At 41.5% G+C, this 72,089-nt stretch overlaps 4 protein-coding genes, 1 long non-coding RNA gene and 1 pseudogene across 5 annotated transcripts; 1 reads left to right on the forward strand and 5 right to left on the reverse strand.

The window, feature by feature from the left end:
* Window positions 1-20,434: 20,434 nt before the first annotated feature.
* LOC122084666 lies at window positions 20,435-27,542 on the forward strand (annotated as a pseudogene).
* On the reverse strand, window positions 27,479-32,061 carry LOC122084667 (pathogen-related protein-like). Its single transcript, XM_042653097.1, has 3 exons — window positions 31,761-32,061; window positions 27,923-28,221; window positions 27,479-27,798 (listed from the first exon to the last, which is right to left on the reverse strand). The coding sequence occupies exons 1-3, from the start codon at window positions 31,786-31,788 to the stop codon at window positions 27,646-27,648; spliced, it is 480 nt and encodes a 159-aa protein (XP_042509031.1). The 5' UTR covers window positions 31,789-32,061; the 3' UTR covers window positions 27,479-27,645.
* Window positions 32,062-36,274: 4,213 nt separating this feature from the next.
* On the reverse strand, window positions 36,275-42,322 carry LOC122085103. Its single transcript, XR_006142012.1, has 3 exons — window positions 41,931-42,322; window positions 37,516-37,824; window positions 36,275-37,202 (listed from the first exon to the last, which is right to left on the reverse strand). It is a non-coding gene; the product is annotated as an uncharacterized LOC122085103 (long non-coding RNA).
* A 456-nt stretch (window positions 42,323-42,778) lies between these two features.
* Window positions 42,779-46,947, reverse strand: LOC122084844. Its single transcript, XM_042653269.1, has 8 exons — window positions 46,097-46,947; window positions 45,782-45,928; window positions 45,382-45,643; window positions 44,525-44,611; window positions 44,127-44,379; window positions 43,794-43,850; window positions 43,428-43,669; window positions 42,779-43,334 (listed from the first exon to the last, which is right to left on the reverse strand). The coding sequence occupies exons 1-7, from the start codon at window positions 46,945-46,947 to the stop codon at window positions 43,431-43,433; spliced, it is 1,896 nt and encodes a 631-aa protein (XP_042509203.1). The 3' UTR covers window positions 42,779-43,334; window positions 43,428-43,430.
* LOC122084843 lies at window positions 43,035-43,340 on the reverse strand. Its single transcript, XM_042653268.1, has one exon. The coding sequence runs from the start codon at window positions 43,338-43,340 to the stop codon at window positions 43,035-43,037; it is 306 nt and encodes a 101-aa protein (XP_042509202.1).
* Window positions 46,948-49,438: 2,491 nt separating the features above from the next.
* On the reverse strand, window positions 49,439-51,786 carry LOC122083912 (glycosyltransferase family 92 protein RCOM_0530710-like). The gene has a single exon (XM_042651848.1). It carries the CDS (start codon window positions 51,436-51,438, stop codon window positions 49,690-49,692), a length of 1,749 nt encoding a protein of 582 aa, XP_042507782.1. The 5' UTR covers window positions 51,439-51,786; the 3' UTR covers window positions 49,439-49,689.
* Window positions 51,787-72,089: the final 20,303 nt, after the last annotated feature.

A 72,089-nucleotide genomic window follows, 5' to 3' on the forward strand; every position in this document is an offset into this window, starting at 1 on the left:
AAGGTAACTGATTGGTAACTTGGTATGCGTAAAACCCATTAATTCTGAAAGTTTCATACTACTAGTTTGAGTAAGACCCCCTAAAATAATAGAGGACTTAGTCCTATTGAGATGCAACCTAGAGAAGGATGAAAGTTCTTCTAGAAGCACCCATACTAGCTGTGACAGAGTCACTAACTGCCTTTACAAAGATCATAAGATCATCTGTAAAGATAGGATGGGACAGTTGCACTGCTCTGGACCTAGGAAGAAGAGTGATCTTCCCATCCACCATCCACCATCCACCATCCACTACTAACTTCCTCATAACTCTAGTGAACCCTTCCATTGCCATGGTGAACAAGGAAGGTGACAGAGGATCCCCTTGCCTAATCCCCCTTCCCCCCATGAAGTATCCTGCTGGACTTCCATTAACAAGAACTGAGAATGTAGGAGTAGTGATATATGCCTTTATCCAATTCATGAATAGAGGAGGAAATCCCATTCTTCTCATAATTTTCAATAGGAATTTCCTACTCAATGAGTCATATATGCTTTATGTAAGTCTATCTTCAGTACAAGAGTAGGGTGCCCCCTTCTTTGCTCAATAGCTCTTACAATATCAGAACAAATTAGAATGTTGTCAACACTGGATTTCCCTTTAATAAATGCTGATTGATTTTCACTAACCAAGTCCCCAATTACTCTTTGTAATATGTTAGTGATAATTTTTGTAATAACCTTGTAAAAGATATTGCACAATGCAATCGGCCTAAACCAAGCAAATGATGCCCTTTGATTTGACTTAGGGATTAGGCAGAGAAAAGTAGCATTAATAGAGGATGGCATAACAACATTTCTAAAAAAGCACTTTACAGCAACTGTAAGGTCCCCTCCTATAATTTTCCAAGAGTGTTTGAAGAAACTAGCACCAAACCCATCAGGTCCAAGGGCCTTTGTGCTCTTCATAGTAAATACAACCTTCATGATCTCTTCATTAGAACCAGTTTTTTCAAACATCTCTTGTTGGTCAATGGAAAGGGTACCATGCAAAGGGATATCACTAGGACAGAATCCCACATCCTCCTGCTCAGCCCCAAATAGATTCTTATAAAATTCAACAGCCTCATTCTTTATAAGACCAGGATCATCCACAACAGCCCCATTGCTTCCTTCAATTTCTAGAATGTTATTTCTATGATGTCTTCCCCTCATTGCCTTATGAAAAAAACTGTTATTTCCATCTCCTAGCTGCAACCATTGCACTTTTGACTTCTCCTTGAGAAAACTCTCCTCCCTCTTCAAAGCCTCCCATAATTTCTTTTTAGCCTCCTTTTATTGACAAACCAAATTATCATCACCATGATTGAAAGACAAATTATTTTGGATATCAGAAAGAACAATTTCAACCTCTTTTACTGCCTTAAACACATCACCAAAATGCTCCTTATTCCACCCTTTCAGCTCCTTCTTAACATTCCTCAGCTTAGCAGTAAAACCAAGTAAAGGATTTAAATAATTCTTAACTGGAAGTTCCTGACCCCTTTTGACAATATCCTTGAACTCCTCATGCTCTATCCAAATCTAAAAAAATCTAAAAGGTTTCGCTCCAAAATTCTTCTCCTCCAGAATATTCAAAGAAATGTTATTAAGCCATGAATAGTGGATACACGTTCTGTGCCACCTGTCTATCTGTAATGCTTGTGTCATTTTCCCGATGTAGGCAACTAGTTAGAAGTAGTACTGATGACAGAGGGCACCAAGTGTTAGGTTTTGGGCCACACTAATATGGGTGATCTATATGTGCCTATAGTGGTTCGACCCACTTTGAGAGATAAGCCCAACCCAACTATTATGGGAGTAGTTAGGGCTGAGTGGACATAATAAGTAGTCTCTATGGACCCTACAGGCACATGAGGTGAGGACATAGCTTGCTCACAGAGCTGTGGGAGAAATTTGTGTGGGAGACTACAGAAGACCCTAGAGGGCTGATTTTATTCGTGGGACCAATCTTCAAGCACGTGGGACAGAGGTTTATGATCAATAATTGTGGAGGCTTCTCAACCTGCCATATGTACTTCTCTACTCACAGTTATGGTTCATGTAATGAGGGTGTCCCATTAATTATCGTAGATATAGTTAATCTATATGTTTGTGTGTTCTAATCATCATGAAGGGATGATCCTTCAAATTTATTTACTAAATAAGTGGTATCAGAGTCTCCCTTCACGGTCTTAGAACCCTAAAAATCAAATTTTTGGGTGGAAATAGGATTTCTAGGAGGGGTTTCATCGAAAACAACCATTGCATGGGCTTTTTCAATGTCCAAATGTAAAACTACTTGCACATGAAGGTAGGGGAGGTCGAGACGATCACATCAATAGGTGGTGCACCATCGGATATGGCTCCACGAGCCACCATGTGCCATCGGGAGCCGCAAGTGAGCCTCACGGGCTTGGTTCGGCTGGCGTTGGGTCATCATTGGGTCAAACAGTAGGGTTTTTGAGTTAGACCGAGTTGACACTGACTGACAGGGTTAACTGATGATCCAATCCAAGAGTTGACCAAGGTGCTAACCCAATTTGGACGTCGATCAACCCATTTAACGATTGTTTGCAGGTCTTTGACCGACCCAAACCATTGACCTGATCTGAGAATATGAGAATTTAGATTGGTAATTTGACCCATAACCCGATCGGGCGGGTCAATCCAATTAGACCGATTTGATCCAATTTGACTCATTCAGATCGGTTTAAGGAAAAAACTATCAGAAACTTTAAATCAACCGTACGAGCTCGTACAGACAAATTTTTGGATGCGATTTTTTGCATTGAATTTATTTTTTCGTGCTAATTAATTTGATATATAATATGACTATTCATAGGGACCTGGTTTGGGAAAATTTGCATATGCATACCCTTAGGTTTTCTGGGCATTGGATTCTCACCAATGTTTGCGTCTCACCGTAGTGCCCAGTTTGTCTTGATTTCCGATTGATGACTTTTGACATATTTTGTTAAACCATTGTTAAATCAAGAAATTTGGATAAAATCGTAGTGTATCACAACTTGTATATCAGCAGTAAAAATGTAGCTGAGGTCTGATATTAGACCCTAATTTTATCTGTAATTCTTTTTATTCATTGTGGTTTGTTACTATGCTTCTGTTTAATGAACATGTCCCATAAATTTAAGTTTCCTAGTGTGGTTGCAAGCTATTACATTAGGAATGGATGGAATCCACCAAAATGGTAAAATCCAAGATTCCTGTTATAGGTCTGCAACTAAAGTTTTTGTCTTGTTTTCAAAGACAAAGAAAAAGGTTAGTAGATAAGTAGGCAATGATCGCCCAAAGGTGACATTATCAAAGATAAGCATAAATATAAGCATACTATAGGCAGACCTTAACCTAGAAGTCACTATTTACCCAAATGTGGTGGTGATTTTCAAAAGTTGAAGAGCTCCCACAGTCATTGTAGTTTTGAGTGGAGTAGTACATTCCAGACTCAAAGGTTAGGAATGCAGTTACAGTTAACACTCTGATTATATTTAATGGTTAGCATTATAATATTATTTTTAATTAATTGATATTACTATTTAGGATATATAATGCTTTAATTTTTTTATGTTGAATAGATTATTCTTTTTTGTGTTGAACCATTAAACTAGGTGTCTTTCAAAGTGGCTTGAGAATATGGACGTCTATATGTGATTCAAGGACCTAGATCTCTATACTAGGAAAACCAAATTAAAAGTTTGGTATTATGATTTTTTAAAGCAAAGAGTTTTTCTAAAAGGTTTTGTCTAATTGATCAATGGTAATAAGGTGGATGACCGTTCCATGGCTATGACCATATGTTATAATTTTATTTCATGTGTAATTTTTGTATTCCAATTGGATCAATTTGGATTGGTTGGGGTGGATTAGTATTGGTTTTGATCAATGTTGTTCCCAATACTAAGTTCTCAACACTACCACTGATTTTGAAAAACTTCCTTATAGATTTTGAAAATTTTGGCCCCTTTTGGTTTGAGCCCATGTGAACAAGTTTTAATCCGAATCACATGTACGCATATTTTATTTTCAATAAAATGGATTAATATTTTACTAGTCAAACCAATGGAAAATTGTTTTATATGGTTCGACTAGCTGGAGGATCAAATTCCATATTCTGGGTTGTTTTTAATGCAAGAAATGTAGGAATAGAACCAAAGTTTGTTTCTAAACTGTTTTGGAACCCAATCTTTGTTTTAAAACGGCTCCAGTAGTGTTGTGTCTTTGTTTCACTACGACTCTTGAATTAAATTTCTGTTTATGTAAATTTTTATAAGTTCGTGCATTGATTTACTATTATCATGATACTGAAAAATAATAATGAAAATATGTAGGAAATTCAGTCATTTTGTGCTTGCATGTTTTTTTTTAAACATCCTATAATGGATAAATATGTTAAAATTAAACTCATTTTGAGCTTTGCACATGCATGGCTGCACAATGCGGTTCTAAGAAACTATGAAAAGGTGGGGTGGAATCCACCAAAGTGGCACATTGTATTCTTTCATTATTTTTTCAGTGCAATAAAGTTGATGACATTTGCGCAAATGTGATGGCACTTAATTTAAAGAAAATACATATGTGAAAAAGATAGTAACCTAGAAGCTTCCAAAGCTGATAAAAGTATTTGTATTTTTCATATTTTCATAGTAAATTTAGATTTACAAAAAGACTATTGCATTTATAACCCAAAGGATAAGAATATAGTTATGGTTGTGACTCTTGTGTAGCTTATTTGCTAGATGGACATATTATATTTTCTAGCTTAGTTATTTGATGCATATGTTTCGTATCTAAAATTTGTTTAGGGTTACTTGATCTATTTCAGCTCTCAGGGAACCCAAAGCAGTTGCTCTTGCTGACCAAAGCACAGTTAAAGGGAAATGGGAATGTTTTGGTTTAATCTGTTTCTATTCAATTTTATTTAACTTGATAACAAAATCAGTTTTCTTTTCATAATCATTTTGGGACCATGTTTTCCTTTTCAGGATCATTCTGCGACATTTATAACAGCTTTGCAAAGAATTTGGAATGGTTCTTAGTCCCAAAATGTGTGCTCTAGAATGTTTGTGTCATCTATGTTGTGTTGTCCCTAGTTGGGTAAGAAATATTAAATTATATACTTATACACACACACACACACACACACACATATATAAGGAAAGCATGATAGGATTGAGTAAAACCCACCAAAGTGGTACATTCAGTTCAATTGTGTGTTTTCTAAGGTATATGTGACATTTGTTTAAAAGTGATGTCACTCAAATTAGTGACAAATATGCAACAAATGAGAGTTCTCAAAATCCATTCTAACATGGGTGTTATTCAGGTTTTTGGTATGCTTGATTAGTGAGAGCTTTGTGATCTCATTTAATCAAAGATATCATGGCAGTAATAGCCAAAGTTAAAAACAACATTTCCCACAACCCATAGAAAATGCTTGCCCCAATTTATTGGCAGTGCTTAGCCAAAGTAATTGACGATAAGTCAAAGTAATTGGCAATAAGCAGAAATAATTGGTGATAAGTCAAAGTAATTGACAATATTTAGTCAACGTTCTTAGTAAAGGCCAGTATGTAGCCAACTTTCATGGTAAAGGGATGTATTTAGCTAAAGTTTATGATTTATGACGGTAATTAATCTAAGGAAGTGGTGGTTTACCACTGACGATTTGCAAAAGTAAAAGTATTATTAACCTCGGGTTATGGCAATTTGCCAAGGTACTAGATAATATCAAAATTTCTACCTCTGAGGTAATTCAAGGTAGGTTGATTTCTGATTAGGGAAATAACCTCCAAGGAAACATATTTATGTGATCACATATGTATAACACAGTTTCCTCGTTTTTATCTTAGGTGATTTGGATAATGAACTTTTTGAGTTTGTGATAAGATGTAGATGCATGTCGTATATTGAAGGGTGTATTCTGCTATTGTTCAACATGAGGGGCAAATTGTTTGATCAAAGTTTAAAGTGATGGTTTTTAGATATGGGTATACATGGCCAGACTCCAAATGGAAAAATACTGTATTAGTGTTGCCAAAGTGGGAGAATGTTAGGTTCTGGGCCAAACTAATATGGGTGATCCATATGACCCATAGTGGTTCGGTCCACTTTGAGTGAAAGGCCTAGTTCAACTATTGTGGGAGTAGTTAGGGCTAGGTAGACTATTATAAGTAGTCTCTGTGATCCCTACAGTCACATAACTTGAGAACATAGCTTGCTCACAGAGCTGCCAGAGAAATCCATGTGGGAGACTACAAAAGATCATAGATAACTGATTTTGTTTGTGAGATGCTGGGCTCTAATGTAAGCCACACTAATTATACTAACTGCAAGCACACAGTATTAGCTGTAGCTATGGGTTGAACTCAAGTAGGCCAAGTGCTTAATTAACACACTTTTAAATTATGCAGAATGGAAATATCAAGAAAGTTGACTATACTAATTTAACAAAATATGCAAGATAATTCTAACAATTAAAGTATCAAATTAAATTAGTGCAACTGAATTTAACTAACCAATGGAGAATAATGGAATAAAATTAATGAGGAATGTTCATTCAGGATTGAGATTCACCATATGAATAAGTTGAATTAACAATAGGCATAGAGACATATATTACACATAGTATGATGTAAGTCGATAGGAGATGCGACAATGACTAACATACCCCACGAATAGCATCATTCAATATGTAATATTAAGCTAAACATCATAAACCCTAATTAGTGTCATTATGGTTACGACGACTATCATGTATATGGTCCTATTGGATGACATACACAATGTGGCGGTCAACCGTAGTAAGTCTAGTTCATGTCCGTTAAAATAAAGTATGCCAATTATTTATTCATACTAACCACCCATGGTTTTATCCAAATCCCGAAAGAATGAGTTTAGCAAGTCATGGGAGTGGTGGTGATCATGCTACTTAAATTAAAAATAAAAGACATAGCAATGGAAATTAAATTTAAAATAAAAGAACCTGAAATTTTATTGAAGAAGAGAATAAATTCCAAGCTTCCGCACATCCAAACTCCAAAGATGCTTCTAAATCTTCAATTACAACTTTAATGGCTCCAATGAAATTTTGCAGAGAAAATAAAAAATTACAACTTGTAAATATAAATTATTCAAAGTTAAACTAATGAAGTGAAAGAAGAAAGCTAGGGGAGAGGGAGCTTGGTTTCTTTAGAGAGAGGAAAGCTCCTCTGTTTATAAAGTTTATCTACCTAAGGAATGAAAAGAAAAAAAAAAAAAAAGAAGAAAACAAATAAAAAAAAACTATAATATAAACTACCCAAAATTTGATAATCTCAATTTCCTTTACAATATTTCTCTTAACCCCAAAATAGAAGATATGATAGGATTCTTTTAGAGTATTGTCCAATATAGAAGATCATGAATATAGACTACTAAAAATCCATCCCAACATGTGGTTAAAAACCAAAATAGAAGGTTGACTCAGCCTAAATCTTCCTTGTAGAAATTATCCACCTCATAAAAAATTCTTGAAATTTATTCTGCAGATTTTGCCAAGAGGGAATCTTCTAGGATCTGGCTAGGTTGGCTAGAATTTGGTTTCTTATGCTGAATTTGACACTTGCACTCCACTTGGTCTACTTTTGGCCTGAATTCTGAAAACAAGAGAAAGTACCTAAAGTAACTCCGTTCTAGGAATTAAATGATGTAAATAATTGGACTAATTTGCATATAAAAAACACTAAACAAGAAACCAATCTTCAAGCATGTAAGATAGAGGTTCATGATCAATACTCATAGATGCTTCTCAACCTACAAACATGTACTCCTTTACTCTCATTTACAGTTCATGTAATGAGGTGTCCCACTAATTATCATAGATGCAGTTAATCTACATGTTTATGTGTTTAAATCATTGTGAGGGGACAATGTTCGAATTAATTACCCTACCACTTGATAGTAGTAGTTTTGTGGGATTTATTGAATCTTTTCTTATTTCTATTCATTTTGGTAGCTTTCAACCGCTTCTCGTACAAAGAAACTTGTAACATCAACACCATTCGTAATTCCATCAATTAGTCATTCATAAAAAAAAAATAATAAAAAAAATTAATAATAATAATAATAATGATAATAATAATAATTCAATTAAACTCTTTAAAGCCATTTTTTAAAGTTCGCCCTTTTGATATATGAACCTATTTAGGAAGGTATGTGTTGCTGCTGAAAATCCGTATGAGCTGATCCTGCACAAATACAGAAGGCAGAGGTCCGGATGTTTATCTGGGGTTAGTCCTCCGACGCCCAAGTTAGAGATCAACCGCACAACTTTTCACAAGGGTAATGGTGAGGGTTTTTCTGCATACCTTTTTTCCTCCGCTTGGGCCCTCTCTTATAGTCCTTAGGGTTTAGGGTTTCTCTTTTCCTTGGAGGAGTCCTCCTCGGGTCCGCCTCCTTTTCTCTTTGAGTCCTACTTGGATACGTCTTATCCCCTTCGTGGGGAATTGTCTCTCCACACGGTTGACGCGGTCAGACTCCTTGCAGCCTCTAACAGGTGAGCGACACGTATCCTCTCCTTAGATACCACGTGTTCTTACCCTACTAGGCAATCAATTTGGCCGTATCAGTAGCCCCCTTACTCTCACCAAGAGGCTCTTCCTGTGGGAGTAACCAAGTTTTTCATCATTTTTTCTCATTCATGCGTCCCTTCGGCCTTATTCCTTCGGCTTCGACCTTAGTTTTGCTTGAGGCCGAGACCTTCGGTCAGGTTAGCTCGGCCTTGGACTGAGCACACAACCAAGGTAGGGATCTTTGGTCAGGTCAGCTCGGCCTCGGCCTGAGCTCCCAACCGAGGTAGGGACCTTCAGTCAGGTTCGCTCGGCCTTAGCCTGTGTCCCAACCGAGGTGAGGACCATCGGTCAGGTCCCCTCGGAATTGGCCTGAGCTCCCAACCGAGGTAGGGACCTTAGGTCAGGTCAGCTCGGCCTCAGCTTGAGCTCCCAACCGATGTAGGGACTTTCGGTCAGGTCCGCTCAGCCTTGGCCTGAGCTCCCAACAGAGGTTGTGACCTTCGGTCAGGTCCGCTTGGCTTCAGCCTGAGCCCCCAACCGAGGTAAGGACCTTCGTTAGGTACGCTCAGCCTTGGCCTGAGCTCCCAACCGAGGTGAGGACCTTCGATCAGGTCCGCTCGGCTTTGGCCTGAGCCCCCAACCGAGGGAGGGTCCTTGGGTCAGGTCCGCTTGGCCTTGGCTTGAGCTTCCAACCGAGGTGAGGACCTTGGGTCAGGTCCGCTCGACCTTAGCCTGAGTTCCCAACCGAGGTGAAAACCTTCGGTCAGGTCAGCTCGACCTTGGCCTGAGCTCCCCACCGAGGTTGTGACATTCGGTCAGGTCTGCTCGACCTTAGCCTAAGCCCCCAACCGAGGCAGGGACCTTCGGTCAGGTCAGCTCGACCTCGCTTGAGCTCTCAACCAAGGTGAGGTCCTTCGGTCAGGTCTTCTCGGCCTTGGCCTGAGCTCCCAACCGAGGTAGGGACCTTTGATTAGGTCTGCTTTGGTACAAATCTTGAGGGGTGGTAATTGGTGACGTGACGGCGCCATTAATGCTCGGGCAGTCGTACCGTTTTTCTTCTATTTATAAAGTGTGGGGGTCCATTTGTGGGCCACTTTTGTTTTTCCCTCGGAGAGCCTTCCTTCGGTCTAGGTGTTCCTTTTCCTTTAGCGCTTCGTCTTCACCAAAAGTAAGTACAATGTCTTCTTCATCCAGGTACAATCCCTCGTCCTCCGAGAGGACAATGTCTCACCATAGGTATCGAAGTCTAGGGGGGTCTGAGGGATGTCCTTGGACTCTTCCCCCGATTCACCCTCTGCTCGTGACTCATTGTCCACGGCCTCGCCGTCTGGGTCCAAGGGTGACTCAAACAGTGAGGGATTCAGGGAGAGGGTGCTTGAATCCCAAGCCCAGACCCAGGACCCCATCGAGGTGGAGGCCTGCACATCATTTCCACCATGGATGAGCTGGAGTTGGGGGAGCTAAGGGCCTCCTTCAGTATCTCGGATGCTTTCGAGCTCTGGCTACCAAAACCGATTGATCGAGCTAGCTAACGGAACTCTGAAGATCTGTGCCTATATAAGGAGGCGTTTAAGGTCGGCCTTTGGCTTCCCTTCCATCCTTTCTTTGCCTGGGTGTTTTGAAACTATGGGATTTGTCCGACCCAGCTGACGCCGAACGGATGGCGGCAGATGCTTAGCTTCGTCGTCCTTTTCTCTAGGCGCTAGAGGCCTCTATCCCTCCCTCTCTTTGTCAGCTGCTTCCTTCTTCAGGCCTGTAAGGGGCTTTTGGGTTGGTACTACTTCAGCCCTCGGAAAGACCTTCGGCTGCTGAACGGTTACCCAACATCGATCCACGGGTGGAAGGAGAAATTCTTCTTCGTGAGGTCGTCCGAGGTGGTGCCCTTCGGCATTGTCTGGGATATCCATGATCTGAGGATGGTGAACTCTGCCCCTGCCCTTCTTGGGACAGAAGCGAAGTCGATGGCGATGGCAAAGCGTCAAGACACCTACCCTCCAGTTGAGTCCGACAGCCTTAAGTCCGAAGCCATTTTGTTTAGATTCGGGCTTAGCTCGGGTGAGTCTTAGGCCAGCCCAAGTTTATTTACCTCGGGTACTTGTGTTTCATACTAACTCCCTTTGTCTTCATGCAGTGCAAATCTCCAGGGCCGAGGCTAGGGCTACAACTGTAGAGAGGCAAGTCCAAATAAGGGAGGCCAGGGCACAGGATGCGTAGCAGCAGTAGAGGCTGAAGAGGAAAGGGAAGAAGAAGGGTCCTCCCTCCTCCGAAGCTCCCCCACCGAAGAAAAGGTCCAGAGCCAAAGGACCCAGTACCAAAGTGGTCCAGGTCCTCGCTGCTCCGGGCCATAGCTTGTCTGCTTGAGACTCTTCCCCGTGGCAGACTTCAAAAGCCCGAGGGCTAGGAATGTTAGGGCCGAGGTTGGCTTCGTCCCTCAGTGGTCGATTAAAGAAGATGACACCCTGTCCGTCGGTCGTGTTGCTCGTGAGCTGGTACTGAAGGGCAGCCTCCCCCGAGATGCCGTCGAAGCACAACAACAAGGGACGGAGGCCGTGATAACTAGCGCCTGCATCTTTATGGTTGGGGTAAACTTCGGTCTTCCAAACGTTGATTTATGATCATTGCAACGTACTGACCATTGGTGTCTTATGCAGGCCCAAAACCAAGTGGGTTAGTTGGCGATCCCGGCCGAAGCCATGGCCCGAGACCTCGAGGCTTCCGAATGCGAGAAGTCAGTCCTGGAGAATGAGCGTTCGGTTCTCCTCGAGAAGGTGGAGCACCTGGAAGTGGACCTTCTTCGTACTCACCAGGAATACGATTAGAAGCTTACAGAGTTGAAGGCACAGATAACGACAAGAGTTCAGGAGGTCGAGACCCGAGGGGCCGAGAAGTATAGGACCTTTGAGGGCTTTCGGGAGGAGGTCATATGCACCATCGCCCCTGGGTTCACAATGGGTGCTACTGAGGTCCGAGACTGGGTCCTCAAGCACTACCCAGAGGTCTCTTTTGAGGACAGCGGGCTCATCTTCGAAGAAGAGTGTGTTGAGGTAACCCCTACAGCCCCCGACCGAGGTAAGGACCCTCTGTCAGGTCTGCTCGGCCTTGGCCAGAGATCCCAACCTATGCTGTGACCTTCGGTCAGGTCAGCTCGGCCTTAGCCAGAGCCCCCAACCGAGGTAAGGACCTTCGGTCAAGTCCACTCGGTCTTAGCCTGAGCTCCCAACCGAGGTTGTGACCTTCGGTCAAGTCTGCTCTGCCATAGCCTGAGCTCCCAACCGAGGTGGTGTCCTTCGGTCAGATCAGCTCGGCCTTCGCCTGAACTCCCAACCGAGGTTGACCTTCGGTTAGGTCTACTCGGCCTTAGCCTGAGCTCCCAACTAAGGTGATGGCCTTCGGTCAGCTCAGCTCGGCCTTCCCTGAGCTCCCAACCGAGGTAGGGACCTTCGGCTGTATCCCTTCGTCAAGTTCCCTTCGGCTTTGCCTTGATCAACAATCATGGTGATGACCGAGGTAAGGACCTTCGGCAAAGCTAAAGCCATCAAACAGGAGAATTCCTATCAATTACTGTAAACCAGCTTACATATTTTTCATAAGTAAAATCATCCGGAGAGCTTAGGATGAGGAGTTACAACTAGAAAGTGGTTAGGAGCAAAAAATTACAAAATGTGATTGCTCGCTACTTCACTACTGGTAGAATTTTCTCAAGTTCTTTGAGTTCCACGATCAGGGTACCCTCTCTCCCCCCATAGTCTCCAGGTGATAGGAACCTAGTCGTATTACCCTTGAGGCTAAGGACCTTCCCAATTTGGAGCTAGCTTTCCTTGATGCCTCGGGTCTGATATTTCTACCCTTCTAAGGACGAGGTCACCCATTCTGTACTCATTCTTTCGAACTTTGGAGTTATAGTGACTCGCAACCCTCTGCTGGTAGGCTGCGATCCTTTCTTGTGAGGTGTCCCTGACTTCGCTCAAGAGGTCTAAATTCGCCCGGAGTCCTTTATCGTTTTTCTTCTTCATTGTAGTACTGAATCTGATGGGTTACGGCCCTTACCTCCACCAGAAGTACAGCTTCGGTGCCGTAAGTTAAAATGAAGGGTGTTTCTCTGGTGGCCGACCTCTCAGTTGTGCGGTAAGCCCAGAGGATATTGTACAACTCATCTACCCATAACCCTTTGGCATCATCCAGTCTCTTCTTTATTCCTTGGAGCATGGTACGGTTGGTTACCTCTGTCAACCCGTTGGTTGGTGGGTAACCGACAGATGTTTTCCTGTGGTCAATGCCGAGGGCATCACAAAATGAGCCAAAAGTCAGGTTAGCGAACTGAGTTCCATTGTCTGTTACCACCACCCGAGGGATTCCAAATCGATAGACTACCGCTCTCTGGAAGAAGTTCCTTACATTCTTTTCGGATATTGTCGCCAGTGCTTCGGCCTCTGCCCATTTCGTGAAGTAGTCTTCCGCCACCACTACAAACTTCCTTTGTCTCGTGGCCAGGGGGAATGGGCCCAGGATGTCCATTCCCCACATGGCGAATGGTATCGGGCTTGATACGGATGAGAGCTCGGTAGAGTGTTGCCTAGGGACGGGGGTGAACATCTGGCACTTGACGCACTTCCTGACTAACGATTCCGCGTCCTTCCTCATTGTCGGCCAGAACAGGCCCTGCCTCAGCACTTTATATGCCAAGGCCCAGGCTCCCAGGTGTTGGCTGCATATCCCTTCATGCACTTCTCGGAGTGCATACTCGCCATCGGCGGGGTTCAGGCACTTGAGGTACGGCACGGTGAACCCTATTTTGTACAGTGTCTCGTCTTTCAGAAGGAACCGTGCTGACCTCATCCATACTTTCCTTGCCTCGTCCCTATTCTCGGGGAGCTTTCCTTCCTTGAGGTATTCAGTTATGGCATCCATCCAGCTATGGCCGTGTTTGCCTACAGGTAATACCTCTTGGGGTCTTTCGATACTCGGCTGTTGTAGCACTTCAAAATACACCGATCATCCAAGGTCTGCGAATTCGGAGGTAGCCAACTGCGACAGTGCGTCTGCACTAACATTCTCTTCTCGTGGCACCTGCCTTACCTCAAATTCCTTGATGGTTGTTATTCTTTCTCGCACTGTCTTCAAGTACCCAGCCATCCTTTGTTCTTTGGCTTCGTAGTCTCCATTCACCTGTCGTACCACGAGCTGTGAATCACTATGCACCACCAGCTCCTGTACCATCAAAGCCTGTGCCAGATTAATTCTGACTATTAACGCTTCGTACTCTACTTCTTTGTTGGAAGCATCAAAGTCGAACCGTAGGGCGTACTCGATCTTGAAACCTCTGGGGCTAACCAATATGATCCCTGCGCCGCTTTCTGCGCTGTTGGAAGCACCATCCATGTACAATGCCCAAGCCTTTTCTTCTCAGTCCTCAGAAGATTCCTGGGGATTGTCAGGGAGCATTGTCTCGGCAATGAAGTCTGCGAGGGCCTGTGCTTTTATTACGGTTCTCGGTTTGTACTGGATGTCAAATTCTCTCAACTCTATGGCCCAGTTTACTAGGCGACCGGACATATCCGGCCGCTGTAGTATCTTCTTCAAGGGTTGGTCTGTGAGCACGCATACTGTATGCGATTGAAAATAGGGCCTCAGCTTTCTTGCCGCTGTTACCAGGGCGTATGCCACTTTCTCCCATCTTTCTATATCTTGTTTCGACATCTAGCAGGGTTCGGCTGACGTAGTGTATCGGTCGTTGTTGCTTTCCTTCTTCCTTCGTCAGTACTGCACTTACAGCTACTACTGATACAGTAAGGTACAATTACAAGGTATCCCCGGAATTTGGCTTTGTCAACAGTAGGGGTGCGGCCAGGTATCCCTTTAGTTGTTCCAAAGACTTTTTGCATTCCTCCGTCCACTCGAACTTCTTGGATCCCTTCAAGGCTCTAAAGAAGGGGAGGCATCTGTCAGCCGACAGAGATAGGAATCGCCCTAGAGCGGCGACTCTGCCTGTTAGCTTCTGGACTTGCTTCACATTCTGGGGTGACCTCATATCTCAAATGGCTTGTATTTTCACCGGGTTGGCTTCAATTCCCCTCTCCAAGACAATAAAGCCGAGGAACTTTCCCAAGGCTACTACGAATGCACACTTTGCCGAGTTCAGCTTCATGCCGTACTGCCTCAGCACCTGGAATGCCTTTTCTAAGTCTTGAATGTGTTGTTCCGCCTTCAGGCTTTTTACAAGCATATCGTCCACGTATACCTCCATGGTTTTGTCGATCATCCCCTTGAAGATTTTATTCACCAACCTTTGATAGGTGGCCCCTGCGTTTTTTAGCCCGAAGGGCATGACTTCATAGTAGTACAGTCCTCCCTCGGTCAAGAAGGATGTCTTCGGGACATCAACCTCTGACATCTTGATCTGATTGTACCCCGAGTACGCATCCATGAAGCTCAGCGCCTCGTATCCTGCCGTGGCATCAATGAGGAGTTCTATTTTTGGTAGGGGTATTCATCCTTTGGGCAAGCCTTGTTCAGATCGATGAAGTAGATGTAGATCCTCCACTTCCCATTTGCCTTCGGGACCATCACCACGTAGGATATCCACTCCGGGTATTGGATCTCGCAGATGAACTGGGCCTTCAATAACTTCTCTACTTCTTCATCTATTTTCTGCTGCCTTTCGGGGGCGAAAGTCCTCTTCTTCTGTTACACTGGCTTCTTTGTCGGGTTGACATTCAGATGATGCTCTATTACCTCTCGATCTATTCCAGGCATGTCTGAAGCCGACCAGGTGAAGACATCATAGTTGTTTCGGAGGAATGAGATGAGTTTTTCTCGTTATTGCCTTGGCCTTGTAGCCCCGATCTGGAATTACCGAGCGTTATCCCCCTCTTCGGTCTCAACTTGTACCAGATCCTCAGCCGGTTACCCCCATTGATGACTGGCGTCATCGCGCAGATCTTCTATGTGGAGCACCTCGCCTGCCTTTTCTCTTCCCCACAAGGTAGTGGTGTAGCACCTCCGGGATGCCTCCTGATCACCTCGACATTCACTGACACCGTTCTTGGTTGGGAATTTCATCTTGAGATGGGGTGTGGAGACGACAACCTTTAGTAGGTTCAAACCAACCCTCCCTAGTATGGCATTGTATGCCGAGGTAATGCCTACTATCAGGAAGTTAATCATAACTGTTACTTGGCGATCTCCGGTGTTGGCTCTTACTGGTAACTCAATCGATCCCTCCACTTTTACTGGGACGTCGGAGAATCCCTACAATGGGTGTTCGAATTTCTTCAACTTTCCCTCGTCCAGGCCCATCTTCTGGAAAGCCTCAAGGAACAGGATATTAGCTGAATTGCCATTATCCACTAAGATCCTCTTCACTCTGCAATCCGCTATGGTCATGGTGACTACCAGGGCATCGTCGTGCGGAGTGTGCACCCCTTCCAGATCATCGTCTGAGAAGGAAATAACCGTCCCCGTCCTCGCCTTCTTGTTCGACCATTCAGCCACATGTATGCTTCTCGTATAGGCTTTTGCTTTCCTGGTCGCTATAACCCTAATTGGGCTCTTATTCTCATCCCAGAGGTGATGGTCAGATTCCTCGGGTGTCCGGTCCCTTTGTCGTTCCTGATTGCCTCTGCGGGCTAGCCCCCTTCTTTTATAGCGGCCTCTGCCATCTCTCTGATGGTTGTCCCTACAGTCATTACCGTCTTGGGCATCCTCCATTTCGTGGTCCATGAATCGGCCTAGATATCCTCTTCAGATCATTCCTTCTATTTTCCCCTTGAGGTGCCAACAATCTTCGGTGTCGTGACCATGGTCCCTGTGGAAGTGGCAATATCTGTCTATATTGCGTCTCTCAGGGTGCTGTCCCATCTTCCCTGGCCATTTAATGGATCTGGCATTCGGGGAGTCCTTTATCTGTATTAGTACATCCGTTCATCTCCGGTTTAGGGGCACGTATTTCTCGAACTTCCTTGGTGGACTGGGTGCCCGACCACGCTCAGACTTTCGTCTTTTGCCTTCTTCGGAGGGTTTGTCGTCGCCCCTTGAGATCCTTTTCCTTCCTGTCTTCCTTTCAGCTTCTTCATCGACTTAAAGGGTTTCTTCCATCTGGATGTACTTATCGTTCCGAGCTCTCAACTTGGCCAAGTTCCTCGGTGTATGCTTCGTCAAAGACCTTTTCAGCTCCTTATCCTTGACACCTCCCAGCAGGGCTGTGAACTCTTCTTTTGGGTCCAGACCCCTGATCGTGATCTTCTCTTGTTGGAAGCGCTTCATGTAGTTCCGCAATGATTCTCCTTCATGTTGCTTGACGTTGGTCAAGTTCAACGTGGTCTTTTGAAGGGGTTAGCTACTGGAGAATCCCTTCACGAATAAGTAACTTAGATTGCTGAAGCTGTGGATCTACTTTGTCGGCAAACGGTTGTACCATAGCCTTGCTGCTCCTCTAAACGTCAATGGCAGGGTGCGACACATGATGTTCTCTGAGACTTGATGGAACTGCATAGCAACCTTGAAGCCTTTCAGGTGATTGACGGGGTCCCCAGACCCGTCGTAAGTGTCATACTTTGGAAGGCGAAAGCCGATCGAGAGCAGGTCCCTCATGACCTCATCAGCTAAAGCCGTGTCATTAGTGAGGCCTGGCTAGTGAGCTCCCGTCTGATTTTCTGCCACCTTCTTGATCTCATCTTTCAGGTCCAGGATCATCTGCTTCAACCCTTAGTCCTCGTGTCTCTGTTCGTCTCCTTGGCATGGTTCCCCATGCCTGGCCCCAGCAACATGTCGCGTCCTTTTCCTGGGTGTAGGACTTTCCCTCATCGCTCGGTTCTGAGGATTATGACCGGACCTTATCGATCCTGTATTGCTCCGGTCCTCGTCTCGAGCTTGCTCGGGTTGGATATGGGGGCCTCGCGGTGCTCCATCGATCTTCTGAGAGAGCTTTGGAGACCTCCTTCATTGCCTCGGCCATTCGATCATATTTCTCCTAGAGGGCTTCGAACTGCTCCCTTGTCACATATTCCTACGTTCCAGGAGGGGGCGAAGGATCACTATCTCCGCGCACTGAATATCTGGCAGAACGCTGGTCCCTCGCGGAGCCTTCCTGATCATCGTTTTTCCTTTCTCCGATTTCTGTCGAGGGAAGGAGCCATCCTGAAGGTTCCTCCTCCCTCATGTTCATGTTCGATACTGCTCTCGTCTTCTTACGATTGTAGGTTCTCCCCACCATTACTATCGTTCCCATAGACGGCGTCAATCTATTGCTGCTGAAAATCCGTATGAGCTGATCCTGCACAAATGCAGAAGCCAGAGGCTTAAATGTTTATCCAGGGTTAGTCCTCTAACGCCCAAGTTAGAGATCGGTCGCACATCTTTTCACAAGGGTAATGGTGAGGGTTTTTCTGCATACCTTTTTTCCTCTGCTCGGACCCTCTCTTATAGTCCTTAAGGTTTAGGGTTTCTCTTTTCCTTGGAGGAGTCCTCCTCGGGTCCGCCTCCTTTCCTCTTCGAGTCCTACTCTGATACGTCTTATCCCCTTCGTGGGAAATATTCTCTCCACGCGGTTGATGTGGTCAGACTCCTTGCAGCCTCTAACAGGTGAGCGACACTTGTCCTCTCTTTAGATACCACGTGTTCTTACCATACTTGGCAATCAATTTGGCTGTATCAGTATGTGCAATCATCTTCATCATATAGGGTAATGTCTGAAGATTTTGAAAAAATAAAAATAAAAAAAGAAGGTAATATATATCTGAAGATGGTTTGGGATAGGCTACAGCCTAACTTAGACCGAGAAAACCACCCCTCATTTGGCCTCCGAAGAATTTTTTCTTAGGCTTGTACTTGCGCTACACCCCTTCAGCCTTGTCAACCCAACCAAAGACCTATTTCCTTACCCTAGTGTATTTCTCTCTGGCAACTTTGCATGTGTAAATTTGCTAGCTAAACGTCCATCTATTTTTCCCAACTCTATGGAATGATGTGTAAAAATACGTTTTTGTAAAAAAAATACGGGGATGCAAATTGTACAATAATTCGTTCGCTTATCTATTAGCTATGTATATATGAGCGGATAGGGTCCTCAAGAGTTTGACCACAAATTTCTTTGGTAGATCCGACAAATATGCCCCAATTCTGGTGCCACCATATTTTCCTTGGTTGCATGTGACACTTGACCGATGAATAACAGCACAGTCTGGCTTTCTCGAAAATCTTAATTTAGGGGAAGAAGCGAAACCATGTAAACAAATATGAATGATAAGGTTAAACAAATTGGTGATGACCCTTTTATATGGTTATTTAATACAACTAAACCTCATAAGGGTGTTACTTCTCTTCAATGAGGGTTACTTCGTAAAGAAGAATTGGAGAGCTACCCTTTGTATTGACTAGTTAACGGCAATGATGTTTGACATGTCACATAACCGTGCTTGGTGCTAGAAAAATCTCAATTTTTCTTCCCAATTACGTAACCACAAAGCCTATCTAACAACAGGCATAGTTTTAAAAATCAGATCGAATTGGTCAAAATCTCTCAGATCGGTGGCTTGAGACGTTTCGATTAAAAAAAAAGTCAAAAAAGGAATTGGCTTAATCTGGTTTACTAAAGATCAAGGGAATGCTTGTACTCTGGAAAAATTTTGGCTGCTATCAGGTTGCAGCTAACCCTGTTCATAGGAAAAAGAAATAATTCACCTTTCCCCTTGAGTTCACAAATACCCTCTTACATGTATTTTTAAGGTTCACAAACACCCTTCTAGGTGTTAATTAGTAATCCAAGTTCATTGTACACCAATTGATAAGGGGAAGGTTTTCTTTTCAAAGAAGTTTTAACTCTGATTGGATACTTAGGGCAAGACTAAATAAGCAAGCTACCTTATGTAATGTATAAAAATCCGGCGTGAAATATTACATTGTTTGAGGAACCCTAAATCCAGTGGCATGATCTATTAGGGTGAAAAGGTCTAAAAACACATTTTTTTTTCTTTCTTCAAAACAAGGTTAAATCTGACCAATCTTGAACAATCCAATATTGATATCGATTAAGACCAATATGGAGTTTTAAAACATTGACAGCAGCTTTGCACTTCAAACTCACTCAAAATACATTGAGGTGTTTCAATCATCTTCAGAAACCTCATGTTGCCTGCCACACCATATGATAAAATCAACATGAAAATTAAGCGTCTTATACCTGAAATGGCAAAAACAACACTACAATACAAAGGCTCAAGTGATGGGTTTATTATTATTTATTTTATGGGTTGGGGTTTTCTGGTCGGACATCCCATTTAAGAATCTTTTGAGGGGTATATTTTGGACCGTAGGATCTGAACAAACAAATCCTAATTGTTGATTTATCTATATATTAATATAACAGCAGAACGATATACGTATTACGTATTTTTTTTTTCGGTAAGATATAGCGTATCTTGGAAAAAACAGAAAAGCAAGAACCCCCGATTTTCTTCTCCCTACCTGCGTCTCCCGATCCTTACCATTTCTTATGATTTCCTCTTATATGGAAGCCCCTGAATCCCTGACCTGCCTATATGGTTCTTTGAAACTCCAATTTCTTCTCCCACATGAGTCCCTATCCCCTCCTTACAGGCAGTAATCGAAAGCTGCAGAACGTGCAAACTTAGGGCATGCCCTAGCTCCCTTTGTTAAGTTGGCTCTGTAGTCGTTCGTCCACCCAAATATAAAATTCCAAACCCCCATTTGGCAAAGGCGTTCATCCCTGGAGGCTTCGGCAGCTGTTCACCCTCACCTTCTTAAACATAGGTATGCTTATGCTTTGCCTTCCCCCCTCTCTATTCTCTCTCTCTCTCTCTCTCTCTCTCTCTCTCTCTCTCTCTCTCTCTCTCTCTCTCTCTCTCTCTCTCTCTCTCTCCGCCTTTGCCTTCTCCAACTGAAGCATCTAACGGGTTGTGGATTTTGGTTCCATATTATTTCATATGATTCTTCAATATCTGAGTAATTTCTGAAAACAATATAATTACTGTAACTCTATATTTCCGCTTTAAGCATCTCTGGTTCCTTGTTAGTTTGGGTACCGCAGGTATGCATGTACAGATCTATTATTTGTTTTATTAAAATTTGATACCTAAGATCAATTTGACAATTACTCTGCCATCCCCAAACCCATTTTCAGACTCCTACATTTGCATAGGTTTGTAAATCTTCCTTGTAATTTTGTTATTTAAAGATTGATATAGGCACACTTCTTTCTATGTTTCACAATTGATTCTCTCTTTGATTTAGAGCCGAACAGAACAGAGGAGAGTGAAGCAAGCCAACAATCTAAATTGCTTGAATTGAATCCTTTTTTTTTTCTTTTTTTGTGTGTGTGTGAATTCACATCTCTTTATGTGTGTATTTTGATTCCATGCTAAATGCATTTTTTTTTTGGCTTCTTTTTTTTGTTTTGGATCATTGCTTTTTGAATTACTGCTTTTCTTTTGAGGCCACTGAAGATGCTTCAATTGTCCTAATCATGAGCTAGAGTCTGCATATTGATTGCTCATTGCTTCAGGACTGCGAAGCATTCTATAGGTCTAATGGATACTCACCAATTTTTTTCTTGTTACTTAAGAGTGCAACTGTTTTTTCTCTTTCTTGAAAAAAAAAAATAGTGCAACTGATTTATAGTTATTTACTTCATGCTCAAGAGAAGCCTTCGTGAGAAATGATATCAATTTTGAGAATTATAACCTGCTATATAGACCTTATGTGATCAACTCACTAAGACTCTTCTACAAAGACCTTATGTGATCAGTTCACTGAGACTCTACAGCAGTTAGCTGGTCAGGTTTGGGACGGGAGGTGCTTTTGATTCTTACATTGTTTGCTTTTGCACAGTCGAATCTTAACTATTTGTAAAATTCATCTACAGCTGAGTAGGATAAGAAATTATTTGAAGAAAAACTGTTTGCAAGTTCGCATCTTCAGATGAATGATTTGTCTGTGAAATTGGAGTCAGCTGAGAAAACTATTAGAAACAGTAAATCATTGTCGATTGATTATTTTTTGGAGAATTCATTTTGTTTGATCTGTTTCATTTCCTTGCAAGAGGTTGCCGAACCTGCTTTTGGGCAAAAACCAATGTTAAATGTGGCAAAACACATACGGTATTAATTCTAAAATGCAATTCTTATGGTGTGCTTTTTTTTTTTGGTGGAAAGGAGAACAAGAGCTAATGGAACTCAGAATTGACAAAGAAGAAATGGAGAAAACTTATGGGGATGAGCATTGCAGAGCTGCCACTCTCATAAAGGACAAAGGTATGTATTTTTCCTTGCTATTTCTTGCCAGCCTTTCAACATAGCTGTTCTCATAATTCTTTGATTTTGATTTATGCAACCCAATTTGCTTTAGACCTTGCATAGCTATTCAGGGTTCAGATTTTTCTTCAATTTTTACCTACTTAAAGTTATCAACTGCTCAAAAGCTCCAAAAATGTTTTTTTGATGAAGCCCTCAAATTATAATGTCTAAAATCCATTTTCGACTTCAATCTTTCCCATGCTTGAAATTGTTTTCAGAAACCCTAGGTCAAGATTTAATTCCTGGGGACCATAGTATGTTTAAGACTGCCCTCTCTCTCTCTCTCTCTCTCTCTCTCTCTCTCTTTCTCTAGTCGAATAGATATCTTCCCAAATTAAAAATTGAGTTTTTATAGTACAATTGTGCAATCACTGAACTAATAAGACATAATTATTTGCACAATTATAGGTTTACAGTCAACCCTCGTCGTCGGATTAGGCAGCATAATGGTGAAATAACAAGTGGTGCTTGGAGGACAAAGAGGAAGCGCCCTTGCGAAATGGTATTATGCATACATGTTTTCCCAACTATGGTTTTTGCACTCCAGGTATTTATCCTAAACCTTATTTATTGTCTTCTATGATGGAGTTTCTTTTGTTGAAATTTGTTTGGTATGGCCCTAAGGCTTTCCTATTTTCATGGCTATGTAGAAAATCTTACCTTATTGTTTTCAATTGGAAGTGCTTTGTCTATTTTGTTTCTTAAAATGTTATTGAACTTCAGGTAAACTAGTATTTTGCATCTGCGACCAATGTATTACACACTATTGTTTCTCCTATCCTGCAATGAATAGAAGATTTGTTCCATATTGTTGATTAAAATTATTCAATCCTAACCTTCTAGTGTATGGACTTATATTTTTCTAGTTGGCCGTGTTTTCGTTCTTGCCTGGATAATTATGAGAATAAATGTAACTTTTCTGCTAGAGTTTTTTCTATATGTGGTAAGGGATGCAAAGAATCGAGGTTAAATTTCATCAAGCCACTTGAATCATAGCCATCTGTTGTAATTTGGAAGAGTTCAGCTTTTCTATTTGATAATACTTAAGTATTTCTCTGCTGAGATTGTCATTTGAGTGGGCCAGGCAACATCCAAAGAAGTCATTGGTTGTTAAAGAAGCTGCTGGAGAATTCAAATCCCTTGCTGGCATTGTTAATAAGATCAGGCTTGCATATGCAATGGTTAATCTTACAGGATGACAGTTGGTCAAGCCGTTTGGAGCTTTGGATCCATCTATCGCTTTACCCACCATATGAATGTTACATGATCATCGATCTAGGCCTTGATGAGTTTCTCGTTACATTTGGGTCCTTTGAGAAATGGTTTTCTCTTAGACATGCTGCACAACAGAATTAGAGGATATGGGTATCTCTTTTGTGGCTTATCAGTTTTGACAGATTCAGCTAGATGGAATGTTGCTATGAATTTGACCTTGAACTATACTGTGATTTATAGAATTGATAACAATGCATGAATCATGTATGGCCATTTCATTTTGTTACTTTGTGTTTTTCACAACCATTTTATGTTACACTGTTCTAAGTGCTTCTTCAACTCTACTAGCCCAAACTTTCTCTGCTGGTTGATTTTTTTCCTGTGGCAATTTGCCACATGTAGCAGGGGATATGTCTTGGTTATGTTTGATTTTTTCTGGTGTGGATGAGCTATGCATGAAAGGCCTTTGGCAATTTTAGTCTGCGTTGGCCAAAAATTGAAATATTTTACTTTGGAGCACAGTCTGGACCACTTCTTGCTTCCGATCATATGAAAAAAATATTTGATGTAAGTCCCCTTTTTTCCCTTTTTTTAGTGGGGATTTTTTTTTTTTTGGGGGGGGGGGGGTTGAAAGTTGTTAGATTGAATCTGCAAGTGTCCCTTAGAATGCCATTGGTATCAAGATGTTAAAAAAATATCTTAGTCTTAAGATCCCTTGTGTGATCAAAATATCTGGAGAGTCATTAACAGAACAAGGCTTCATAGTGTAGAGGCAAAGTGAAAAATATTTCTTCTGATGTGGTGAAGTTCAGCAGAGAACCACTCCACTATGAACTCGAACACTATAGTGGCTGAATCTTAGTCCTCAATGACTAATGTCTGATAATATCTTGCTCTGATTACTTATAAAGGTTTCTTTTAATTTATTTTTCCCCACTTTTTCCATTTCCCTTTTCCCTTGTCTTTTCATCCATTTATAAATCTGCCCACAATGAAGTCTCTCTCTTTTTACCTACTTAATCATGGATTCCACCCCTTGGGTGTCATGACACTGCATTAGAAGGTTCCTTTTTTTCACTCTACAAACTGGATATGATGCACAAAACTGGTCAACTTTTGAGTTTCCAACTCTAGTTCTGTAGGAAAGAAATCAAAACAAGCAAATGGCCATAAAATTGCCGGGCCGTAAACCCCTATACTTATATACCCAATACATAACCTTAATACCCCATACTCTATACCCCCAATACCATACCTTATATACCCCACACTTTCTCTCTTTACCCTATACCCTTTTACCTTTCATGTTTACTAATTAAAGAAACACCTCCCATGGCCACTTCTACAGTTCTACTTTCCCTGTTGTACCACTACCCCAACTGCCCAAATATGTTTGGAAAGTTGACTCCCCTCGAAGATATTCATTTCTCAAACCCAATATCTCATCTGCCCAAGTATGCTTGAAAAATTGACATGAAATGAATAAATGCCCAGTTATCGGGCACGATGACAGAAGGGACAATCATTAGGTAAAGAAGGGACAATCATTAGGTAAAGAATCGAGCACTAATTCATAGATCTGATTTCATCTCTGTAATGGAATGGAACCTAGATTGGATGCGGTTAGGGATTTGCATTGCAGTTATGTTTTGAACTTTTGTGTCTGGAATATGGCACCTTGCATTAGAATAAGGAATTGAATTGCCACCCTCTATGGTAGCCTGTATAAACCAGTTTTCACTGATGAATTAATTGATGATCATTTTTTTCATCTTGGTTCAATCAGCTATACAGAGAGGGGGAGTTTGAACTGGTGATGCCCAATTAGATTAGGTTGGATGAACTAGTGAGTTTTTTTTTTTTCTTACTGTATTAAGACAGCCATGCTCTTAAATCTGAAGCTGGAATTTTATAAAACAGCTTTTAGACCAACCATGTTTTTGGAGTTGAGTGTTGCAATTCCAAGGAACGACACAGAAATATAATTGATATGCTGCCTGATGAGATGTCAAGATGGATGAGTAGCACAACTTTTGGGAACAGAATGGGGAAGATAAATATGAACTAGTGTAGCAATTGTCGGAAAAAAATGTGAGAAAATATAAGTAAGATGGTTTAGTCATTTGTAAGGATAATTTTTTATAGCAATTGTAGGAAAAAAATCTGATAATTAGCCTGTTCTTACTTCATCTGTATTTTGTGCTAACTCTTGGAACCAAGCTTGAAGTAATTGTCGCAAAAATGGCTCTGCAACTCAAAGACCAGAACACTGTAATCACAGGAGCCCCTTTGGTGCAACCTAATGACAAACTTTTCTGGTACAGCCAACCTAGATTTGTATTGACTCTTCTTCATTTTACCCTGCTCATGGCAAGTCCCTTTCTGGTCCATGGAATAACTATTGTTGCTCAAGTAGTGGCTCCAAAACCTTAATTTTACACCATACCAATAGTTATGTTACTTTTATCGCTCACTCCGGAGAAAATCTACGAGCCAATGGATCCTGTCATTTGTTCAAGTTCGAGGGACATTTTCACCTATTTTTGGTGAAATTGCCATTTCAGATGATCCTCCTACATATCTCCGTTGAAGGCTTGCTTCTGTAATCTATGCAGTATGATAAATCTGTTACTCTATGCTTGTGTTTTATGGCTGATATATATAATCCAGGCATTTATTTTTGGGTATCTTTATTATGATGATTGGTTGTTCTGGTATTCTTAAAGGTCTTCTGAAATTTGCTTTCAGAATAAATGTTCAGAAAAATCCTTTACCATGAATTCCCCTGGACAGACATTGGCTGATAAAGAGCATGTCAATTTACAGTCTCATCATAGTGGGTTATTTCTGTTTGATTGTTGATTGAATTTTCATTGGCAGGCTGCAAAAGAAGAGATTAGCAACAAAGATAAAAAGAAGGGAGGGCAACCTAGAGAAGGGATTGCAAGATGCACTTTTGAATACAGAATTCTGATGAGTGATATTGTTTTCTTGCGTGCATGGACTCAATAAAGGTTCCCCACTTCTTCAACCCATTGACAAATGCTCTGCAGTCTCGTGATCAGGTCTGGAGAGGCATGAAAACAGTGGCTGAGCTAAGGAAAGAACAAAATCTTGCTGTTCCTGTCAACAAGGACTCATTGTACAAGGTGAAAATTTAATTTTTCGTGCAGATTGGGTTACCCTCTCAATTTGTCTTTCTCCTACTGTTTTTGATATTCTATTTTCTCCTTGATGAACAGTCGATTGAATGCAAGCAAAGGAAGTTCAATCCATTGGTGATCCCCAAGTCTCTTCAAGCGGCTCTCAAATTTGCTTCAAAGCCTAATGACAGATCTAGTAGGAAAGTACAGACTTCTTGAAAGCGGACAGGCTGTGGTTATGGAGCCACATGAGCGCAAAGTCCATGCTCTTATCCAACATCTTCAGCTGATCAGAAATGAAAAGGTACATGCTTCTGGAACCAGTTCAACCTTCACTATTCTGCATGATTTTTAGCTGCAGTTTTTATGAAGTGTCTAGACATTTTCTGGTCCATGGATATAAACCACATAGAGGCCCAACTTCTTTTGGGGCATGGGATGGCCGCCTTTCTTTGTCGGTGAGCTTTCTAAGTTTGATCCTCTGTGATTAAGATGTCCGTGTAGGCACTTTTATGATCTGGGCTGGGCCATTGATCTGTATGAGTGGGAGTGGTTGCCCTCCAATCGAACTGTTTAGACAATTTTTTTTTTTTGGGGGGGGGGGTTGAAATGGTATGCCCTACCTTTCAGTTTCAAGTGTCTTATATGCTGTTTTTCTGTTAATATGCCTGCTTAGCCTTCTTTTTTTGCAGCTGGTTGGTCCCACTGAGGCTCGCCCTGTGTTTCCTTTGAACCTCTCTAGAATATACAATTTCTTGACCAATGTTGTAAATATTATACAATCACAAATGTGTGTTTATATTTGGACTTCAAAGTTCCTGTCTGAATTCATTGATTTATGCCTTTTATGTAGATGAAAAAGCGAAAGCTGAAGGAAGAGGAACAGAGGAAAGCACATGAAGCAGAGAAGGCGAAAAATGAGGAGCTATCTAGGAAACGGCAAAGAGAAGAACGACGAGGAAGGTATCGGGAGCAAGAAAACCTGAAGAAGAGGAGAACTAGGAGAAATGCTGAAACCTAGCGTGAATCAAATCCCGACAGTCAAGAAACATTTTGTGGCTGAAGTGAAGCCTACATTTTCCAGTTTCTCCTTCCAAGGGCAAATCAAGGTTTCATTTTCTGTCAGATTACCTCATTCAGCCCGTGGAGGAGCAACAACACTTGAGTTCGTTGTCCGTCACTAACAAGTGTCCGTCATTAACCATGATTTTTTGCCATTCATAGATTGTTGATGCCAACACTCCTTACTCATTATTCATAATATATTCATGTGTCACTTGTAGCGCCAACAGTTTTCATTTCCTATCTCATAGCCAAATTTAAGGGAATTTCAGTAAAATGTCGCATAGGAACAGGATAATCATACATAGTTCAACTCCTAATGACAAACTCCTACACCTCTTTCAAGAAAGGGCAATGGAGAGATGATTTTGGTGAGGTGTCAGATTCAAATTCCTTCAAAACAGGACCCTTAAGAAGTCCAGCAAGCAATTCCACGGCATCATAGATGAACTCCGGCTTCTCAATTCGCATGGATTCGCCAACCTAAAGCCACATACCACCCATGATACGCATAAATCAGATCTCCACCCTATGGCACAATTTAGCTAAAACAAACAATTTTAGTGAGGTTTTCAAAGGTAAAACAAAATAAGGAGAAGGGATGTACCTCAACGATGCTTACTCCATACAATTCAACTCTCTCCCCAGTTGGAGCATGGCCTTTGAAAGGACCCTCCATATAACCCCAATGTCTGAACTTATAGGCAACCACCGGAGGACATGAAAACACCTGAAGGATTTCCAAGGCAAATCCACGAGGAAATGCTGTTCCGAATGCGTGATGGGATGACTCAGATGTCTCAGTAGATGGATCATAAGCACGTAATCGGTCTGGTAAGGAGCTTTGCAAGAACGCGTTGTAGCCTCCAACCTTTGCAACCTCCTCAAGGGATATGGCTCTCCCTCCTGCAATTGGCCACCCATTAATTGTTTACAAATCCATCCATTAGTAAAAAGCTGTGTCAACAAATAATCTCCACCTAATTGAAACTTGAAACCAAAGTTAGAGTGGGTTGGTTAATTGTTGACACTTGCAATTTTTGGCAATCTAAAGTGGGCTGATTGATGTATGCTTTCTTCCTTTTCTGCATTGAATAAAACAATTGAAACAAACCATCTAGCTTGCTTCCATTTGACACACACACACACACACACACTTCTCATAAGTTGTTTTTACTACAACTCTGGCTTGCTCTTTTGAACTCAAGATTTGAACATGGAAGAGAGTGAAGAGGGGTGAGGGAATACAAGGTTTTGATATGATAGCACTAAATTGATGATCAGAAATGGATTACCATTACCAGTAGCTAGACCCAGTTGCCAACCCAGACAAGAAATAAAAATTTGAATTTGGAAAGAAAACAGAGAAGAGCCCAACAGGTCTAGGTTTTCCTCTGTTCTGTTTCTAATTTCATAAGCACCAACCCAGACAAGAAATAAAGATTTGAATTTGGAAAGAAAACAGAGAAGGGCCCAACAGGTCTAGGTTTTCCCCTGTTCTGTTTCTATTTTCTCTGAGTAACAGATATTTAAAAGCTGCAAATAAATTAGTTTGCATTTCTAACATAGAAAGAGCTTGTGTCTGAGCAGAGCTGTCAAGGTAAAACAAAACCTTGCCCAGGGTGTTACCAACCCCAACCCCAACCCAATCTAAAGGCACAATACAATCTCCCAACTCAAGATCTACCTAACCAACAAAAAGCCTAAGAGCCAAAACTGTTATTGGACATTGGTGGGTTGTTTTGATGACTGATTTACTTCTTCTAACTCACAGGTCATTGACACTGCATGCAACACATGTTGCAGATTACTCTGCAGTTCACCACACAGTTGTTCCTCACCCAAGTAACAGGGTATTAAACTCAGATTCTCTATGGTGCCTCGACTGGGAATGGGTGTTTTTTCAAGTGATTGTTTGGGTAAGCATTCATTGGCATGGCAGTGGGTATAACCCAACTCTATTTTGTAATTTGATCCAAGAATTTCAGGGTATCCAAAATGAGCTAGAGAATCCAGAATGAGATAATTCTAGGATATTGCAGAGCCTGCTCCAGAAACACATTTTTCTTCACTTTGAGAAGCTACGTAAAAAAAATTGAAAGATATTAACAAGTTGAAGGATCACTTTCATGTTCTCACCTTTGATTAACATTATTAAAAACTAGAAGGACAATCACTTCTTTAGTTAAACAATAATGCACTGATTTCAAGTGAAGATGCTACTGGGTGTAAGTTTCACGCCATAGATTCCCCTCATTACAATTTTCACTAGAATCTTCTTCCAATCACACAACCGTACTCTGAAAAAAGGTTCACTCAGAATCCAGAACATATATCCATAGCATTTTAGGCACATAAAATGCAAGCAGATTGAAGAATAGACAGAAAGCAAAGAGATCATCAATATTTCATTATATCAGCAAACAGATAATACATTCATCATATAATAATTGAACTGTCCAAGAAAGCTGAAAACCACTACAATACTATGCCTCTTAGAGTAAGACCATGTTTGATACAGAGACCACTCTTCTATGATCACTTCTGTTTTCATCATTTAACGTAAACAATCCCTTTTTTAAAAAATGCCTAACTTTGAAGAAGTTACCATTCCTTTTGATGTGCTTGAAGTCAGTGCTTAACAGTAAAGGTCTTTAAGACTCAAAGAAAACAGTGGCTTATATAGGAAGATTACTATAGATTTAGAGCTTACAATAAAGGTCTTCGAGACTCGCAGCAGAGCAAGAACCCAGTTTAACTTCCCCAATTAATAAATCTCTCTTGTTTGTGCATCGGTCAAAGTCTCACGAGCTCAAGAAATGACTTCATCGGCAACAGTTGGCACACACACACCCACGACACCTGGAGGGGCATATATGGTTCTAGATTGCATGTCTCTGGATTAATGTTGTGGTGACAAAATAACAAGAAAATCAAACAGGAAATAAAGATTTGAATTTGGAATGAAAACAGAGAAGAGCCCCATACTAAGGGCAACTCTGGGATCAAGAAGCCATTGAACTTGGCTCTTGTTGCTCAATGAGCATTCTTTTTTTTTTTTTTTGTTTTTTTTTTTTTTTTTTTGGATAACTGCTTTTCTTTTGAGGCCGTTGAAGATGCTTTCATTGTCCTAATCATGAGTTAGAGTCTGCATATTGATTGCTCATTGCTTCAGGACTGCAAAGCATTCTATAGGTCTAATGGATGCTCACCAATTTCTTTCTTGTTACTTAAGAGTGCAACTGTTTTTTCTTTCTTGAAAAAGAAAAAAAGAAAAAACAATGCAACTGATTTATAGTTGTTTGCTTCATGCTCAAGAGAAGCCTTCGTGAGAAATGATATCAATTTTGAGAATTATAACCTGCTATATAGACCTTATGTGATCAGCTCACTGAGACTCTTCTACAAAAACTAATGTAGGACTAGATTTCACAAGCAAACTAGGCCCAAAACTGCAGGAACTTATAAATCAAAGAACAACCAAAACCAGTCCCAATATATATCAGAAAATCAGACTTCAAGTATCATTCCAGAAAACTGCCGACCTCCAGGAACAGTATTACAGAGAATAAATAATAACAGCAGTAGTCTTTAAAACTAAACCAGAGATTGAATAAGATTACTAACACATTCCAGTTATCAGAATAGATGAACAGCAGACCAGTAGCATCTTTAAAACTAAACCATTTACGTTTTCTAAAATATTTACATTTATTCCTTTTCATCTTTCCTTGTTTTCATTTTCTTTCCAATGACCAGATGTGAGTCATCCATTTGCCCAAGAAATCAGCTTCAGCAGCACATAGATGCAACCACCAATGAAATGGTTCAAAGGATTGAAAACTAATGCAGGATCTGCTTGGGTTTATTTCAGGTTGAAAACTATGGTTTGGATTTTCAGGTTAGATGGGGCTAAGACAATGGTTCTCGGGTGCTGCTAAGGTTATACATTGGATGGCGTTGATGTAAAGGTTATGCATAGGGGCACTGATAACCTGCTCTGGTCTTGGAGTAACTTTCTGGAATACAAGGCAGGAAGGCTACGATAAATGTAATGAACTAGCATTTAGCTAAAAAGGGCCAGGGAGAAAAACAAGAGTGATTGATGGAGAAATATGGCAATTTAGATTGATAATAAAAACCAAGATTCCACAAATGATCAATATCAGATTCACCTTTTTTTTCTCAAATTTGGCGGGATTTACGGTAACAAATGTCTTCGTTTTTTCATTTTAATTTTGAATTTCAAATGTCTATAAAAATAAAATGAGCACACATTTGCGTAAACTTATCCTATGGATTTGCCATATAATCTATGCCCTATGGTCTTTATCATTCTTAGGAATAAAATGGTGGCGGGGATTAAAGGAGATGAAAATACCAAGAGGTCGAGGATTCTCTGAGGAAACAAAGACGAGCAAAAATGAAAATCCTTATCTAATCACCTGATTCCAGGATTCTCATTTTGGGCATGGAAGAAGTGGCCTTCTTGTGAGGCTCAAGAATCGCAGTCTGATTGGAGACAACAATGGACTGCAAGTTATATAGCTCTCCCAAGATGGCTCGCTTCTTCGTAACAGGAAGTTGCGGGAGTCTCGGGTATCGAAGAAGCGGCTCTCTTCATCGCAACAAGGGTAACATAAATGCGATTCTCCTTGTTACCCATGTTCGCCAAACACGATAAGGTCTGGAAATGGGTATTAGGGTTTGATGAGATGAGAACGGAGGAGAAGGAAAGAGAGAGAGAGAGAGAGAGAGGTGTGAGACCCTAAGGACCTTTGTACAAGTTTGTAGTGAGTGGGAAGTGTACTCTGAGAATGATTTTGAATTCTAAATTCTGAAACAGTAAGAGAGAGAGAGAGAATGAGAGGGAAGAAGAGGAGGGAGAGAGAAAGCTGCGGAGATGCCGCCACTTTTCCTGAAATTTCAAAACTTTGTAATATGCAATTGCACTATATGGGAGCATTTCCGTCTTTCTAATTTAGGTACGGTTGAGTGTCGAGACCGGAGAAGGCGGAGATTATGAGATTCGCGTCTGGCAGATGTGATTTTGGGTTGTTTCTCTATTTTTTTATTTTGAAAATTCATTCTAAATTTGGAATTTGATGGTTGAGGGAGAAAAGTTTTCGGGCATTGTTCATGTGATGATTTTCCGTTACTATTAGAAATGGAAAAATGTACATCATGATCCTGGGCGGATGGAATCCACATCCTCCCCTTGTAATGAAATGATACCTAAGATGGGACCTATAGGTGTATGGTATTGTATCATAGCATAAGGGAAAATATGATTAAGGATTTACATAAAATGAGGTTGATTAATGCTTGATAAGATATTGAAATAGGTATTGGATTCAGCCATTCAGGGCGAAGGTCTAGATACCCATTAGTAAACATGTGAATAAACTAGCAATAAGATTGCTAATCGTTTAGAAATCATATGGAATAAATCGAAATCGAAATCGAAATCATTTAAAACCGTGAAACCGTGAAATCGAACACCCTTAAGTTCAGGGGTATTGATAACCAATTAATAAATTTGTGAAATCTAAAGAAATGATCATCCGATCAATAAGATATCCAATTATGGATTTAGTTATCGGTATCAACATCCTTATCGGTCTCGGACGATATCGATATGATCCTTATCAATATCGTGAAAGGATTATTGCGTATTGTTCTTTACCGATAGAGATACCAATACCGATACGATGCAGTCGATGCTATAGTTAAAACAATGTATCCAACTAATAGTAAAAAGGAATTAAGTAGAAAATGATCGATGCATTATTAAAGATTTGACAAGGTCTAGATAATGATGAAATAACTAAAATAACTATGAGACATGGTGCAACCTGCTCAGAAGACAACAACCTGGTTTTGATGTAGGCTTAGTGGTATTATCGAATAGCAATCATAGAAACCAAAACCGTTTACTAAATGGATGTAGTTTCAGAAAGTACAACCGATTAGTAAATGGTGCAGTTATGATTTCAGCCAAAATATATGTCAACCGAACCAAATCGAACCGAACCAATAACACCCTTAAGTTTAGGGTAACGATATCCAATTAATAAATTTGTCAAATCCAAAGAAATGATCATCCGATCAATAAGAGATCTGAATAACCCAGGAAATAAGCTTCTATAATTCCATTATCTTAAGGTTCTTCAAAATTCAACTAAAAAAAAAGTAACATTACTGAAAGACATGGGGTACGTATTTAATAGGCAAGAATTTGAATGACTCAATTGCTTCCATATCAGTAACTTTGGTTCCAAAGTTATCCAATTAGTGAATTTCCGATCAATTAGATATCCAATCATGGATCTAGTGATCGGAATCATTCTATCGTATCGGTATCGACTGCTATTGATATTGCTAAGGATCACTACAAATCGGTCACTTATGCCCTTGTTTTTTCAAGAAAGTATAATTTTATTGTTTTACCCATAAGATGATACAACTAATCAATAATTCAATCTTTACAGATACTGATCCAATGCTGCCGATATGATAGTTGAAACTAGGGGTGTCAATCCGTCGAGCCTAGCCAGGCATTTGTCCTCGGACCATGACCTACCTAATTAAGGGATGAGTCGGCCTCGGTCCGTGTCGTGTCGAGCTCGATCGGGTTTCGGGCTTTAAATCATCAACAATTTTGAAAATATTTTACACTTAAATATGATTAATAATTGATAAAAATGTCAATATATATACCCTATTATATCCCCAAAAAAATCAAAATACCTATATAAATGGTCGGGCTAAACATGTCGGTCCAAGTCGGGCTTCTAAACGAGCCTTCCTTGTAACTATGACAGCTCTGACAAAATGTTGTGTTAAAAGCATTCCCTTTTGCAAGCAAACGGAGCCATAGGAAATATTTGAATTTAGGATGATGTTTTGCTATCCACAAATATAACCATATATATCAAGGACTTACAACTCATTTATTAGTATGTTCTTTGAGAAAGCTAGCTGCAATTTTTGTAGTTAAAAGTGTCTTTCTTTGAGCAATGGCAAAAAAGGGAGTTCTCAAAATCCACCCACGAGAGGCGGTGGTAAAAATCTTCGAAACTACCGGCTTCTGAAAGAGAAATGTGACAAGTGTTGCATTCCAGCGTCACAGGATAAGTGTCGCATTCCAGCGTCACAGGATAAGTGTCAAGTTCTAAACATTCACTAACAATAAAAACACACCTCTAATAAAAGAATCTCAGGTATTCATTGAAATTGAAATCTTTTACAATAATGACACCTACTTTTACATGATTGCCTTAAGTAACTTTGCTTGAATAGTTGAACCAAAAGAGTCTTGGTGGATTTGAACCACCATCCCCTTGGAACATAATTGAGACATGCTCATGTTCCAAGTGCTCTACCAATTGAGCCAAAGACTCAGAGAGTTGTCAAGTAAAGATGCAATAAGACTACAAGAATTTCATGTCTTACTTTTTATACATAATTTCACTTCTTTGAATGAGTAAAATTTCATAAAAATGCAAGAAGCACAAACTAAGTGAGTTTCCTAGTAACGAGATCTTTCTTCCAAATCTCAGCTGAAGTCCTCCACTATAAAACCTGGCAGAAAAATCAAGTTATTCGATGTCAAGGACATAGATGCCTTCCTAGCCAAAGCATCCACCACCTTATTTATCTCATGATAACAATGCTAATCCTCCAAAGAATGCTATCTAAGAGTAGCTTATAAAAATGCCATTCTCATAAGAAAAACCAAGGGAAAGACAGATTTTGATACACGTAACCACTTAAGTGGAGTCACATTCCACCCATAACTTGATAATACCAATCTCCTGAGCCACCTTCGTCCCTTCAAAAAATGCAGAGAATTCAGCTATAAAATTAGAAGTCATCAAAATGTTCCAGATGATAGTAAAAAGATGTTTGAAAAACTCCTCCAGCCCTTGCATGACTCAGATTTCCCAATTCGCACCTTCCATATTAAGCTTGATCCAGATGATAGCCAAAAGATGTTAGAAAATTCCTCTCTGCCCATAGCTGGAAAGGAATAATAATCAATGTAGCCATCCAAATGTCTTTCAAAGAAGAGGTCTCCGCTTTTCTTTTCCACCAAGAAAAAAGTTCTTGAATCAAACGGGAAACCAATCCATCTCAAATCAAATATTTGCACGAAAAACTTCCAAACGGAAACCACCAAAGGACACTCAAAAAAGATGGTTCATACTTTCAGATGACTTGCAGCAGAGGGAGCACCTTGAGACCAGAGGAACTTTCCGCTGAATAATATTATCACTAGGAAGGGAGTACTGCATGATCCTTCAACTGTAAACTGATTGACGAGGTGTGAGTAATTTATTCCAAAAAATTGAAAACCAAGGAACCTGAGGGAACTTCACCCAAATATCATCCCAAGTTGATTGAGCAGAGAAAATACCCGACTGAGAAAGAGAACATACCCAACAATTCTCTGAGTTTGGAGAAAGCAACACCTCAGACACCTTTGCACACCCCCCCTTTTACCTCCTCAGGCAGCACCATAGGGCAGCTCCAAGTCCCATTGACAATAAAATCCTCCACACTGGCTAAAAAAGGGTTCTAGGATCTACTAGGAGATAACATCAGCAATGAAAAAATCTCCAAGTCACCTTCCTTCCAAAACCGAATCTTCAACCCATCACCAATGAGTCAATGACCCATCTCGCATTCCTACTCATAACTGGTGACGCTTTTTTGTTTCCTAGTAAGAATGAAGAGTAACCCACTACATTTCTAAGATCACCATTAGACAGATCATAGAAAGAAAAAAAAAATCATGTGCTGAGGATCAATAAATCATGTGCTGATTGCTGAATAAAGTATTGAAGAGCAACCAAATCCCTCTAAAGTGTTGCATAGAATCAATAAATGATGTGCTGAACAGAGTATAGATATTAAATGACAATCAAAAAATTTCTTATTAGTGACCGGCCCAGCTTGGGCTTCATTGAGCTAACCAAAGCGATCGACCTTCATTGTACCATGTGTTTTTTTGCCTCTTGATTCTGCCTGTTGAATACAGCCACTAGTCAAAGTTCAGAGACTAATTCAATCAAATACTCTCATTTGTATTCTCATTTGTATCCGCATGCATCCCCATGTACATGGAATTTGATGCGTGGCCATGAAGCCTCTTTCTGCTATAGAGAACAGGCTGCTTTGTAGTAGCTCTAGTCGTGTTGTAGATCTTTCATTATGCCCAAAGAAGTTGGAATTGAAAGCAAAGACAGATACAACATGGGTTACAAAATTTCCAAAATGTTCAATTCAATCCACAGAACACTTTTGATGTATCCCTTAAATAAAGCAAGGTATGAAATTAAGGCTTTGTTGAAAATAAATAACCAATGTAATATTTCTTTCACTATTAAATATTAATCCTAATCATATTGACCAAAAGAAAAACTATATCTGGGTTTGCATTTAGGCTCTAATCCAGTATATGACAAAAGTAAATATGCATGGGCCAACAAATAAACTGCAGTTATGTAAATGTACGTTACCAAACAATATGCTTTGGTTGATAAAAGTACAACTGCGTTGCTTGTTGACATGTTCGTTGTCTATTTGTAGTAGTAAGGTGCGACAGCTGAAAGCATCTAAGTGGTAAGCCCACCCCAAGATAAGTGCTCTCCTATTCTGACTTCCCCAGAGCCTCCAGTAGCACAGCCGTGACAGCGAGGGGTTCTCTGCCCCTCGTTGTGTATTTGTAGTAGAGGTGCAGCTTGTCTTGTCCATGTGCAGGCAGGTTTCTGGTGCATACAAACCGCAATGTAGCTATCCCCTCCTCCAAATATCACATCAAGGTAGATGACCCTTCCAATAAAACCGAATGTACATGAACAATGTCATTGTGAATGCAGTACCTATCAATGGCAATATATCAACAACCGTGGATGTAAATAATGGGAAGAAAAAAATATGTGCAATTTTCTGTTTAAATCACAAACATAATGCAATGCCTGGCATAATATAAAAACAGATCAAGAAGCTAAAGCATGAGGTCTTAATGGATCTTGCCATGCAAGATGAACCAAAATGAAATAAAACCTTTATGCTAAAGGATTAATCCATACGTGAGGTTTTATTGAAGAACCTGGGCATGAATTGGAGCCCAAGTATATAGACTGGATTGAAACTAAAAATTGGATCTAGTAAGGTTTGTGAAAAAATCTATACCTTTGATTGACTTGAAAGCTACAACTAGGACTAATCTCCATAGGGATTGTGTTTTTGGGAAGGGCACTTGGCACTAGCCACTTGAGTAGCCAATTGAAGGAAGGTAAGCTCACGAAACAGCTTTGCACTGACTGGTACGTCTCTATTACTACAGTGCAAGCACTGACTGGTACGTCTCTTCGTCAGATTCAACTTCATTAAGGCAGCAACCTTCTTTCATGTAATGAATAGTTTTGTAAGCTCTGAATGCATTTGTTTGCGTTGTTTTCCATTTCTCTGTGGTTGGCCATCTTGTCTACCTCTCTATTACTACAGTGCAAGAATAGAAACAAGAAACAATGAGATTAACTTATTAGTACGTTCTAAAAAACTCACTATGGTAGGTGGAATACAAATATTTCGTATCTAAGCATTGTCTAGGAAACTGATTAACTTAACCACTTACATGTGTTAAAATTCTAATATTTTCTAGGATAGTTTTACTTTAGACCCCTACATTCATTCAGAGGCGTAAATAACACTAGAAATCATAGATTCTTTGTACTAACTACTAAGAGAACTTCTATGGTAAAAAAATATATAGAAGTAGAGATGAGCTGGATCTATCATGGTTTCCCTAAATTGAGATCTAGAATCTCCAATTCACCCAGTTTAAGCCATCAAACAAGCAGAGGTTTGCCGAATTCTAAGAAAATGTGAAGTTCTAAAAGAGCTTTATGTCAATATCTATCTCATTAGCTACAATATTTAATATGCTAGGTGCCAATAACAGAAGAAGTTCATTGAAGGCTACTTCAGTTCCGATGTCCTACCCCAAAGAACTGGAAAGAAATTAAAATTGAAATGAAAAGAAAATTATCACCACATACCAAGGGGTTGCTCTTGTAAGAATCACTGCCAAGCTTGTTCATGGAATCCCTCATGCAAGCAAGGTCAACCACTGCTGGTATACCAGTAAAATTCTAACCAACAAAATGTAGGACAAAGAATTGTAACAAATTAAAATTACTGTGCTGCTACTACTTCAAAAAACAAAACTACTATGTAATTAGCGCAATGCAAACAGCCTCTTGACATTCTCGACAGATTTTAAAGATTTGAATATGGAAGTGCATTTACTCAACTTATAGAGGCAGCAATTTATCTCAACTTATAGAGGCACAGTGCATTTACTCAAAATCATCAATGGATAATTCATATTTGTGAATTAGTGTCAAACCAAATACAAAAATGAAGAAGCATCAATAACTCAACACAATATGCCTAGGTAGAGCTCCTCACTATTTCTTAAGCCTGAACAGAGCTTCAAAATCTAATATCTTTAATCAATTGAAAGCTGAAAGCAGCAATTTTTTTTTATAATAGTAATCAAGAATTTTGTTACAGAGAGTCAGAGAAAGTGAAAGAGCAACACATAGTACAATAACAACGACGAAAAAGATCCTGTTTACAAAAATAGCCCATTTACAAAAAAGCAACACTCAATTGTAGGAACCTGTTAGAGACAATCCACATTATACCTGTTAGCTACTACTGTTGTTGAGCATGGAGATTATCACCAGCTAGACACAAGGACTTGATATTTGACAACAAAACCTCTTAGATGTAAAAATGAATATCAAGTATTCAAGGAAATTCTCCCCAATGATGAAAGCATAAAATGTTGAAGATAATATACTAGACTAATTTTCGACTGAAATAGCTTTCAAATACATGATCATGTCTAACCAAAAAGATAGACTTCCTTTAGGAAAATCCAATACCAGGCCCAAGTGATGAATATGCGTGAGAACCTTCAATTCCGTAAGAAGAAAAAAGCCTTGAAATCTCTATAATAATAGTTAAAAATAAGAAAGATAGTTCTTTCCAGCCAGTTCATGGCAAAGGAACTGATTGATCCAATCTTCCAAGCTATAACTCATATCCAGCCTAAGTATAGAGCCGGTGACTGAACTTGTATTTAACAAGGGAATATACATAATAATCACAGATTGTGCAGATATAAGCATGATCTTCTGAATCCAACAATGGGCTACATTCTCCATTAGAATATATCAAAAAAGTAGAATATGCGGCAGCATTCCAACCAGGATTGATACAGGAAAAGAGCATTTCCGATACTTTTGCAAGAGGGAGAAGAGCCAGGCCCAACTTGTTAGGGGCTGACTCCAGTAAAACTGTGGCCTTAACTTAGCTAGTCTTTATTTAACTTAAGTTGTTTATTTAAATAAGACTTCCCCTCACTTTGCGTGAGGAGGATCCCTTTTCTGATTATGTTTCTTCATGTTGCTTCACAATAGGAGTTACTTTCCTAGTCAGATTAGGATTAGTCTTTAGTTTTCTCTTTAAAAAGATTGTTTAAAGATTGTAATGGCCATTGGTTCAGACAAGATTAAAGATTAGTAAAAGTTTTGAGTTATTCCATGGAGCTGTGCGATTCAGTCATGGGTGGGAAACCTTGGTGAAAAGCTGATCCTGTTTGGTGGGAAGCCTTATCTATCTATCCTTCTTTCTTTGTTCTGTTTTATTCGCTGGCAAGGTACTGGTTTAATCCTCTTTTGGTTGATCTTGCTGGATAATAAATTCTCTGATTTGACTCAATAGCATCATATTTCAATCCATTAATGATCCTTTTAATTTGCTTTGTTGTTACACATTATTAAAACTCCCATTCAAAGTTTGTGGTCAACCTGTTTTCCCTCCTATTTCCTGTATGATCTCTTAAATCACCTGCAATTGATTTATTCATTGGATCAGGTTGAAACTTGGAGGCATTCAAGGCCTCCCCCTAAAGAGACCTTTGACCAGAGTTTAGTGGGGATTTGATTCTATCATAAATCTCCTAAGTTTCACTGTTTTGAGATTCAGATCTGAATATCCTTTAATTACTTTAAATTTGGCAATTAATTATGACCCATATTTTTGGAGATTGAATATCCCATTCCTGGACTTTGTGTTTTAGATTTTTTTTTTTTTAGTTACTTTCAATCTGTTCATTGAATCAATACTATCTTATGAAGACCATCTCCACTATTTATTTGTGATCAACTGTCAAAATTTGACCTTCATCTGAGAATGTTGAGTTTCATTGACTTTTTTAGTTGACCTTTTGACTTGAGAGCCTATCCAAGAGGTGTTTAGCCTGAACCTAGGGTCAATCCAACCTACCCCTCGCCAAAGATTGATCTACATGTTGCACTAAAACTCATGAACTAATGTTTCGAAAAAGTGTGCTACAGAAAATCCTACCACTTAAGTGAAAGAAGTCTAAGCAATGCCTGAGTAGTTATGTTTGGAATTAAAAACCAGAGAGCAGCTTGCTTGATTACTCAAATTCTAAAACTGACTGTACTCAAAATCTGCAACCTCTTCTGATTTCTTTTAAATAAAAATTAATCTTGTCGATGCAGGAAATTTTTTTAAAGAAAATTATCATTTTGGCACTAAAGGCCCTATATAGACCATCCAAATTTGACTAAGGCTGGACTAGCAATTGATTTCAATCCCTCATTTTGAAATAGTATATATGACACGATCTGGCTCCTTATCCATAACTCTGCAATTTCCTTTCCCGTTACATAGAGAAGGAGATGACACTTTTAATAAATAGTGTATGTTCCTGAGCTGCATCCCGGTTTGCAAGACGGGTGTTATCACAAACATGTGGCAGCTACAGTGTGGAATGCAACGTCAGCGTCTTTTCTGTTATAAAAAGCAAGAGATCAGGTTGGATTCACGTTGATTTGGTCTTTTTCCATGTAAATTCCAGTGGGCACGACAGAAGAAACAGGGAAAAAATATGCTCGAAGACAAATCAGGCTGTGAAATTTTAAGCAGCCTGACCTCTACATGTTCCCTCTGTGGAATGGTGTGAAATGAAGACCAAAAAGTGTGAAGTTTTTCAGAACATGAGAATGGCCTTTGAAGTTTGAACAGGAGAATCCCATTCCAACAGGCAACATATCACACAACTCATTGGAAAGGGAATCCATGATAATTTTTCCCGTTTATTCATCATGCAAACCAGCAAACAAAGATGAAGGAATGATCACGACTAAGACGATCAGACATAGAAATTGAATGATTTAATTCAAAAATAAAATGACCAACCGTTAATCCAATTCAAAAATGAAGTAGTTCCAAATCAAAGCAAATCTGATCCTTATTAGATAGCCACCCAATGTTGTTTAATAACCAGAACAAAATAATCCAATCGTATGAACTACAGATCGCCCATCAAGAAAATTGAAACAATAAAAAATGACAGCTAAAGCCCTACCAAACTTCCATTAACAAACCTCAGAGCATGAAGAAACCCTAATTTGATAACCAAAAACTTCAAATAGCTAAGAGATTAAATTGAAATGGTAAATAAGCAGAAATAGAGCATCCAATGAAGCATCAGATAGACTTACCTTATAGAGACACACTAACTAGATGAAAAACAATCGAAGGATTATGTGCATGTTCATAGTCGAGCACACCACGAGTGACGCGTCTTCGATCGTTGGAAAACTGACTCGTCGACGGATTCTTTCTTCTTCTTTTGTTTTTCAGTTTTGAGTTTTGGGTTTTGGGAGGATTCAGTGAGACTAGAGATAACTATGGCGGCTATTATGTAAGGAAACAACCGACGCCGGAAATAATCGATGGCGCAGTTACGGCCGACGATGTACATACCAATTAAAAAGGAAGAGTAGAAGATCTCTGAGAGAGAAAGAGGTTATCAAAGAAAAAAAAAAAACATGATTGTTGCAGGGAGGGAAAGTGGGTTCCGCAATCAGGAGGTCGGGGATGAAAGCGTAGAAAACAAAATACGGTTTAGGTTATTGGAATTGGGTATGGTATGGAAAGTTGAAACTAAAATACTTAATCCAACGATTCAGAATTAAATATTCCATTTGAAAGGATAGGATTACTCCCGACCATGGACTTCCTTATCTGCTCTGCCGACCAGAAAAACTTTTGCCTTATTTTATTGTTATTATTATTATTTTTAAACTTAGGGTGAGTGGCAGCAGCACTTAAGCGCTCAGAAATTAATAGCACTCCAATCACTATGAACCGTTGATCTAATTTCCAGAAATCCTAACCCTCCATTAATATTACCTATTCTTAGACTATTACCGGCTGTTACACATCTCCCTCTTTCCCCCCGCTATCTGCGGACTGCGGCTCCTCTCTCTGTGCCCCCCATCGCTGGTGCTGGGACCAAACCCCACACCCTGGGATCAAAATCGTCCACGACCTATGATACTGGCGGAGGTTGGCGGAGGGTGGTTTATCTGTTGACACGTGGCTCATACACGTGGACGGTGGATTGGAAGAAAACGGTTTGAAATCTTGATTTTCTTTACAACCCGGTTTAAGGAGGAAACCAAACCCTACTTCCTTCAAAACCCCATCCCAGCCCACTCCGTTGAAATTCTGATTTTCTTCTTCTGCTCCTGTTCGCGATGAGAGCCATCGTTGAAATTTCTGGTTTTCTTCTTCTGCTTGTGTTCGTGCTTGAGAGCCGCCTAATCGTCGGGAATCACAACGATTACGGCCATAGCAGCCACAAAGAGAGGTAGCAATAACGAAGCCAACGTCGATGGCAAGAAGCCGGCGACTTTCTCCAGCAAACTCAACAATCCTAACTCCTCTGCCTTGGAGAAGAAACCAAGCTTCTCGATGGAGGACACTGTGAGCCCTAATTCCTCTCCTCGGCCCTTCTCGTCCAGCTTCTTGAATACATCCACTTCCACTTCTTCGCTCGCCTCCACGAAGATCCCTGCTCCGTACCATTGCTTCTCCCAATTCCCATCGTATTTGTTCACCTTCATCGGAGAAAAAAAAACCAGAAATTCATTTTGAGCGATTTGGGGAAATTGTATAAATATATTTTTATATTTGATAGATTGAGCAGATACCTTTCAAGTTTCAACACAAGGTATTTGGTCCTCCTTGGATTTGACCAATACTACATATCTAACCAGTAAGGCAGCCCCAATAACGATTCGAAAATTCACTAGTGGCCAATCAAATGAGAAACTATGTTCTTGGATCAACTGCACTATTCCTGTAAGAATAGCATCCATTAAGGCTGATACAACACTCAAGGACATGGGTGCAGGAAAATCCACCATAGCTTGAGCCTGTATAACACATAAAGCTGGAGATTCATGGGGGACCAAACCAAAAGTATATTTGGAGCTAGCTACCTAGCATCAAAATTTGATGAATATATGATCGTAAAATATAATCGATTAAGCTAGTTACCTGTGAAATACAAGTACAGGACAAAATAAAAACTGCCCCAATGAGATACAAGCAACCAATGATCATGGCTTTATCTAGAGATCCAGGTACCACCAGTGCTTGTGAAGTCTCAGGACCATGAAAGAAGCTCATGGCTAAGGCCCCAGTGATTCAACGAAGCGTTCCCACAATCTTGGCTTTACTATAGAGACATTAGAGATTCACTTTCTCTAACTTAAAAGAAATTAAGAACAGTAACCATTGAAGAGTAATATTATTAGGCACTAAACCCAACCACTGGTACATTACTCCATTTTGACAGCAAGGTTGGGCATGAAAGAAGCCCATGGCTAAGGCCCCAGTGATTCAACCAAGTGTTCCCACAATCTTGGCTTTACTATAGAGACATTTGAGATTCACTTTCTCAAACTTAAAAGAAATTAAGAACAGTAACCATTGAAGAGTTATATCATTAGGCACTAAACCCAACCACCGGTACATTACTCCATTTTGACAGCAAGGTTGGGCATGAAAGAAGCTCATGGCTAAGGCCCCAGTGATGCAACCAAGTGTTCCCACAATCTTGGCTTTACTATAGAGACATTTGAGATTCACTTTCTCTAACTTAAAAAAATTAAGAACAGTAACCATTGAAGAGTTATATTAATGAGTCACTATACCCAACCACCAGTACATTACTCCATTTTGACAGCAAGGTTGGGCATGGCAGCAGCAACTACTAGAGAGGTCTTCTTAATCCCTAACAAACCAGATTGTCAGGCATAGTGTAAGTGAAGTACATTACTCCATTTTGAGCATAAAAAAATAGAGATACACTTGTTGGGAAAAATGCAATCTAGCAGCACCATACAATGAAGTATTTCAATCTAAACAAAAAAAAATTAGGGACAAGATACTAAAGAAAATCATTATGCAACACATGGATTCGAACCATCATACCCTGGGTAAAATCCCAAGTGTTCTTCCATTTTGGAGCTAAAGATTCACCTACAATCTGGTAAAGTTAGTTTTCAAGATACTAAATCCAAAGCAAATTAAAGATAAACATAGAAAAAAATAAAAAAAATAAAAAAATAAAACTGGTTCTATGCATAATAAATGTCCTTAATCAAAAGTCAAAATCAATATCCAAAATTAAACAACCAAAATCAATGATCAAAGATGATAAATATTGTCCTCAATCCCATTCATGGTATTGGTGCAAAATATCTGTTGCCGATGCTTGGGAAGAAAACTGAGAAAGAGCTTGATCGAATGTTCCCTGCACAATGAGTATAGATGAATAAATACCAAAAATCAAGAATTGGGGATAAACTTGATGACATCACAATGGTCAAATAACTACCTGTAGAACTTCTGTGAAACTCACTGGTATGTAAATTCAGCAGCTGACTAAGTACTTGGTCCTCTTTCTTTCCTTTTTTTCCCCTTGTTTTTCTACCCAACCCTTCTTCCTTCTACTACCTTTTTGAGCGAGAGGATTTTTTTGCTCAATACTAGTCCATTGTTTATACTAGAGACTTCATTAGGAACAAGATTTTTTCAAACATCAGACACATTGATAATTTCAAGTTGTTGACATAATTCTTTAATCCCATTCTTTACCAATGCGAATCCTTCAACTGAATTTGAAGCTTGTAATGCTATTTTTACAAGTTGAGGACAAAGATATTTGTATCGTTGTATACAGTCTAAATTCACATCTTCAACAACTTGTTTCACCTTATGATCTTCCACTACCATGCTTCTTGCTGCCCGTGTCCATCTCCGCAAAATATAAGTATCAGGGATACACTTAATATCAAAGACATCCAAAACTTTTAAGGAATGGCAACAAAGAATGCCAAATGTCTCATATTTCCTGCAACTACATTGAATAATCATGTCAACTGGGTTACAACAGACTTTGTACTCACATTCAGAACCGACAATACCAACCATATATTTATGAAAGGGAGTATCTTTATTCCGAAAATTTATTTTGCAAATACTAACCCAATTATACTGCTCCTGAAATCTCTCAAAAATGTAAGGAGTATAGACATCCCCAGCTTGTTTGATAACAAGTGACATCCTGACTATGTTCCTTGGAAGTTTGTCTCTTGAATCAAATTCAGTTTTTAATTCATTATCTCGTTTAGCATTCACAACCCTTTCGAAGTGTTTAAAAAATTAAACAACATCCAAAGTAGATTTTAGATATTCTTTCAAGTCACTATTAAAACTCTCACTAATCTGTGTACTCCGCATGCCTATTGTGAATGTATTTTTCATATAACACTTTGCCCATTTACATTTAAGTCCATATAAATGAAGCAACCATGAATTTTGTTCCAAGTTGTAGTCTCTAAGTAATTTATTCCAATAATACTCAAACTGTGATTTTTCCTCATACTCAAATATACACTTTTTCAAATATTTGAAAAAACCAGAGCCATCTTTCATCATATTACCCAGATGTTTAATGCCATTTTGCATTATGTGCCAAATACACAACCCATGTCGTGTCTCAGGCCACACCTCAAGCAATGCTTTTGCCATAGCGGCATCTTGGACTGTGAAGATAGTTATAGGTTTTTTCTGTTCAAATAACCAACTAAAAGATTCAGTTGTTTCATCATACAAAAGTGCAACCCCAAATATAATAACCCCTCTATGATGATTAAAACCGGCAAATATCCCAAATGGCCTATACTCTTTGTTAGTACAAAATGTCGTATCGAAATTAACAACATCACCAAACTGTGCATAGTCAATTCTCATTTTAGGATCAGCCCAAAAAATATTTGTGATTTGTTCATCACTATCCAACTGCATTGAGTATGTAAACGAAGGATTGTTCATACTTTGATTTTCAAAATATTTCAATAAACTCCCTGCTTCACCATAAGATGAGGAATGTTGTCTTTTAGTTCGTAGATAGTTCTTCTGATCTTGTATTACGTAGCCAAGATTCTCTGCCCCACCAGTTTGCCTACCCATTAACTCAAATGCGGCCTTTGGGTTGATCCCTGAATCATCTGCTAAATTGATTTTATATGAATATATCTCTGAAATCTTCCTCTGGGAACGCATAAAATGCATAGTACTAGATATATGAAGAGGGTGATTATGTTCTTCCACAAAAGCATGACATTCATATTTTCCATTTTCCATCAAGTATATCGCCATTCGTGCTGGACATTCTGTTCTTGTCTCAGCTTGTGGCTTTTTTGTCTGAATGTCTCGCTTATCTATTCTCTAAAAACCAGCTTTATTGCATACTAATCCCCGTGATGTTATAACTGACTTGTCTTTGTGTCTATTATGTGCAAAATCTCTTCTAATACTAAAACCCAATCTTCCTCCATAATTGTTGTAGAAGTCATAAGCTTCCAGCTCTGAATTAGTATCATGCCTACCCGAGGATTACTCTCAACATTCTCACTTAACTCAACGCCATATTTCAATAAATGAAGTAATTCGCTGATTTTTTAGGAAGTTGAAACAAGTTACAAGTTGATAAGTTTCAAGAACATCTAAGAATGACTCAATTGAAACAATGCCAATTGGGCAAAGTCTAGGGTTTTTTTTTTTCACTCTACAAAAGAAAACTTTTATTAAGAAGAGTGATGACCACAAGGAAAGAGAATTTGTTACAAGAAAAGAGGAATATCCATCAATCCACAACACACTAGAAAGCATTATCTTAACAGTATAAGGGGCTAGAATGTAAGCCTCATAGATAAGAGATCTAGGAATAAAAAGAAACAACGAGTAGACTGAAATTGATTAGAATAGAGAAAATATCACAAAGTAGTTATCACAAAGAGAATCTTTTACAAGGAAAGAGGGATATCCGTGAATCCATAAGCTTTGTGATTTCACAAAGCAGTTATAATATGCCTGAAATCTTAGTGCAAGTTTCATCGAACAAAACCCAAATATGCATTTCATCATCAGTTGTAGTTGTGAATCAGTACCATATTTGACAGTTGGCAGCATCTGCTGCAGATTTCCTAATTATTTATTTTTTACATCCAATAATGCATCACCACATCCAACAATCCCCCACCCCATCTCGGATCAAAATCCTCTGTTTTTCTCATCCCTGTTTTTCCTTGTTTTGCTACCTGCAGAACACGACACGTGGACAACAGAGGATCCAACGGTCAAGGTTGGGTGAGGATTATTACATCCGGTGCGTTGGCCTTAAAGTTGTCTACGTGTCGTGTTCTGCAGGTAGCAAAACAAGGAAAAACAGGGATGAGAAAAACAGAGGATTATTTTCCCCCCATCTCGGCGTCTCTCGCCGGCCCATCTCCCTCTTCTTCATCTTCATTGCCATCACAGATAGAGAATGGTTGGGGTTTTTCACTACTGGCTTTATCACCGGTGTCCCCGTTCCCTTCATGCCATTGTGGAATTACCCATCTCTGTCTAGATGAAGGAATTCCATCCCAGGGTAACAAATTCAATCCTCTGTCCTGATTATTCAATTTCAGTTCTCTAATTGGGGATCCAAATACATCCAGTGACTTCCTCCGCTTCTCTTCTTCTTCCTCCCCTTGATCTGCCATAGAGAAACGTAGCTTATCGAACTTCTCGCAGAGGATGTCTTCTTTGACCTGGTTCTGCTTGGCTCGAATTCCAACCAGATCAATGGGAGGGTTTTAGTGGGTTCCTTTGTGATCATCTCTTTCCCATAAAACCCTCCAAAATCGACATTGCTCTTTAAGTTTCTTGAATTCTTACTTTCTTCATCGATGCCGATGGATTTCTTATCAGAACAAGAACAATAATTGCAACCCAAATTGGCAAAAAAACTCTTAGCTTGCAACCTGTTTTGCTTAATTTATTTTGTTGTGTGTGTTTGGAATAACCCCGATTTACCCAATACCGTCTATAATGGTGCGGAAGCATCTCCTTCTTCGCAGACATTGGCTGCCGGGTTTGAGAGGTGCAGAGTAGATTTGAGGTATTTCGGTTGCAGAGTAGTAGGTTTGGTTTTGGTTCGGTTCCAAATGATGATATGGTAGATCATAACCGAATTGAAAAATGACTCGGTTCTGTATTTAGATATTCAGACCGATTCAATTTGACTTGGTTCGATTTTGGTTATAATCCGGTTATGATATGCAGTTTTAATTCGGTTATGAAAACGGTTTCACTTTTGAACCATGACTGTAATGGATCAAAGGCCATAATTGACTCAAGTTATTGGCCTTATAGCCATTGCTAACTCTAAAATTATCTTAGCTTGTAAATATGTGATGATAAATTGCAAATAACACTTACCACATAATAATAATAATAAAAAAAAAAGAGTTTGCAAAAAACACTCTTCAATGATAAGAGTAATTCGGTTCGGTTTCGGTTCCATCTGATAGTTGTAACACCTTAAATTGAAACCGAGCCGAACCAAATAGCATACTCACATATTCAAACCAAATTTAAACCAAATAAATTTGGTTTGGTTTGATCCGGTCTAATTCGATCAATCCGACTCAGTTTTGATTTCAATATTCGGTTTGGATTTGAAATTGGCACCCTTAAGTAGATCACTGTGACCTTCCCTCTATGACCATAACTTCTGGTAGTAGAGTAAATCATTGTAAAACAAATGAACGATTATGATTGCCTTTATAAAAAATCAACGGCTGAAAGAGATGTAGCTCTTATATATTCTCAGCGCCTAAGCACTGCGAACTTTTAGCCTTAAATTTAAATGGAAGCGTACATGTAACATGCAAAATAATCTGTTCCTTTCTCAGGTTTGCAGAAAGTTTTATTTATCCAGAGAAGGAAAGAATATGTTTTTCTGATGTAATGTGTACCCATGCTCTCTCTAACTAATTAATAATATTGGCTTTCACGTCCTAAAGATGGAGCTGAGGGTGCTGGCAGGTCCCTTCCCTCAAGAGCAAGACCTCCTCACTGATTCTGCCAAGCCATCTTAAATCCGGTTCTGGACTCGAACCCAAACCATCTCTGGGTGACCCACTTTAACCTCGTATCATTCACCTCACAGAACTTGTTGGCCCACCCTTTTGGCTCGACCGGCGTGACACCCAGCCCCGGGGTCCTATCCTTGGACTTGGGGTTCACCCCTTCTGTCCAATCCACCACGTAAGCTGAAACTCTCCTCCGAAACTTAGTCTTAAATTCCGGCCATGCTTGGTACTTGTAGTGATTCACCACAGCTCCATTCCTGCTCAACGATTTCCCTCTGTACCCTTCCTTCAATCGGAAATGGTGTATCACGTTCACCAGAGAAGCATCGACGGCGTCCAATAGCAACATTGATTTGTGTCTCTGCTCCTCGCTTCTTCGACAGGTGTAGCCCTGGGTGACTCCTTGAACCGGGTTGGAGCTCTGATTCGACGGCCCAAACTCAAGGCACCAGATACTAATTTGCCCGACCGGAAGAGACTCTCTTGACGTTGACGACATCGGCAAGAAGGATCTGAGCATGTTAGTTGATGGGTATGAGGAATTGAGCCATGATGGCGAGAATACGAACTCATCCACATCGATGTACATCATCCATGTGCATGAATCCTTGGCATGCATAGCACAGTGTGAGAAGCCAGCTTCCTGGGTCTTAGGCCATGGCCATAAGAAGGTAGTGATGTTGTGTGATTCACGACGGAGCTGTGAGACTACCTCCAGTAATCCATCGTCGCTCATGTTGTCGTACAAGAAGAACTTGTCTACGCCGAGCTTGGAATGGTAGAGCACCCACTCTTTCAGGAACTTGGCTACGTCATACACCATCGTACACGCGCACAATAGCGACTTCCCCTCTTGGGACGCAGGTCTGGGCAAGGGTGTGTAGTACGCCACGGACGGCACCACCACCTTCTTCTCTTCATTTCCTCGCTGGACCTGTAGTTGGAGGGAAATTGTAATCTTTTCTTCCTTCCCGCCTTGAAACAACCGAGCGAGGGCGTTTTCGTCCGGGTGGCGACATCGAAACACCTCTTGATAGGAGCTAGTGACGTCCGTTATGACGCCGTCTCCGAAGACGCAGCGGAGCTCCGACGGCGACCGGTTGACGCCTTGGCGATTGTTAACTCCCTTGGCGAACAAGATGACGTCATCTTCCGTCGATAACGATTCGTATACAAGGAAACCCCATCGTAACAACTCGGGCGGTCCCGACTCCGTCTCCGTCCAAGGCCAAAACTGCCTCCGCTTTGTAAGAATCGGTTGGAAGAAGGGGCGAATACGGCGGACGCTTCCGGGAAGAACGCACCTGAAGATTGTGGCGTTAGTTGAAGGTAAGATTCCAGAAGATTTGGCCGGAGAAGTGGCGTTGTTTTGGAAGAGGCAATAATAACGGCCGTCGTCAGCATCGGAAGATGAGTGATTTTCCTGTGAAAGGATCAGGAAAACTTCCCAATCAGGAAAAAGGATCGAGACGGTATGAGGATCGGCGACAGATGATGAGGATGATCTTGACGACGATGACGATGATAGGTGTTGGAAGGTGCGATGGATGTCATCTTCGGTAGCAGCGATGGTGAGGTAAAGATGAAGATTATGGTTCCCGAGGATCGTCGACGTTTGATAAATTTCTCTGCTGAAGAAGATATTGCGGGGGAGAAAGAATAGAAAAGAGGCAAAGAGAACGAAGGTAAACAAGAGAAATAGAAGCGGCTTATTGTTCTTCCGGCGCATGTTTGTGAGCGCGAGAGAGAGAGAGAGGGGTGGGGAATGTCGGGAAGTGGAAGAAAGAAAGATGTCCTTTTATGAGTTCGTAGATTATACCTTGTTTCTGTTGGCAGTATTCTTTTTTTTCTTACGCTGACATGGAAAGTAGGGCAGAAACCGGATCTAGCGAGGGCTCCATCTTCACTCTGTGGGTGTGAGAGAGAGGGAGAGAGAGAGAGCGAGAGCTGACGTTATCGGCGGCTTCGATTTGTTCATAAGCTTGTTTCGTGTTGATAACCGGAGGGTGGAGAAGTTGGGGTTGAGATTGGAACGAGACTTGGTTGCAGCCTGGATTGCAGTTAAGGACATGCAACCCTTAGTACCAGTCAAGGGAATAGAATCTTAGGGGTATGGGTGAAAAAATATACCCCTAAATGGGTACTTTCAAATTTGTCCCTGAGATTACATTCCTTTGGCTATTACCATGGGTTGCAGACCCTGGTAGAAATGAAATTTTCCCCTATGAGTAGACATGGGGCTGAGGAAAAAAGGGTCAAAACTCAAAATTGGGTCCACCAGAATCCGAAATGGATTTGGATCGCTTCTGCCCCATGCTGGAGAGGGACCAATGAGCATAGAGAGAGATACAAAGCCGGGCAGAAAAGAGAAATAAGGATTCAAATCCTCTATGTTGGAGGCTCAACATGCATTTAATGGCTGGAAAGACAATATTCTTTGATTGCCCAAGGGTCAATGAGGATTTCTTTTTTATTTGAAGAAAATAAATAGAAAATTATATAAAGTTGAGTTTGATCTAGATAGTTAGCATCCTTTATCAAGATTTTCCCAGTGATGGCCTTGTAAGATATAAGTTTGATCATACAGACTAATATGTTGGCAGCAATTTTTATATAAAAGGTGGGTTTGAACTAAAAACTCTCCACTTCAAATCAGAGAGGAATAGTGGCCCATGGCCACTTCACTTCAAAAAATTATTAGGGATCACCAGCGTTTCAAGAGATCCAAGAGAAAGAAAACCCTCGATGGTCCCTCTCAAGCACCTCAGGTCTGGAGAGGATCTTAAATTCTTAATCTACCAGAAATGGTGTAATGGTGCATAGTATATACTCTATATGTTACTTGAGTTTTATATACTCTATATGTTACTTGAGTTCCAATTTAGGAACGAACCATATATAAAAAGAAAGGCGAAGGTCAATGGATGATGGAATTATGGAAGGATTTAAAACATAACACTTAAAAAAGAGTTTCCGAAATGGAGAATCCATTGGAAACATTTGTTACCCAAACATATGACAATACATAAGTTCTCTAGGAAAAAATGATGAAAATAACCCCTCCTATCCACATTTCCAAATATGACAGGTCAATATCCACGTTTCCAAATATGACAGGTCCATATCGGTATTGGCCTTACCTTATATCAATGTTGTATAGGCGCAATTGTAATACCCTACTTCTTAAACCCGGTCTGATTACACGGTTGACCCGGTTTAACTATGCAGGACCTGAACTGGAGAGAGTTAGAGCGGGCTCCTTATGGACTATGATGGCAAGGGTGACCTTAAACACCGGCTGGCCCGACAAGTCCGAGCTAGTGCCAGAAGAGACGGGAGTACCCAAGCCGTGTACATGCACCTATCATAAGGCCATGTACGGATAAAGCAGGTATTGTAGTCATATATTAAGGTGTATACGTATATTACATCGTATGCCAAGGGTGGGGTTCGCACCGAGGCCCGAACTCTGTTAAAATTCCAAGTTTTGGGCCTCAGGTGGGCGGACAGGTGGGCGCACCCACCCACCTGAGTGACCCATCCATGTGAACTATTTAGTTATTTAAGAAGTATATATATAACATTTATGATTTTCTTTTCTTTTCATTTATGACACTCATACGTTGGCGAGGATAGTAAAGAGGAGAGAGAAAAGAAAGGGAAGAAGAAGGGAAGAGAAGGAAGAGGAAGAAGAGAAGGATTTCAGCGACGCCGAAGCTTGATCTTCCCATTCCGGCGCCGGAAGAGTGATCTTCAACACTAGATCTACATTTAGAGGTAAGCAAAGTTGGGTTCCTTAAACATTCACCATACCCAAGTAAAACCCTTAATTCGAGTAGGGTTTCTTGAGATCTTATAAATCCCCTTTGAAATGATGAATCTAAGGTTTAATAGATGATTTATGTATTGATCTTGAAGGATTTGAAGAGGTATTGACAAGGTTGGAGAAGCATTGTGGGTTTGAAGTGATTTTGAGGGTTTGAAGGTATTCTTGAGCAAAGAAGGTAAGATGGTTTTCCATCACTTGAATCTAACCTAGATCTAGGTTAGAACCATCCTATAAGACATTGAAAGTGTGAAGAATGGGTTGGGAAAAGCCCTATTTGAATCCCCAAAGAATGGAGGAAGTTGGGAAGAAACAACAGTTTTCCAGCCAAGACCAGCGGGCAAGACCGGTGGGCCATCTGGCCCGCCTGTGGGCACTCGCTTGAGAGGGTAGGGCCTTCGGGCACAACTGGCGGGCCAGACCGACGGGCCACCCTGCCCGCCGGTCTTAGCAGACTCGCTGACCCAACCGGTGGGCCAGACCGGTGGGCCAAACAGGTGGGCTGTCTGACCCACCTATGGGGCCCCGAATGTGATTTTTTCGTCCGATTAGACCCAAATCGGACGTGTGACCTTCTTTTAGGATTCTAAACATGATCGTGTCATAGGATCGTGTTAATTTTGATTCCAAAATGGTGAAGTACTAACCCCGCTCAATCATGTTAGGTTCACCAAATCCTACACGTCTCGCACTGGATCTCACCCGTACCGAATGGGAATCCTTGTACACTACAGGTAAGTGGGGAGAGGACATTTGGACTTGTTTCAAGGCATTATTTGGCATTCATTTAAATGTATCTAGTCTAGTCATACCATCATGAATATGCTATGTAGATTAGTCATCCTCACATTGTTATGCATGTGTGTTATGTTACTTTCTAAATGCCAAGTGATGAGATGTTTATGTGATGAATGTTGACATCATTATGCATAATGCATTAATAGACTAGATGCCGTAGTCGGCTTGGACACGAGTGCATTGGTGGCCCATGGTATGGGACGCGGTGGCACTATGCAATCGTACTATTGTCATATAGGAGCATGCGGTTTAGGATTTTCACCGTCCCGTGCTACAACCCTTCCCAACAGGGGTTAAGGTGTTGGGTTACCATTTGGGGGGAAGCAGTGGTCGCGGTTGTCGGGTCACTGTGGCGGTTAGACATAACGTCCGGCGGGTCATTAGGATAGTCGACAACCCCGGTGGTACATTCAAGAGGGCCAATCGTACTGCTTTTAAATTGCTGAAGTTAGCACCTTTAATTTCAGTCATTTACTTTTCTGTTGAGAGCCGGTGGTCGGCATTGTTTTTACTTTTTCGAGTACTCACGGTGGGCCTTCTCTGACAGCCCTATGGGCGTATCGCGGGATGGAGTTCGTAGCTCGTACCTGGAGTATATGCGCATTGTGGCTGTAGTACCACTAAACTGAAGACTTAGTAATGTTGCTTAGGTGGATGTGATTTAAAATGTAATGCATAGCATGTAGTGCATATGATTGTGTTTCGTTATGTGGACTGCTGTGTGGTCCATCTTTCCACTTACTGAGCTAGTGAGCTCATCCCACATGTGCACCCCCTTTTTAGATGATTTTGCAGGTCATACATCTGAAGAGCACGGGGTGGGTCCCACAGTCGAGTTCCCCGAAGAGGACTGGTGGGCCCCTGAGGAGTTAGAGCACGACACTGACTGCTCGTGCGAGAGTTGTGCTACGGGATCGCAGTTCTGATGCCGAGCTGAGCTCCACTTTTGAGGCTGAGCTGAGCTCTACCATGTGATGCCGAGCTATGTACTCTGATTTTTGCTGGTTTCCTTTATGTACTTGATATGTGAATTGTACTTTTATTGTGTAAATATCATGCCTTCGAGCCCACGTGTATATAACTATTGTATCACAATTCGGGTATCAAGTATTATGGGAATATTCACAGGTAAACCTGGTCTTTTGCTGATCTGATAAGTTTTTATTAGTTGTGTGTATGCTGTGGTGGAATACAGTATCAGATGATCCTGGCAGGTTTGGGTTAACCGGTGTTAACCCGGTCACTGGCTCGGTTCAGTGTGAACGGGGTGTGACAACGGTGGTATCAGAGCGTGATGCTCTGCTCCACTCACAGCATACCAGTAGAATCCCGTAGAATCTATAATAGGGAAATGGGATTGGGTTAATGTAAAAGCTTTAAAGAGTAAAAACCAAAGAATGAAGTATTAAAAAGGGTTGCATTAGATGTTGCATTCATGGCATGCGTGAGAGTAGATAAAAGATAAATAAGTTGATGTTATAGCCTATCAAGTACTAATTTGATGAAATTTCGGCAGCATAACGGCGTAAAATGGGATTTTCAAAAATTTTTCACACAAACACCTGATAAACAATATATTCATAGATGACAATGATCAAAAGTAGCAATAAACACCACAACTAAACTACACAAGTATTCAACATATGAATTCACCACAAAAATCGCTATCAAAATACATTATCCCACAAATGAGTCCAGTTACAGTACAAATACAAGGAATGAGAAAAGAAATAAAATATACAACAAGGACCAATAAAAGGAAAACAGATAAGAAGCTGGTGTGGGCGAGCTAAGCCCTCACTGATCATCATCGTCGTCATCTATGATTACTACGTTCGTCGGAGGTCTAGAGTTGACGTCGAGGCGATGGTCGTAGTAGTCAAACCTCACGTTCACCAGCCGTACCGCCCTCCGTAGTCGACCAAAATCTGCTGACATGGCTTTGGCCGTGGTGCTCAATTCCTGGCCCAGTTGGAGAAAGGAGTTCTCCAAAGTAGCCTGCCTCTCCAGGATGCGTTCCTCCCTGGAAGCACTCTCGTCCAGCCTTCTCAGTAGCTGAACTTGGCCATCCTGCAAGGCCTGCATGGTGGACATCATGCCCTCGAAGTCGTATGCACCACTCCCAGGTGGTGGGGCTCTATGCTGTGAGGCCGTAGCTCTAGAGGAACCAGGATCGGGGCTTCTCGACTCCTGAGGCGCCTCCTCAGGAATGTCATCACCCACCAGATCATCCTCCTCATCCTGAGGTACCGCCCTCCGTAGTCGACCAAAATCTGCTGACATGGCTTTGGCCGTGGTGCTCAATTCCTGGCCCAGTTGGAGAAAGGAGTTCTCCAAAGTAGCCTGCCTCTCCAGGATGCGTTCCTCCCTGGAAGCACTCTCGTCCAGCCTTCACAGTAGCTGAACTTGGCCATCCTGCAAGGCCTGCATGGTGGACATCATGCCCTCGAAGTCGTATGCACCACTCCCAGGTGGTGGGGCTCTATGCTGTGAGGCCGTAGCTCTAGAGGAACCAGGATCGGGGCCTCTCGACTCCGGAGGCGCCTCCTCAGGAATGTCATCACCCACCAGATCATCCTCTTCATCCTGAGGTACCGCCCTCCGTAGTCGACCAAAATCTGCTGACATGGCTTTGGCCGTGGTGCTCAATTCCTGGCCCAGTTGGAGAAAGGAGTTCTCCAAAGTAGCCTGCCTCTCCAGGATGCGTTCCTCCCTGGAAGCACTCTCGTCCAGCCTTCTCAGTAGCTGAACTTGGCCATCCTGCAAGGCCTGCATGGTGGACATCATGCCCTCGAAGTCGTATGCACCACTCCCAGGTGGTGGGGCTCTATGCTGTGAGGCCGTAGCTCTAGAGGAACCAGGATCGGGGCCTCTCGACTCTTGAGGCGCCTCCTCAGGAATGTCATCACCCACCAGATCATCCTCCTCATCCTGAGGTACATAGTCCTCATCCTCCCCGCTGGACTCTTCCTCCATGTGGACATCCTCCATAGGGGCAACCCTCCTATCCCTACCTCTCTGAGCTCCTGCTCTCGGAGGTGTATCCATAAGGGTATGGAGCCCATCCTCAGGAGGTTACCCCTGTCGAACCTATCAGCCGGAGTCTTCCCCTCCTCGCCACTCAGGTCCACCCCGAAGAACTCGAAGATCCTAGTGAGGATCCTGCCATAGGGGAATCCTCCATCCTTAGGGTGGGAAGTATGGTGCTCCATCATCTTGAGAATGATGTACGGTAGGCACAAGTGCTCGACACCTCCCTCCACAGCCGTGTATATACAAAAAGCGATGAAGGCCGCCATGAAACCCACCTGGTTCCGATAACCTCCTATGGGGAGCAGGTTGAACTGGACCAAATGGGAAAATAAGCGAACCTCGGGGTAGAAGGATGTCTCGGACTCCTGACGGGTACTGCTGCCGCAGATGGTCTCGTAGATATAGTCCGTGCGTCTCCAAACTCATGAATGGTCTCAGGTGCTTACTCTTGGGAGGACTATAGTAACGGTGGCCGACTGCCGATATGCCCAAGATACTGGCCAAGGTATCCACGATCAGCTGGATGTCTACCCCCTTCACCAAGCTGACTATGGTGTACTCCCCGTACAGATAAGAAACCTCCAAGTTGCAGTAGAACCGACGAACTAGCTGCTCGTAGCATGGACGGTCTACGTGGAGGATAGACTCCCAGCCCAGTGCTGAGAACCTCTCCTGAAGCCGAGCCTTGTGGAAGTCGTCGACTGCCACGGTCTTCTCCATCATCACCGACCTCTTCAGGAAAGCCGGACAGTTGGCTGCTGCCTCTGCACTATGGAAGAGCTCCTCATCATAGTCTGAAGGGTCAGACCGGGCAGGTCCAGGTCTCCCTGTGCGGGGGGCTGAAGAGCTGGTTCCCGCACTCTTCCGCTTAGAAGCGGTAGTCTTACGTCGCGCGTCAGAAGATGAGGGTCCCTTGCCAGTGCGAGATGACATCCTAGCAAGAAAAGAGAAAAGCAGGGTGAGTAAGGAAAGGAAAATGAAAGCAATAAAGGGGATCCCCAAAACCCAAATTTATCGCAAAATAGAAAAGGCGACAAGCTAGGAATGATAGGGAGCCTATGAACGAGATGCACGGTAAGTGATAAAGCAGAGTCATGATAAAACAGCAAAATGATAGCAAGGAGCATATGTAACATGAGAGGATTCAATTTCAATGCGCAAATTCATTCACAATGGAGTAAAACTTGAAACTATAGGTCTAAGACGGAAATGCCATGGTAGCGAGATCATGAACATGCAAAAACATACTCTAATAGACTATGGAGGTCCACAAATACCAAGTATGTACAGGAAAAATCAAGGAAACCCAATACAAAAGAGGGGTTTTCATGGGAAGACATGGGGATTCCAAGCATAAGGGACATTTCATGAAATCTATAGAATGTTAAGCACAAAGCAAGTGTAATGCATCACAAAGGAATCATTAATTGGAGAAAAGGAGCGAGAATTGAAGAAATCCCCAAATTGGGAAAACTAGGGCACGATTTGGGGTTTTTCTCCATATGAGGAGATAAATCCTAATAAACTAGAAATGACCACAAGAGAAACATCACAATCACATGGAAATGCTATTCTATGGAAAGAAATATGGAAAGAAAGCCTAGATTAAAGTCTAGACATGGATTTACCCCCCAAGTGAAAATTCTAAGAAAAAGAGAAGGAGAACTTACTTGGAAGTGGGAGATGTGAATCTTCTCAAAAAGCGCCGAGTTGATGAGTGGAATCGTGGGTGGAAGCGTCGAAGTGCCCTCCAAAATCGCCTGGAAGGGATGGAGAGAAAGAGAGGAGAATGGAAGAGAATGCATGTGAACAGAGCCTGATGGGCCCTGTTCATGTTTTTACTCGGCCAGGATTGGCGGGCCGACCGGCGGGCCACCCTGCCCGCCGGTGTCACCCGCCGGTTGAGGTTTTGGGACCGGCGGGCCCCTGCCCTCCGGTGCAGCCCACCGGTTGTGGAAACTTGGGAAGAATTGAATTTTTTTTTATTATATTACTAATATGTTTATATTGATTATTATTATTATTATTCCTACATTAATGTGTTATGGTCAAGTGGGACCATTGACATACCTATTGGGGCATTGGCCCTGTATCTGGGAATTAAGTTGCAGTTAATTGCAGACTATCATACACTACAATACCCTATGTGATGGCATATAATTGTGTGCCGAAATCAATTCTACAGTGTTTAACCAATATGGTGTGTGATATGTTCCAGGTACAGGGATACGATGGTACGTACTAGATCCGGTAGCAATGCCCGAGGTACCTCGCGTGGTCCTCGTCCGGTCGGTCGACCACTAAATCCCAGGGGGTCCCGCCCTGTGGGGCAATCCTCCCCTCCACCACCTTCAGAGACCCTTGGTCAGGGTGGGGCACATGGGGACCCACCTATGACTACACTCCTGGACCCTCCACCGGTTATTACTCCGGGAGATGTTGCTACCATAATTCAGCAGTCACAACAGGTTTTTCAGCAACAAATGCTTCAGCAACAGCAAACATTTATGACTGCTATTTAGCAATAATTGGACCTTTCTCAATCGGGTCATCCTCCCCGGATACTTACTCCACAGGACCCGCTTGTAGGGTCGGGAACGGGACCACAAGTGGGAGGTACACCTCCAAATCCACCCTTTGGCATTCCTCCGTATGGGGTACCCCCTCCATACCATTTCTACCCGGCTTATGTTCCCAATTACCTGCCGGTGAATAATACGTCAAAGGTAGTGGAGTCATTCAAGAGGAACTTACCACTTGTATTCTCTAAGGTGGGGAGTGATCCTCTGGAACCAGACCAGTGGATTCAAGAACTGGAGAAAATATTTGAGGTGATTGAGTGCAGGATGCATAGAAACTCATTTGTGCGGGGTTGCAACTCAAGAAGGAGGCCAACTCCTGGTGGCAAGCTTCTAAGCCCATATTGTTGGCTGCCCATCCAGAACCCACCTGGGAAAAGTTCAAGGAGTTGTTCTTGGACAACCATTATCCGCGCAGCTTCAGAGACGGCAAGGAGACTGAGTTTATGGCTTTAACTCAAGGAGGTAAGACTATCCTCGAGTACCAACAACAATTTGAGAGCTTGTTCCATTTTTCCCTAAGGCATATGCGGACAGCTGAAGAGAAGGCTGCAAGATTCCTAAAGGGCCTAAAAGCATCCATTGGGTCTGTACTTGAGGTCTTGGATTTGACTGACTATAGCTAGATTGTGCAGAAGGCCAAGACCATAGTATAGGTAGAACAGTCCCTCACCCCTGGACTGTGGAAAAGAACAAACCTATTTCCGAATATGGGGAACTCCTCTAAGGCATACCGCGGATCGTACAGTTCTGGGCCTATGTATAGGTAGCCCTATAGGCCATCTGGCTATCCTCCTAGACTAGCTGGTGGTTCAGGCTCCACAGCTTTTTACCCGAACACTAGTGCGGCACCTACAGCTTCAAGGCCACCTCGACCTCCATCTGCAACGGGTCAAGTGCAGAGGGGCCCAGCCCCAGTTTTGACATCTCAGATTCGTTGCTTTAACTGCCATTCATATGGGCATTATGCAAAAGACTATCGAGTCAGACCAGCCTTGCCCTCCAGTCAACCCTCTGCGTACCGACCTCCCTTAGCTCGGGAGAATCAACCGCAGGGAAGGATGTATGCTCTATCAGCCGAGGAAGCTGAGGCCAGTACAGAAGTAGTAGCAGGTACATTTCAAATTAAGAAATTCATTATGTTAAATATTGATGACCTGCTGAAATTATATGCATTGTTACACTAGGTATCCTACCCATATCAGGCATACCAGCCTATGTTTTATTCGATTCAGGAGCTACTCATTCATTCGCATTTAAGAGGTTTACAGAGAAACTTGGGATGTCACCCAGGATCCTGGATCACGGAATGATTGTTAGTATGCCTACGGGTAAAGTTACACAGTTGAAGGAGGTATATGGGCCGTGCCTAGTGGAAATTAGTGGAAAGAATTTTGATGCACAACTCATTAAGTTTAATATGCGGAATTTCGATGTTATACTGGGTATGGATTGGTTGTCGGCTCATCGAGCTAATGTGATGTGTACTGAAAATCTGATTAGGGTGACAGATGACGAAGGGAAAGAATTGGTATACCGAGCAGATAAAATGAAACGGGTGAGGAAGGTCCTTGTCTCAGCTCTTCAATCGGTAAAATTGTTGGAAGACGGCTGTCAGGGCTACTTAGCATCGGTACTTGATGTTGATGCAAGGATTACACCTCTAGAAGAGGTAAAGGTGTTTAAAGAGTATCCCGATGTTTTCCCAGATGATCTGATGCATTTACCACCTGATAGAGAGTTGGAGTTTGCCATAGACTTGACTCCTGGAGCAGCACCAGTATCTAAGGCTCCATACAGGATGGCACCAGCTGAATTGAAGGAGTTGCAGATGTAGCTGCAGGAATTATTAGAAAAGGGATTTATTTTCCCAAGTGTTTCACCTTGGGGTGCCCTAGTGTTGTTTGTCAAGAAGAAAGATGGCAGCTTGCGTATGTGCATCGATTACCGGGAATTAAATAAGCTAACCATTAAGAACCGGTATCCATTGCCACACATTGATGATTTATTTGACCAGTTGCAGGGAGCCAGGGTATTTTCAAAGATAGACCTTCGGTCAGGCTATTATCAACTCAAGATAAAGAGCAGCGACATACCCAAGACAGCATTTAGGACTCGGTATGGTCACTATGAGTTCCTAGTGTTATCTTTCGGGTTAACCAATGCACCGGCAGCATTCATGGATCTAATGAATCGAGTATTTCAGGATGTGCTCGATAAATGGGTAATTGTTTTTATTGACGATATCTTGATCTACTCCAAGACCGAAGAGGAGCACACTCAACACTTGAGAATGGTGTTACAGAGGTTGAGAGAACAACAGTTGTTCGCCAAGTACAGCAAGTGTGAATTCTGGCTTGAACAAGTTGGGTTCCTGGGGCACGTAGTGTCTAAAGCCAGAATCGAAGTAGATCCTAATAAGGTGAAAGCAGTAGTGGAATGGGAAAGCCCTAAGAATGTCACTGAAATTAGAAGCTTCTTGGGTTTGGCTAGATACTACCGGCGTTTCATAGAGAATTTCGCCCGAGTCTCAGCACCAATGACTAAATTAACCGAAAAGGGTGTGAAATTCGACTGGGCAGAGGAATATGAGAAGAGTTTCCAGGAATTGAAGAAGAGGTTGGTGTCGGCCCCGATGTTGACCATCCCTGAAGGCACAGGTGGAATGACAGTCTACACTGATATCTCCAAAGTTGGTTTGGGTTGCGTTCTCATGCAACGCGGTAAAGTAATAGCGTATGCATCCCGACAACTAAAGGAGTATGAGAAGAACTACCCCACTCATGACTTAGAGCTAGCCGCAGTCATTTTTGCCCTTAAGATTTGGAGACATTATCTGTATGGGGAGAAGTATGAGATATATAGTGATCACAAAAGCCTGAAGTACTTCTTCACCCAGAAGGATCTGAACATGAGACAGAGGAGATGGCTCGATCTCATGAAGGATTACGACTGCGACATTCAGTATCATCCCGGTAAGGCAAATGTAGTAGCAGATGCGTTGAGTCGGAAGGCACAGACTATGCCACTCTCATGCTTAGCAGTCAGCCTACCACTCGTGCAAGAGGCAATGCTAATGGATGAAGCCCTCTTGTATGAAGGAGCAACCTTAGACTTGGAATGTCAACCTGAAAACCTTAAATGGTTGACTGTATCCTTGATGGCTCTACAGGTGCATCCGGCTATTAGGCAAGAGGTAATAATAAAACAACCTTTGGATCCTGAATTGCGGCGGATCAGAGTTAAGGTTCAAGATCAAACAATGAACGACCCAGATTTTGTTTTAGCTAGTGATGGGGCATTGATGTTTCGAGGCAGATTGTGTGTACCTGATGATTTGGATATACAAGACAAGATAGTGCGAGAAGCACATAGCCCCGAGTACTCACTTCACCCAGGAAGTACCAAGATGTACAAAGACCTCAAACAAAATTACTGGTGGCCAAGCATGAAAGTCACAATAGCTCTGTATGTGGCGATTTGTCTCACATGCCAGAAAGTAAAAGCTGCGAGGCATCGACCTTATGGTACTCTTCAGCCACTCCCAGTACCAGAATGGAAGTGGGAGAGGATTACAATGGACTTCGTCACCGGACTACCATGTACACCTAAGGAAATGGACGCGATATGGATGATCGTTGATCAGCTTACCAAGACTACTCATTTCATTCCCATCAAGACCAAGTTCTCCATGGCCAAACTAGCACAACTTTACATGGACAACATAGTGCGCTTACATGGAGTGCCAGTGAGCATTGTTTCAGATAGGGACCCAAGGTTCACTTCCAAATTTTGGAAAAGTTTACAGCGTGCCTTGGGATCACAGCTGAATTTGAGTACGACTTTCCACCCACAGACTGATGGCCAGTCGGAGCGAACCATATAGATATTAGAGGACATGCTCAGGGCATGTACAATGGAGATGAGTGGCAGTTGGGAAGAATATATACCTCTTATGGAGTTTGCCTATAACAACAGTTACCAAGCTACAATTGGGATGGCTCCGTATGAGGCATTATATGGCAGAAAGTGCAGAACTCCTTTGTATTGGGATGAGGTAGGTGAACGTCGAATGTTAGGACCTGAGATGATACAGATGACTTGTGACAAAGTCGACGTTATTCGAGAACGGATTAAAGCAGCTCAGCCCCGATAAAAGAGCTATGTGGACACCCGCAGAAAAGACATCGAATTTTAACCAGGAGAAAAGGTATTTCTCAAGATCTCTCCTACTAAAGGGTTGCAAAGGTTTCACAGAAAGGGGAAGTCGACCCCAAGATACATTGGACCATTTGAGATCTTATCCCGGGTTGGCTCAGTAGCCTACATGCTTGCTCTGCCACCTTCACTCGGGGATGTTCATAATGTATTCCATGTATCCATGCTGAAGCGATACATTCATGACCCCTCTCATGTATTACCCGTGGAGCCAGAATACCTTGAAGCTGACATGACCTATACAGAGCAGCCAGTTGAAATTTTGGACCGAAAGGTGAAAACCCTTCGCAACCGCTCCATTTCCTATGTAAAGGTGCGATGGGCTAATCATTCACTTGAAGAAGCGTCTTGGGAGAAAGAGGATGAAATGCAAGCCAAGTACCCTTATCTTTTTTATCAACCAGGTACACAATTTCGAGGATGAAATTTTTCAGAAGGGGGGTAAATGTAATACCCTACTTCTTAAACTCGGTCTGATTACACGGTTGACCCGGTTTAACTATGCAGGACCCGAACCGGAGAGAGTTAGAGCGGGCTCCTTATGGACTACGATGGCAAGGGTGACCTTAAACACCGGCTGGTCCGACAAGTCCGAGCCAGTGCCAGAAGAGACGTGAGTACCCAAGCCGTGTACATGCACCTACCATAAGGCTATGTACGGATAAAACAGGTATTGTAGCCATATATTAAGGTACATACGTATACTACATCGTATGTCAGGGGTGGGGTTCGCGTCGAGGCCCGAACTCTGTCAAAATCCCAAGTTTTAGCCCTCAAGTGGGCCGACAGGTGGGCGCACCCACCCACCTGAGTGACCCATCCATGTGAACTATTTAGTTATTTAGGAAGTATATATATAGCATTTATGATTTGCTTTTATTTTCATTTATGACACTCGTACAATGGTGAGGATAGTAAAGAGGAGAGAGAAAAGAAAGGGGAGAAGAAGGGAAGAGAAGGTAGAGGAAGAAGAGAAGGATTTCAGCGGCGCCGAAGCTTGATCTTCCCATTCCGGCGTCGGAAGAGTGATCTTCAACTCTAGATCTACATTTAGAAGTAAACAAAGTTGGGTTCCTTGAACATTCACCATACCCAAGCATAAACCCTTGATTCGAGTAGGGTTTCTTGAGATCTTGTAAATCCCCTTTGAAATGATGAATCTAAGGTTTAATAGATGATTTATGTATTGATCTTGAAGGATTTGAAGAGGTATTGACAAGGTTGGAGAAGCATTGTGGGTTTGAAGTGATTTTGAGGGTTTGAAGGTATTCTTGAGCAAAGAAGGTAAGATGGTTTCCCATCACTCGAATCTAACCTAGATCTAGGTTAGAACCATCCTATAAGACATTGAAAGTGTGAAGAATGGGTTGAGAAAAGCCCCATTTGAATCCCCAAAGAATGGAGGAAGTTGGAAAGAAACAGTAGTTTTCCCGCCAAGACCAGTGGGCCATCTGGCCCGCCTGTGAGCACCCACCTGAGAGGGCAGGGCCTTCGGGCACAACTGGCGGGGTAGGGCCCCCTGGCCCAACCGGTGAGCCAGATCGACGGGCCAACAGACGGGCCAACCTGCCCGTCGGTCCAAACCGGTGGGCCAGACCGGTGGGCCAGACAGGTGGGCTGTCTGACCCACCTGAGAGGCCCTGAAGGTGATTCTTATGTCCGATTGGACCCAAATCGGACGTCCAACCTTCTTTTGACGTTCTAAACATGATTTTATCATCAGATCTCGTTAATTTTGATCCTAAAATGGTGAAATACTAACCCCGCTCAATCATATTAGGTTCACCAAATCCTACGTTTCTCGCACCGGATCTCACCCGTACTGAACGGGAATCCTTGCACACTACAGGTAAGTGGGGAGAGGACGTTTGACCTTGTTTCAAGGCATTTTTTGGCATTCATTTAAATATATCTAGTCTAGTCATGCCATCATGAATATGCTATGTAGATTAGTCATCCTCACATTGTTATGCATGTGTGCTATGTTTACTTTCTAAATGCCAAGTGATGAGATGCTTATGTGATGAATGTTGACATCATGGTGCATAATGTATTAATAGACTAGATGCCGTAGTCGGCTTGGAAACGAGTGCATTGGTGGCCCGTGGTATGGGACACGGTGGTACTATGCAATCGTACTATTGTCATATAGGAGCATGCGGTTTAGGATTTTCACTGTCCCGTGCTACGACCCTTCCCAACAGGGGTTAAGGTGTTGGGTTATCATTTAAGGGGAAGCAGTGGTCGCGGTTATCGGGTCACTGTGGCGGTTAGACATAACGCTCGGCGGGTCATTAGGACAGTCGGCAACCCCGATGGTATATTCAAGAGGGCCAATTGTACTGCTTTTAAATTGCTGGAGTCAACACCTTTAAATTTCAGTCATTTACATTTCTGTTGAGAGCCGGTGGATGGCATTGTCTTTACTTTTCTGAGTACTTACGGTGGGCCTTCTCCGATAGCCCTATGGGCGTATTATGGGATGGAGTTCGCGGCTCATACCCGGAGTATACGCGCACTGTGGCTGTAGTAGCACTAAACCGAAGACTTAGTAATGTTTCTTAGGTGGATGTGATTTAAAATGCAAAGCATCGCATGTAGTGCATATGATTGTGTTTTGATGTGTGGACTGCTGTGTGGTCCATCTTACCACTTACTGAGCTAGTGAGCTTATCCCACGGGTACCCCCCTTTTTAGATGATTTTGCAGGTCATACATCTGAGGAGCACGGGGTGGGTCCCACAGTTAAGTTCCCTAAAGAGGACTAGTGGGCCCCTGAGGAGTTAGAGCACGACACTGATTGCTCGTGTGAGAGTTGTGTTACGGGACCGCAGTTCTGATGCCGAGCTGTGCTCCACTTTTGAGGCCGAGCTAAGCTCTACCATGTGATGCCGAGCTGGGCTCAACCCTTGATTCTGAGCTGAGCTCTCGCCTTTGATACCGAGGCGAGCTGTGTACTCTGATTATTTTGATGATTTCCTTTATGTACTTGATATGTGAGTTGTATTTTTATTGTGTAAATATCATGCCTTCGGGCCCACATGTATATAACTATCGTATCACAATTCGGGTATCAAGTATTATGGGAACATTCACAGGTAAAACTTAGTCTTCCGCTGATCTGATAATTTTTTATTAGTTGTGTGTATGCTATGGTGGAATACAGTATCAGATGATCCTGGCAGGTTTGGGTTAACCGGTGTTAACCCGGTCACTGGCCCGGTTCGGTGTGAACGGGGTGTGACAATACAAATACTGGAAGACATGCTCAGGGCATGTGCGATGGAAATGAGTGGTAGTTGAAAAAAATACATACCTCTTTTGGAGTTTCTTATAATAATAGCTATCAAGCCATAATCGGGATGCCTCTATATGAGGCATTATATGACAGAAAGTGCAGAATGCCCCTATATCAGGATGAAGTAGGTGAAAACCGGATGCTTGGACAAAAAATGATACAGATGACATGTGATAAGGTCAATGTCATTTGGGAAAGAATCAAAGCATCCTAATCACGTTAAAAGAGCTATGCAGACAATTTCATGAAAGATGTAGAATTCCAAGAAGGGGAGAAGGTGTTCCTCAAAATCTTTCCTACCAAAGTGTTGCATAGATTCCACAGAAAGGGCAAGCTAAGTTTGAGGTATATTGACCAATTTGAGATCTTGGCTCGAGTTGGCTCCATAGCGTATATGTTGGCTCTTCCACCCTCTCTCAGCAATGTTCACAACGTGTTCCACATGTCTATGCTGAAGTAGTACATCCATGATCCATCACACATACTGCCCGTAGAACTGGAAAATTTAGAAGCTAATATGACCTACAAAAAACAGCCCACTGAAATCCTTGACAGAAAAATAAAGACTCTTCACAATCGCTTCATCGCTTTTGTGAAGATTCGATGGGCCAACCTTTCAATTGGAGAAGCGTCTTGGAAAAAAGAGGATGACATCCAAGCCAAGTATCCTCATTTTTTTTACGAGGTACCATAATTTCGAAGATGAAATTTTTCAAAAAGGGGGATAAATGTGATATCCTACTTTCTAAACCTAGTCTAATTTTTTAGTTGGTTCGATTTGGTCTTGCAGGACCTGAACTCAAGCGAGCAGAGGTAAGTACCTTATGGAACATGATGGTAAGGGTGACTCAAAACTCAGGTTGGCCAGATGAGTTGGATTCAGTGCCTAGTGAAGTCCGCGTACCCAAGCTATGCACTGCACATATCACGAGGCCATATAGGCACAATAAAGGTACGTAGCCATATTTTATACAGAGTATGCATGTTGATTGATTATCGAGAGTGAAATACCTATTAGGGTCGAGTCCTATCGAAAATCCCAATGATTCGACTAAGTTCTGGTCGATTGGTGGATAGTCATGGATGGGTTAGACCCACCAGTGTGACCTACCACTCTGGTCTATAGATATTTTGACCCCACTATAAATAGTGTTTATTACTTTCTTCACCCTCATTTATTGTTTTACACGGTGGATGAGAAAAGTAAAGAAGAGAGAGAAAAGAAGGATAGAGAAGGGAAGAAGAAGGAAGAAATGGGGAAGAAGATGGTTGTCATGCGACGCCGAGGTTCAATCTTTTGATTTCGACGTTGGATTAGCGACCCTCACTTGAGATCTACGTTTTGAGGTGAGTAAAGATGATATTTCTTAAACCCTTATGAAACCCTAAGTGAAATCGTATGATTTGGGTAGAAATCCTTTAGATCTTGTTAATCTCTCTTGGGAATGTGAATCTAAGGTTTAAGAAATGATCTATATGTTCTTGAGCAAATAGGTAAAACCCAAGCTTGAAACTTTGAATCGATCATAGATCTATGTTGAAATCAAGATATGTGACCTTACATTTATGAAAAATGAGGTCGAATTGACCCCTTTTGGTTTTCCCAAGGTGGGATGAAGAATGGGAGTGAATAGTAAAATACCGGTTCCGAGTGGTGGGTGCCTAAAAATGGTTAGACCCACCAATCTAGAGCCCACCTGTCCTAGTTGAGCTACTGGCTTGATCGACATGCAAGATCGGTGGGTGCCTGGCCCACCGCTCTTGCCTTGTCGGTCCAAGCAGAGCTGTTGGCTCAACCAGCAAGCAAGACCGGTGGGCACCTGACCCATCGCTCCTAGCCCATCAATCCAGGCAAAGCTGTTGGGTTAACCAGCCAGCAAGCAAGACCAGTGGATACCTGGCCCACTGCTCTTGGCCCGTTAGTCCAGGCAGAGCCTTTGGGTTGAGCGGCTAGTAAGGATTGGTGGGTGCTTTGCCCGTCGATTGACCCACCAATCTGACTTTTTGGATTTTGATTGGGCCCAAATTTATCGGACAACCTTCTCTAGTAATTCTAAACACGTTGGGATCATCATACCTCATTGGTTATGAGCCTAAAGTATAGTCATACTAAACTTGACTTCTTTTATGATAGGTTGTGCTAAAAACTCGTGTCATCACACGTCAAATTTTTCTAGTACTAAGGGTGATCATTATATACAACTAGGTAAGTGGGAAGATGACATTGCATCATATCATTTTGGTTGTAGACTAGCCATGTCATCATTTTATTATTATTGTAGACTAGTCATCCACGAGTGCCATTGCATGCCTTGACGTGTGTATTATGAAATTTATTTATGATTTGACATACTGATATATTTAATTGTTAAATGCTTAATCTTGCTTTGAGGTATGAGATGGATGACTCTAAACTAATGATTATGATGCTTTGCTAAACTAGATACTGTAGTTAACTTGGACATAAATACATTGGTGGCCCATGGAATGGGACGTGGTGGCACTATGCAGTCGTACTATCTCACATAGGAACATTCAGCTAGGAATGATATATCCCTATGCTACGACCCTTCCCAGCAGGGGTTAGGTGTTGGGTATATCACTGGGGGGAAGCCTGAGGTTGTATACCAACGATGGTGATTAAAAGTACGCTTGGCTAATCATTAGGACTGTCGACAATTTTGATGATATAACAAGAGGGTCAATCGCACTGCTTCTAATTTAATATAGGGTAAGGCCTATTTTAATTTAATATCTCTGAGAAACAGAAATTTACTTTAATGTCATTGAGAGACAGTAATTTATTTTAATGTCACTGAGGAACAACAATTCAATTTTCTGGTACCCACAACTGACCTTCTCCAGCAACCCTATGGATGGATGGGTTCAAGGCTCATACCTTGAGTATACGTGCATTGTGGTTGCGAGTAGCACATAACCTATGACTTAGAATTATTGTCTAGGTGGATTAAGATAATAAAATGAATCACAAGCATATAGGATCATTTGTATTGCGAATTCTTGTTTGGTTTTTCTTTTCACTTGTTGAGCTAGTGAGCTCATCCCACATGCATACCATTTTTAGATGATCTTACAGGTTATCTGGCTGAAGAGCTAGAGTCAAGACCCACTATGGAGTTTTTAGTTGAGGACTGGTAGGTCCATGAAGATCTTGGGCACAAGGCCGAGTACCTATGCGAGGGTTATGATGTGGGACAGTAACATTGATATCAACTAGGGTTTCTTTTTTATTATTTATTGATGTTATCCCTTTTGTACTCTAGATATTTAAGTTATAGTTCTTGTATATATATCACGCCTACGGGCCCACATATAAACGTATTATGTAATACAATTTGGGTATCAAGAGTATTAGGGTATTTATAGGTATGTACATGTAAGACTTCTACTAAAATACAGAATTTACTTGACTTAGTGTGTGTGTGTGTATGCTGTGTTGTGGTTACTGCATTAGATGATCCTGACAGGATTTGGGTTAACAAGTGTTAACTTGGTCACCAATCCGATTCTGTTTGAACGGGGTGTGACATGTTCAGTTCTCAATCCCAATGATCCAGTAGCAAGAATTCTTTTAGAAACATCACATGACAGTAATAAATCTCACTGACTCTCATATTCCTTCCCTCATAAAAACAACAAAGGACCACAAAAAACCTACTTTAATGCAGTCCTACTATGGATAAAAATCCTCTGTAGTGACACAGTGAGCAGCAATAAGGATCCAATGATTGGGGTGCATGTCAGGGCCCTCTTAGCTGTTGAATTCTCACTGTCACGACAATAATAAATCTCACTGACTCTCATATTCCTTCCCTCATAAACAACAACAAAGGACCATAGAAAATATACTTTAATGCAGTCCTACTATAGATAAAAAAACCTCTACGGTGACATAGGGAGCAGTAATGAGGATCCAATGATTGGGTGCATGTCAGGGCCCTCTTAGCCGTTGAATTCTCACGGTCACTCATTGTTCATCACAGAGGATTTGAACCCATCCTACTACGCAAGATTTTTTTAGTGACCCTAATTCCAAACTAAGGATTTTAGGGACCGGTATTGGATAGGCCATACAGATTGATTCGTATCGATATCGATATCAGTTGTGATTGATACCCATCTCAAAACCCCACCATTGCCACTTTTGCTTACTATCAACAAAAGTAATTAATAAATAAAATCATCTATGTGATGTCTAGGAATTGAATCGAATCGATAGATTTGAATAAAAAATTTTGATTCCCACCAATTTGAAACAGGTTTTGTAAAGGCTTTATCTTTGGTAGAATCCGAGCACACTTCCCTAGCTCATCACAGTCGTAGGGTCACTGTATGATCCCTAGGCTCTATGGAGAGGAATCCTATACTTTTTCGATAGTTGATTCAATTTGATTAATCATGCTAATTCATAACAGAATCAGCAATGATAAATTCCGGAGCCAATTTGAATTCTTGAACCCTGATTCACACTTCGTTAGAATTGCTATTAAATATGAACCCAAACCTAACCCCTAGTGGTAGGGCAATAAGAAAGGGGGGGGGGGAAAATGAGGCATTAAGGCCTTAGAGGGGGGCAAAAAACTCGCAATGACTTCTTTACCAAAAGA

The sequence above is a fragment of the Macadamia integrifolia genome, chromosome 7, assembly GCF_013358625.1.
Source record: "Macadamia integrifolia cultivar HAES 741 chromosome 7, SCU_Mint_v3, whole genome shotgun sequence".
Lineage (NCBI taxonomy): Eukaryota > Viridiplantae > Streptophyta > Magnoliopsida > Proteales > Proteaceae > Macadamia > Macadamia integrifolia.

Excerpts from the sequence above, each read along its gene's own strand:
- LOC122084843 (XM_042653268.1), bottom strand. The coding sequence starts at position 43,340 with ATGAAGGTGAACAAATACGATGGGAATTGGGAGAAGCAATGGTACGGA.
- LOC122084844 (XM_042653269.1), bottom strand. The coding sequence starts at position 46,947 with ATGGCGATATACTTGATGGAAAATGGAAAATATGAATGTCATGCTTTT. Across the intron at positions 45,644-45,781 it reads TTTGAGAGATTTCAGGAGCA|TTGCAGGAAATATGAGACAT; the intron begins GTATAATTGGGT and ends TATTCAATGTAG. Across the intron at positions 44,612-45,381 it reads CAGTTGAAGGATTCGCATTG|ATTGCATTTTTCCCAACAAG; the intron begins GTAAAGAATGGG and ends TGGTGCTGCTAG.
- LOC122084667 (XM_042653097.1), bottom strand. The coding sequence starts at position 31,788 with ATGCCCAAAATGAGAATCCTGGAATCAG. Across the intron at positions 28,222-31,760 it reads AATGAGAATCCTGGAATCAG|GAGGGAGAGCCATATCCCTT; the intron begins GTGATTAGATAA and ends GGCCAATTGCAG. Across the intron at positions 27,799-27,922 it reads ATGGAGTAAGCATCGTTGAG|GTTGGCGAATCCATGCGAAT; the intron begins GTACATCCCTTC and ends ATGTGGCTTTAG.
- LOC122083912 (XM_042651848.1), bottom strand. The coding sequence starts at position 51,438 with ATGCGCCGGAAGAACAATAAGCCGCTTCTATTTCTCTTGTTTACCTTC.